This window comes from Centrocercus urophasianus, unplaced genomic scaffold, assembly GCF_019232065.1.
Source record: "Centrocercus urophasianus isolate 14NV4802_14NV808 unplaced genomic scaffold, USGS_Curo_1.0 seq_13, whole genome shotgun sequence".
Taxonomy (NCBI): Eukaryota; Metazoa; Chordata; class Aves; order Galliformes; family Phasianidae; genus Centrocercus; species Centrocercus urophasianus.
Window position 1 is genome coordinate 6525822 of NW_024884475.1, and position 69994 is coordinate 6595815.

The 69994-nt window shown below is 41.4% G+C and overlaps 4 protein-coding genes across 13 annotated transcripts; 1 reads left to right on the forward strand and 3 right to left on the reverse strand.

Annotated features, from left to right (window-relative positions):
• Positions 1-6442: 6442 nt before the first annotated feature.
• On the reverse strand, positions 6443-12593 carry LOC122156907 (stem-loop binding protein). The gene is made up of 8 exons (XM_042812170.1): positions 12456-12593; positions 12197-12328; positions 10839-10943; positions 10253-10312; positions 9870-10001; positions 9056-9205; positions 8162-8246; positions 6443-7475 (listed from the first exon to the last, which is right to left on the reverse strand). The coding sequence occupies exons 1-8, from the start codon at positions 12497-12499 to the stop codon at positions 7359-7361; spliced, it is 825 nt and encodes a 274-aa protein (XP_042668104.1). The 5' UTR covers positions 12500-12593; the 3' UTR covers positions 6443-7358.
• A 2543-nt stretch (positions 12594-15136) lies between these two features.
• Positions 15137-28169, reverse strand: LOC122157039 (histone RNA hairpin-binding protein-like). 6 transcript variants are annotated; one of them, XR_006167758.1, is made up of 12 exons: positions 28093-28169; positions 26592-26708; positions 26127-26231; positions 24414-24545; positions 22144-22293; positions 20956-21093; positions 20239-20355; positions 19238-19345; positions 18739-18846; positions 18327-18434; positions 17476-17653; positions 15137-16933 (listed from the first exon to the last, which is right to left on the reverse strand). XR_006167758.1 is itself a non-coding variant. In XM_042812409.1 (11 exons), exons 1-10 carry the CDS (start codon positions 28146-28148, stop codon positions 18335-18337), a joined length of 1131 nt encoding a protein of 376 aa, XP_042668343.1. In that variant the 5' UTR covers positions 28149-28169; the 3' UTR covers positions 15137-17636; positions 18327-18334. The 6 variants fall into 6 exon arrangements, 4 of the variants coding, with proteins under 4 accessions (XP_042668343.1, XP_042668342.1, XP_042668344.1 ...); XR_006167757.1 differs by having other exon boundaries at positions 17463-17653; XM_042812409.1 differs by having other exon boundaries at positions 15137-17636.
• A 2131-nt stretch (positions 28170-30300) lies between these two features.
• TMEM129 (transmembrane protein 129, E3 ubiquitin ligase) lies at positions 30301-37236 on the reverse strand. Its single transcript, XM_042812779.1, has 4 exons — positions 36983-37236; positions 35672-36146; positions 33200-33359; positions 30301-32452 (listed from the first exon to the last, which is right to left on the reverse strand). Exons 1-4 carry the CDS (start codon positions 37185-37187, stop codon positions 32204-32206), a joined length of 1089 nt encoding a protein of 362 aa, XP_042668713.1. The 5' UTR covers positions 37188-37236; the 3' UTR covers positions 30301-32203.
• Positions 37237-37394: 158 nt separating this feature from the next.
• TACC3 (transforming acidic coiled-coil containing protein 3) lies at positions 37395-59440 on the forward strand. Of its 5 annotated transcripts, none has more exons than XM_042812265.1 (16): positions 37395-37481; positions 44031-44202; positions 44349-44491; positions 46813-47856; positions 49118-49214; positions 49658-49850; positions 51050-51096; positions 51919-52055; positions 52146-52257; positions 52971-53123; positions 55864-55940; positions 56027-56070; positions 57036-57196; positions 57991-58097; positions 58271-58391; positions 59270-59440. In XM_042812265.1, exons 2-16 carry the CDS (start codon positions 44032-44034, stop codon positions 59336-59338), a joined length of 2676 nt encoding a protein of 891 aa, XP_042668199.1. In that variant the 5' UTR covers positions 37395-37481; position 44031; the 3' UTR covers positions 59339-59440. The 5 variants fall into 5 exon arrangements, with proteins under 5 accessions (XP_042668199.1, XP_042668198.1, XP_042668200.1 ...); XM_042812264.1 differs by lacking the exon at positions 37395-37481 and adding an exon at positions 40271-40359; XM_042812266.1 differs by lacking the exon at positions 37395-37481 and adding an exon at positions 40271-40359 and having other exon boundaries at positions 46816-47856.
• Positions 59441-69994: the final 10554 nt, after the last annotated feature.

A 69994-nucleotide genomic window follows, 5' to 3' on the forward strand; every position in this document is an offset into this window, starting at 1 on the left:
TTTATAAACGAATTTTTAAATACTGCACTATTGTGAAAAAAAAAAAAAATGTCTTTGTGCTTAATTCCAGCTAAGAACCCAAATTGCACTTATGGTTCTAGTGAAACAGATTGGTGCTGGGAGGAGACATAGTGTACCTCACTCCACGCTGCTCAAATCCATTTCACCTCTAAGAGCTACAGAGCGAAAGTCCAACTTGGATTCGTCTGGGAGTTTTTGGAGGGAATATCTTGGCATTATCCCAAGTTAATTCATTAAATGAGATAAAAACATGGACTTTGCCAACAGGAAACTTCTCACAGGAAGTTTTTTTGGGTGTATTTTCTCATCATGAGGAGGGCCTGGTCCCTAATTGAAGAATACTTCTGAATCTGCATGGATGTGACGGTCCTTGCTGTAGCTGCCTTCTCCTCATGAGGCCTTGCTTAGTACACATATGATTATTAGTCAGAAGAACATAATTCACTAATACTGAGAGCACTATATTAATATTTCAGTTTACGTATGTGCATATATTCACATTTTTATATGCTCATTTATATATATTCATCCCCAAACGATATATATATATGAAATATAAGTTTATTATTGGGATGAAAATCTGAAGAAGTTAGAATGCTTCTTCAGATTTATTCTGAAGAATGGCCAGAATGTCACAAAAATAGATTACAAGTCATGTAAAGCCTTACCACCACACTGTGCACTTCATGCCATATGGGTCTTGCACAAAGCTTGTTACTGCTAGTTTGGCTTGCTTGAATGGTGCTCTCTAAAAAGAGAAAATGAAGGGAAGGAATTTTACAGTCAGATGTCAGAGAAGAATTGTTAGTTAATCTGGTAAGTTGGTACCAAGTCTACCAAACCATCACCAGGCCACTGCTTATCAGTCAGTAGTGTATATTTTCTTACCTTTTCTTTCAAGTTACAGAAATTCTGGATGCATCCTGAGGATTCAACCTGCTTCCACAGGAGTCTGGCTTGCTAAAATTCCTCCTTTTTCTTTCCAGATAAGGGACAGGTGATTACCAGAACATCATTTTATTCCTTGTGCATTAATTAATTTTAGTTCTGCCGTGTCCTTGTATAAAATGTTCAACTACTCAGGCTATGAGCAGCCTCTAGATTAGACTGACGCTTCTGGACTGTTTTCCAGTGTTTTTTCCTCTATGCACTGTATGTGATAGCCCTAGCAACATATTCTTTTCAGTTGCTGCTAATTCCTTACTTTGATTTTACACCCAGCTCTCCTACTACAGGGGATCATTTTTAATTCATACGGCAGTGCTTTTAGAGCACCAACAATTTGGTCAGTGTAAGATAAACATGCTCTGAACAAATGTGTTGAACAACATAGATTAAATGCTTAGAAAGATCCCAGAAACAATTAACTGTGGACAAAATCCCTAAGTGAGTTTTCCTTCAGAAATCTCAGACTGTTTGGAAATAAAAAAAAAGAAATAACTCCTTCATTCTTTGTATAAGAAAAAAAAAAAGATCTTTATAAAGCAATTTAAATAAGCGTTTTCAGATACCTCTCCACTGTGTAGCACTAGGGATTTTAAATACAAGCAGGCCAGTACTATCTGTCAGGTGGACTCCCCCCAGTCCATTTTCCCTCTGGCTGCTGTTAAGTTACCATTATCCTCCATTCCCTCTAATAATGGGCTTAAGATCAAGTGAAACTGGAAATGGAAAGAACAGTGAAAGATGACAGACTTGAAGGGATTTTATTGGAACTATGGGTTGCTCCTAAGGTCAGAATCAGTAAGTATAATTAGATTCCTGGCATTTACAACAAATGTAAAGTAACTCTGAGATTTCTTTTGTGTGCATGTAATTAAACATGCACTTTTACTGCCCTCTGCAGTACCGCAAAGTTACTTTGATTCTAGCACATGAAAGCTGTTTGAAAGAGCAGACACAAATCTTCATCTCTATATTGCACTCATATTTCTGAAAACAAAGCATTTTTCAGAAGAAATGGAGCAGCCCCTTTCTCATGAAACACAAAAGGGAACGTTGTTTTTACTAATAATTACAGCCTTTTCAGTACCTCCCAGGAACTTTCTCAAAAGAAACTTGAATGGACAGAAAGCTCCCAGCGCAGACAGCTGAACACCACTTTAACCCATGAAGGAAGTTCTAACATTCCACTTCAAGTCATTTTTCCAGTACGAGTACAAATCAGCCCTTTTTGGAGAAATTCTCCTATCATTTAAACACAATCCAAAGGAGGCAAGTGGCAAGCTCAAACTGAAACCAGCGTTGGTAGTCCAAATATACAGTGGGGGGCAGAAGTGACAGATGCTGGATCTCGATCCCTTGCATGTTTTCTATTGTGATGCTGCCTGGATGCTGCAGATTTTCCTGGTCCTAGTATTTCCTTTTTTCCTGGTCTAGTATTGAATGTGGAGGTTGGTGGCCCTGCATGTGGCAGGGGGGTTGGATTCATGGTCCTTGAGGTCCCTTCCAACCCTGGCCATTCTGTGTCTTAGCAACACAACAGAGCAGATAATCCTGAAAATAACTTCAGTAAATATACATGTGAACAAAATGTTGCTTGAAAGAGTATTTTGACTCAAAAATTGATTCATGGAACAAAGCTGGTTTTAGCTTGGCTTCCTTAAAGAGGCTTAAATCGCTGCATTGTCAAGTTGTTTTCAGAACATCTGTCCCAACATCTCTAATTTTTGGACTAGCTTTCCATTTCCATCTGTACCTAACAAAAGGGTACACGCTTTCCTTTAAGCTTTATGTGACAATAGCAAAATAATGAAGGAAGGCCCCATTAACATGCAAATGAAGGAAGAGCTGGACAGCTTAGCTCTTATGTGTTCTGCTTGCTGCCTGGTCAGCACTCATTACCAAACCCAGTCTTAAACAGATGGACCTCTCCATTTGCCAGAGCTAAGTCTACTGTCAGTTAGCCAGGCATGGTATGAAGGATGCTGAAAGAGAACACAAGACTCTTACTGGCCAGGGAGCATGAGGAATATAAAGCAGAAGGCACAGATCTATAAAAAGCAGGGCTGACAGGTTTTGCTGCCCTCCCAACAACCTGCTCATTTTTATTCTTAAAGGAATTTGACCTATTAAGTCTGGTGTTTGGCACAACAGCATTCTCCATCTGAAGCAGACTCCACTGCATGCACTATGCACAATTAAACATATGGATGTTATTTTTCTCTAACGTTATCCTACCAAGCAGACATTAATGCGAGCAAATTGCATTTCCTCCGTTTAACCACCAGAGGGCCTCATTCCACTGCAAAAAATTTTCCCGATCAGCACTTCTGAAAAAACGTCCTAAATCAGAAAACACGGGAGCTCAACACCGCCCTAGAGGATGCAGTATTTATGGATCCCATCTAAGTGCTTGAAACAAAGCAGAGCAGTTCGTAGGGTTCAAGACACCACTACGGATACCCAGCTGTTTCACAACATACTCAAAATCAGTGCCTGTTTCACCACCAGCTGCAGAACACAGCCCTGCTAAATGAACCTGCCAGGCTGAACCAAGAAATGCCTGGCCTGGGTGAGGATGCCTGCTGAGCAGCACGTACCTGAGCCTAAGGCTGGCTTTTAAGGAAGTCAGGAGAAATAAACCATCCAAGCTTCTGGACAAACCACTGAGAAGTTATTTTGCAGATACTTCACTGTCCCAAGATGTTTGCCAAAGGACAAGTATTTGTTAGGCATTTCTCACAGAAGATTCTCACAGAAGATCCGTTGTCTCAGGTGTTTGCCTAATAACTCCCTACTCTGAATAGGTACCTCAGTTCTTCCTGATGTTTTGTCCACATTCCCCCACGCCTGTATCTTTTAGCACACACCTTTTGTGTTACTTGGTAAAGTTTATCTCAGCCCACACATTTTCCTTCTTTCACCTTTCTGATTGTCTCCTCCATCCCACTGTGGGGAGTGAGTAGTCCTTAAGAAGTCTACTGGCTTCTCTTGATTCCAATAGTGTTTCATCCTGGTTCCCCACACACGGCTTAAAATTATTTGCTACAGGTTTAAGGTAATTCTTTATGACCCACGTTACTCAGGAGATCAGTTTGCATGTATCTGTTAGCATCTCTGGACTAACCTGAATAACTCGAGAATAATGTCAAGTTTTCCATGATATCTGTGGGAAGTTTAGATACAGCACGATGTTAGGAATAACGTGAAGAAAAGCCAATTCACTGATCACTTAATTCCATCCATAGCCTACACAGTGAGACAACACCAAACTAGACAGTTTGGGTATTACAGCTCACTATGGCAGGTGTACAAGCACCTGGTTTCTCCTGCTTACAGACAGCGTAGAAGTGTCAACCACTACCCTGTGGTTTGCAGAGTTGGGCACTTAGGATTATGAATACAGGATAAAGATGAAACAAAGCATTAATTTCCAGCTGTGCTGGAAATGGTTCTCCACAAAAATCTTGCCTTACTATTTAAAAACACCACTTTGTTTAACATTAACCCTTTATTCTTCACGTTGAAACGTGTAAACTATTGGATGCTTATTTAAGACACAAAAAGTGTTCTCACTGACTTCACGTTACTCGTTGTTGCTCTTCAACACATACGAAAGTAGCACATTCTCCAAAAATTCACGTGAAAACAGTTTGGTGTCACCAGTTGCTAACTGGCACAGAGGCAGAACATGAAGTCTTCAGGGGCTGATGCAAATCATATGCATTAACTATTAAAAAAAAACATACAAACAATACTAAATAGTAAGTAGTCATATTTGAAATTGTGCTCCCATGCAGCTTCACATGCAATTTTCAGACCTACCACGCAAGTTAAAAAATCTGACACACAGAACAGTTACTGAGATACCCAGATAGTCCAGTTGAGAGGCCTTTGCCTTTCAGTTAGCACAAAGAATCCTTAAGGAACAGCACTGAATGATTCCAGATAGACATGGACCACCTTATCCCCACAGTGCTGCTTCCTCTTGTATGTTTCCCCATCAGAAAGACAAAAGCTACGTTTACTTTAAGTGTGCCTGAAAAATTAAGATAGCTAGTAGTACTCCTTACGGCTGGGATACTCACCTGAGAGCTAAGACATTTGTCTCCATTAAGCCTGACAGTGCTTAAGTAACACCAACAACCAGAAATCCCAGTCTAGAGATCAGATCAGGCAAAGCCCTGTGTAATGGAGCTGGAAGTGCTCATCTGGTTTCTAGCTGTCAACTTGTTACCAGCGGTGTCCCCCAGGGCTCGGTACTGAGACCCATCCTGTTTAATATCTTTATTGATGACCTAAATGAAGGGATTGAGCGTACCCTGAGTAAGTTTGCAGATGACACCAAGTTGGGAGGTGGTGTCGATCTGCCTGAGAAAGGGAGGCCCTGCAGAGAGATCTAGACAAGCTGGATCACCAGGCTGAGGTGAATGGGATGAGGTTCAACAAGGCCGCGTGCTGGATCCTGCACTTTGGCCACAACAACCCCATGCAGCGTTACAGGCTTGGGGATGAGTGGTTGGATGACCAAGAGGAAAGGGAGCTGGGGGTGTTGGTTGCTGCTCTGCTGAGCACGAGCCAACAGGTGGCCAAGAGGGCCAACGGCATCCTGGCCTGCATTAGAAATAGTGTGGCCAGCAGGAGCAGGGGGGTGATCATCCCCCTGTACTCAGCACTGGTGAGACTGCACCTTGAGTAATGTGTTCAGTTTTGGGCCCCTCACTACAGGAAAGACATTGAGGCCCTGGAACGTGTCCAGAGAAGGGCAACGAAACTGGTGAGGGGTCTGGAGCACAGACCTTATGAGGAGCAGCTGAGGGAGCTGGGATTGTTCAGTCTGGACAAAAGGAGGCTCAGGGGAGACCTCATTGCACTCTACAGCTTCCTGAATGGAGGCTGTGATGAGGAGGGGTTTGACCTCTTCTCCCAGGCAACAACCAGGACCTGAGGAAATGGCTGCAAGTTGTACCAGAGGAGGTTCAGGTTGGACATAAGGAAGAAATTTTTCTCTCAGAGAGTGGTCAGGCACTGGAATGGCTGCACAGGGAGGTGGTGGAGTCGCCGTCCCTGGCAGTGCTCAAGAGGCGTCTGGATGAGGAGCTATGAGATACGGCTTAGTGCTTGTGGTAGCAGCGGTGATGGTAGAGCAGTTGGACAAGATGATCTTGCAGGTCCTTTCCAACCTTGTGATTCTGTGATTCTAGTAGAAGTTCTAAACAACAGACCTTGGCAGGCAGTGAACAGACACCCATCAGTCCAAGTGATTTGAAAGAGACTGCAAAAGCCTTACCCAGTACAAACGAACCATGGCAGTCTGCATGCAGATAGCTCCTAAGTCTCCCTCAAAGTCAAAAGAAGGTGCAAAAAACCCCTGTAATATCACAGCCTATTATTGTGCCTCAGATATACGACCTTCACTATTTGCATTGTGTTATCTGCAGAACACCCATAGTGGGAAAAGAAGGTTGGGAGTCATAAATAAACGTATATCAATTTATTTTCCAGCAAATCCCATACAAAAGCAGTAGAAACATCAACTGCATTCAGCAGAAAGTCTGTACAGTGTTACCATTTACAAGCTTTACATTTAAAAACAGCAAATTAAAAAGGATTCGTTATTTTCCCTAGACATCTTATGCTCTTGTCTGTATTAACAAGTAGCTCATTACTATTTACAAGTTTCAAATTCAGGTTACAGTTTTTCAAAGTAGTATTACTGCTACCTATGTTTTTCCATTTTGACATCCGACATTAAGTACCTTCTTTCCAGATGTTTCAAAAATATCTTTGTAAATGAAAAGAATCTGTGGTTTGCTGGGTTTTTTTTGTTTGTTTCTTTGCTTTTAAAAGCTAAGGCAGCTAAAACTGCAGTAACTGCAACAGACAAGTGTCCTTATACTGATCAGCAGTGTGCTTCTGCTAACATCTGCATTACATCCAGGCAGATCTTTGCAGTAGAGACAGAAGGAAAAGCAAAATGACATAAGATGGAAAATATTTCTGTACTCTGCTCTCGATCCGCAGGTGAAACACTGGAATTCAGGATAACCAGGGAAAAATAAAATAGCAAGATCTTGCCCGACTGCTTATAATTACTTGAGGACAGCATTGCCTCCAGCTATTATTTTAAAGTTTTGTAAAAAAAATAACAATAATTAAAAAAAAAATTAAAATCTGATATACATAAATTAAAAGTTAGAAAGAAGTCACACTGTTGAATTTAAACATCAGTTTGGTCTGGACAATAGGCAGACCAACCACAGCTTAAAGAAATTTGTTTTTAACTTTGCTTAAGACTTCTCACTATTGACAGGTAGAAAACACTCAACTGATAAATCAATCTAACATCTCAAATTTAAAACAAACTTCTTCTTAAACAATCTGCACAAAACTATTTAACTCACAGTATTTAAATCTTTAAGAGGCTCACTCAAACATGCGTCCAAGTCAAATTCACCTTCTGCTTGATAGTCAATGTGTCTAACTTTGGTGGGAGTGCCAGAACAGGTATCCTGGAATACAAAGTCAGTTAAAAAACAGCAGTTAAGTGCAGGTTTATTGATGCAGTAACTCACATAACTTCTTCTGCAGTTCATTTAGGCCACTCTATAACAGAAGCTTACAAACACTTTTTTAAAGACCGTACTAAAACCCAAGGCTAGTCTTAAGACTGACAAGATTTAAATTGAAGACTTTTGCCCATTCTATAATTTCTGGAATGTAGTTTTAAGGATCAGCATATGCTACACCAAGGCATTATACTGATTTACATTTATTGTGAGAGAAACTTTAACAAAACAATAAAAAAAAAGATTAGTGTATCTTTAGAAAAGGCATCTGCTCAGCTGTGCTAAGTGCTTCCTGGGTGTAAAAAAAGCCTTCAAAAAGCCCAACAGTGCCAAGAATATACAAATTACATTCTGTTTTAACATAGTAACATTAGTCTCTAAATCATAACTCACAGGTGACATGCTTTTGACAGATATCTAACATTCCATAACTGCAGAATCTGTCACTCTAGACTCAGACTATAGACACAGATTGGTTACAGCTGGGAAATCATTTGGATTTAGAAACTGCTCAGTCCCTCAAAATAGCAGATGATGGAATCTCTTAAGTGTTCAGGCCATTTGGCTTATAATTCTAAGGACTGGACAGATTATTAATAAATATGTAAGCAAATGAGAGGTATTCTTACGTAATTATCTTGACAGCTTGTTTGAGATTCTGTAGAATTGCTTCCTATGGATTCTGTCTCCATCTCACCGAGGTCAACAGGACTACTGTGAAATAATTAAGAAGCAACATCTTAGAGCAAATTGCATTTTTCAGTAGGAGTTCACTTGTGAACGTGATGCCATAAGAGCAAAGAGACCTACAGAAGGTACAGGGACAGCAGGGCAAACTGCTGGGACAGGAGGGAACTGCAGGTTAACTCACACAGCCAAAATGGCCAAAGAATAAATAAAAGCCTTGAGATTGAATGACTAAAGACAACTGACACTCAGGCAATGCCTCAATGCAGAAGACAATTCTTCGCTCTTTTCCTAAGTTATTTCTTCTCTCCACTGATTTGTCTCCACTGATTTGTCAAGATTTAACAGCCTACATACTCCTATGACTCTGTGATTCGATGTACCACTGTTCTTGATCTAGCAAGTGAGAAGGTTGTAAGGCATGTTCTGGCACACTGTATTGGTCTGAGCTCAATATTTATGAGACCAGCCACTCAATCAGAGCTCTCCAGTACTGCTTCTAGCACAGAGTAATTAATCCAGATTGCTCTGCAAAAACCAGCCTGTCTTACCGGTGTGATTTTTCCCTTCATGGAGCACTGTGGTACTGACTCTGATTTCATCCAGTGGAAATACATTCCAGAAGCAAAGGTTACACGCCCTTGCAAAGACAAACGACAAGTCCATTCCCACCAAGTATGTCCTAAAAGCTGTGACACATTACTGAGAAGGAACTGAGTAGCTCTCAAGAGCACCATCCATGGACAAGTAACGAATGAAAACATTCAGCCATCACTGACTTGTCTCATAAATGGCCATGCTGCTTCATCTCTTTATCTGGAATATTCCATACGCACATTTCTTGCAGATCACATCCTTCTTCAGTCGGTGGATCCCAGGAATGCAATGCAACTTTCCACAGCTTTATTTGTTGGTCCCATGACCTACGGCTATACTTCTTAAATTTATTTGGAGTTCTGGGATGAACTCCTGGTATACGATGGCATCTGTTCAGATATTAGACATGAAAAAAAAAAATTAATGCTTTCCAAACAGACTTATCATATGGCTGAGAAAGTTAAGACAGACTGCCTGCTGTCTAGCAGGCTCATTACAACCTTTTAACCTAGGAAAGTTACTTCACAAAAAGAACTACTGCCCAATCCCAGCACTCTGCTGAAAGGCTGGCATCTACATATGAACATTTTAGTTTTTCTGTCTTTGGGTCAAGTGGGAAAAAAAGACAATCTTAGATCTAAAAACTTAATCGTGCAGTTTCTGCACATAAAACACAGTCCAAACATAAGAACAACCAGAGTCCATTTTGCTTTTTATTTTACTATTGACAAAGCTGACTGCAAAAAAAAGCAGTTTCATTTCTTCAAGCTGACAAGCACAACCAAAATAGCTTACGCTTTCATTTCTGCAGCAGGAAAAAGTTTGAAGGGGAATTGCTCATGTACAGTTGTTGTAAAATAAATAAAAAAAAATCCAAGTCCCACTTGATAGCTTGTTTTACTTAACTGATTAAAAAAAAAAAAAATTGTAAATGCCTTTTATTTCAACGTGCTTCACATACCAAGTTTAGTATGTTCACATGCTTAGAAAGAACAAGCTGGACTTCATTTGAACATTTAGTTTTCCAGAAGCTCAGAAGCTCAAGCACCTTACCTAGGAACTTCTTTAATGTATCTGTCATATGCAATTGTGTTTTTTCCATAGTTTATCTGTTTTTGTCTTCTCATCAAAACCACCTCATCCGTCTCCAGTTCTACTGTTACAGTGGACTCCTTTGAATCAGAACTGTAAGAAGAGAATGTCATAAACTTGGGAGCACTAGAAAACAAGTGATACTCAAAAAACAAACTGGTACATGGAAGACTCAAAAGAAACATGTAAAGTGCTTTCAAATGGATGCTTGAGATGTGAATGAATTTAAATGTTGGGAGAGAGCTAAGATGTACCACTTCAATTCTAGGGTTTTCAAAAGCAACACTACATTTGAAAAGTCAAATCTACTGCAAAGATTTTCTTCAGCTAAGCTAGAAACCTACCTTCCTGAAGAGGACTTCCTTTCTCTTGAAAACTCATTTACCAGGAGTTTTCTTCTGTATCTGCAAGAGTTCAAGTCAATATTAAGAACACACACACAGAGAACATACATGGCTGCACTGTGACAGCTCAGTCAGTTTTACCTCAAGGCCTTAAAGAAATCCACCTACACACTGTAAATACTTTCCACTATGGAGCAGATGATTCAGTTTTCCCCCCAAAAACTAAAGAACACAACACAACCAAGGACTTATCCTAAGTTCACTATAAAACATCTTTAAACAGAAAAAGATATTCAGAAACAGTAAACAATGAGAAGGGACATTGAAAGGAACGTGGATACATTTCTTCCAAAAGGGAGAGATTTAGAGACATACGTTCCCTCAGTGTGCTATGGAGTTAAGCTGGATTGAAAAGCAGAACTCTGACTCTGAGGCTAAGATTGAACTCTAATCTTTGTAGACTAGGACTGAACCACGGTCTGAGTCTGACTGAACAGTGAAGTTAAAAATACGAGTCAGTACAGATTCCACAAGAAAACTTCCACTTCCCTCCTTTCCCCACTTCATCTTAAACACCCATGAGTACCTTGCAATTTCTTTGTTAACGCTGGTTCTCATTTCATCTTCTTCCACTGCAGTTGCCCAGTCTAAACACCGGGAAATGGGGCCAGGGCCTTCTGGTGTTGTAAAACTGAAAGGAAAAAAAAAAGTTGTTCTACTGCATTTTACCCCTTCCCCACCATCTTCCCTGTTTGCAAGTTGGTAGCTGTTTGATGTTGTCAGGTATAGCACTCACAATGGTTGTGAAGATCTTGTATGATTCTATTGAAATTTCAGCATTGTAAAACTGAGCAATTGATGATTCCACTTTGAAGTTGACTGATCTGGGGGTTGGCATTGATGATCTCTAGAGGTCCCTTCCAACCCCTACAATTCTCTGATTTTTTGTTTATTGGTATTTTTGTTCTTGTTGTTGTTTTAGTAAAAGTTGTTGAAGATATCTGTGGAAACATATCACTGCAGCAGGTAACCTAGACTACACTTTAAGAACTTTGATGGTTTCCTTCAGAGAACAGCGTGGGAAATATCATCTTTACTCATTTACTCACATAATTTCTCTCCATTAAAGGACTTAACCAGTATTTATTATTTCCTGTTTAGAGACTCAATAGGTATAAGAAAAAAAATAGAACACATAACAATATTGCTCACCTAATCTAAAAAAAAGTAACTTCATTTTCAGTTGGTTAACTGAGATTTGCAAATGGGATGTAATAACTTCATTGTAGCCTATTAACATCACGAGAAGATTCAAAACTGGGAAGGGATATTAAAGGCCAGGCTGGATGTGGCTCTGGGCAGCCTGGTATTAGTGACTGGCAACTCTGCACATAGCAGGGGGTTGAAACTAGATGATCAACGTGGTCCTTTTCAACCCAGGCCATTCTATGATTCTTATCTCTCTTCCTAAGGCATCAGCTGCTGTCTACATTCAGACTGTTAATCAAGTTTTCCAGAGCAGTTTCTGTCCTGCTGGTTAATCATCCTAAACCACGAGCTCAGAGCCGTGCCCTGCAGACCAGAGACTTTTCATTAGATCTGGAAGACTTCTGGAAAGTTACTTAAATTGTTTCCTGTTTTTCAGGTCACGTTTGCTTACTGTTCTCCCAATGAAAGAGAACCACGAGCAACCCGATGGCTCGGGAAAACCTCCCGAAGGCCCTGCAGTCCAACCAGCCCTCCAGGCCCACCGACGCGTCGCTCAGCGCCACATCTCCGCCGTTCTTTAACACCTCCAGGAACGCGCCAGGAACTCCACCGCCTCCCCGGGCAGTCCGTGCCAACGCATCGCCGCTCTTCCCGAGAGGAAATTTCTGCCGATGTCCAACCCGAACCTTCCCTGGCACAACCGGAGGCCGTTCCCTCTCACCCCCACGCTCTCACCTGTCGGCCCTGCCGTCCGAGGCCCGGCGCTCGGCGTCCCCGCACATCGGCGCTTCGCCGTCGCTCCGCATCCTCCGCTTCCCGTCGGCGCCGCGCTTCCTTCCCTGGGACCAGCGAGGGGGCGGCTGCGGGCTGCCGGCAGAGACGCGCTCCCTCAGAGACCCGCCGCCCCCGCGGCACAACATGGCGGCCCCTCGCTAAGGGGATCGCGGCCCAGCCGGGACCGACGGCAGCGCCCCGAGCCCTTCGCTCGCCCTACCTGCTCCTGGCCGTGCCGTGCGGACTCCTCTGGCGGAAGGACATAGCGTGGGGCCCTGAGGATGGAAAGACGGATGGAAGGACAGACGGACACACACACGCAGGAGGCCGTGCGGAACTGCCGCCTTACCACCTGGCTCTTCGCATCTCCCGCCAGCCCGCCCGGCCCCGCCCCCCGCCAGCCGGTCCACTGCGCCGAGTACGGGGTGGAGATCCGGGGGAGCGGAGCGCGGCCGCTGAGGCGCCTCTTCTCCCCAACCACTCCGTGAGCGCAGAGCAACGGCCGGCCAACCCGCCTCGGGACGTGCACGGAACCGAGACACGCGCGGCGCCAGGACAGCAATTCCTCCTGCCTCCCCCCGCGACCCAGCGCCATGGTTCGGCCCGGCCCCGCCCGGGCGTGGCGGGAGATCGGAGCGCGGCTCAGCGCCGTTTTGGCGCGCGCTTCCTGCGCCCGCGGCCACCAATGGCAGCAGCGCGGGGAGCTGAGCTGCACGGCAACGGTACTTAACTGCCTGCTAATGAGGACGGGACGGGCAGGTAGTTCAGGTCATCGCAGAATCCTTGGGTTGGAAGGGACCTTAAAGATGATCCCGTTCTAAAACCCAGCTCAGTCGTTCAAGGCCTCCGGTTGCAAATTAACAGCAGGAGAAATTCACACTATTTCCCAGAAAGGTGCAAATGTTGTTTAAACTCTTAATTGCGTTTGTTTGGGATTTTTTTGCAAAGCTGGGCCAGCTTTGATGGGCACATACACCTGCATGAAATCCCAGCAGAACTTTGGCAGTGACAGCCTGCTCAGTGCCAGCTTGCTTTCTGGGAGACGCACCAGGCCAGACCATGCATCTTCAGCCAACTGCAGTATTAAGATTAAGCAGTTTGACATCTCTGCAGAGAGCTGGCTTGCTTTTTTACACCCCAAAGACTCCTGGTAAGAATGAATTTAGAACCGTCTTTATCTGTTTAATTATGCTGTTCAGGTGGAGCATTGGCATAGCCAGCACTCCTGACTGAAACCAGTAATGTTTAGGAAACATGGGAAGGAGAAGGGAGTTCTCTTTCCCTCACATTTTTTCCTGCACTTTATTCTCTGCAAGATCTCTGTTATAGAATGTCTCCAGGCTGCCTCCCTCTGTGCACTAACAGGCTGACTTCGTGCTCAGCAGAACACTAAGATTTGAAAGCAGTGCAACTGAAGTTATCTTGGAAATTCCTTTCCCTTTCTTCACCTTGAGCATTACTGTATCTCTTGTGCAGTATCTGTAAAAGAAATAGCTGTACTTGCATAAGAATGTTTCTGCTGTGCTACCACTCTCCCACACACTGCCACAGAAAACAGAACTGTACTGGATGAAGGACATGCTTGAAGTTCAGTAGATGTTCAAAACATAGAAATCAAACCTATATTCCCCATCCTTGCTCTGAGTTAATGGCACATTTACCTGAATTCATCCAAGTTGCCCAGCTATAAGCCTGGAAGCCCTACAGCAGCTAGTATAGCACTACAGACACGTTAAATTCAGCTTACTAAGCAGAACTATCTGCTTTAACACAGCTTTAGGATTACACCTGCCTTGCATCATTTATATCTTTGACAGCAAAAAAAATCTGTCACAAAAACACTTTCTCAGCTCAGTGGGAACTTTAAGGGAAGGAGGTACCCTCATCAGTGTGACCTCAAAGCAACAGTTCAAGAACAAAAAAGCAGAAGCAAAGCACACAACCTGTGGCATTTCAGAACACTACTGAAGAACTGCTTCTGCAAGTACAGATAACACATCTATGAACTGACCCTTCCAGTGGATGCATACCAGTAGGAGATGCATGTCACTTCTCAGAAGAAATCTTAAGTGGTAAAGCTTGAAACTTATTTTTGCATACAAACTGGATTTAATTAAAACTGATAACATTAATGAAAAGCTATCAAATAAACTGGAGATGGAATGCTAGATTCAGGCTTTGCTTACCTGAATTATTAATCCTTGAGTCAGATAGCTCTGGGTAGATAAACAACAGATAGATTTAACTGGTCTATTTAGATGGATAAGATTTATTAAGAGGCATTAAAATGGCTCTACATCCAACAGCAGCACTCCGTGGGATGACATCAGTAGACCTCAAACCTTACCTGTTCAGTATCCTTCCTCTTGTCGTGCTAGCACAGTTTGTCCAGATGTATGGAACCTGGATTAGAGAATACTTCTGCCCAAAATAACCACTACAGGAAGACTAGTTATTCTAATCTAAGAATCTTTTAAGAGCTGACAAATTACAAATCCTATGGATTTGCATATGTGTATCTGCTGCAGAAGCCATCCATCCCAGACAAAAGCTTAAGGGCTCTGAAGGCTGAGCTAAAGCATTTCACGACAGCCTATTGCTCCCAGCTGACAGCTCCATCCACTCCACAAGCACACCTTTCTTATGGCAGTGAGTCCTGGGGCCCCAGCTGCTCCCCACCTTCCACTAGGCTACATGCAAGCTCATGACAAGATGTCAGAACTGAGGGGTTGGACACAACCTATATTGTACTGTAAACCCCTTCTGAAGAGTATTTCCTACCCCTTTCAGCAGGAGCTAACTCCTACTCCCCAAAAACTTAGCCTGAAGCAAACAGAAAGACAACTGAACCCGCATATTCCTTTTATAATAATGACAACACTGAAAGCAGACTAAGAGGCATTTTAAAGGTTAAAGACTTTAATTCCTCTGCATAAAGACAATATGCCAGAAACAAAAAATCACTCTCACGTTTACAGTCATCATAAAACACATGGAAGCACGCATGCTGGAACACCATCACTCTTAAATAGTACTTCAGAAGATGCTGTACAGATTTGTTCCCTGTATGCACATGCCATACTGCGGTATGTGACTGAGCTATCTCGTACTGGGACTCCACTGACCCTTAAGCATAAGCATAGATGGATGAGTCCCAGATGATGTAGGAAATGTAGGGGACAAGCCTCACCAACCTGCAGGCAGCCTCCTTTCACCCCCCAATGGTGGGAAGTTGACTAATCTGACTTCTAGGTACCAGAGGCCTCACTTTCTTCCTATGTCTGGGCAAGCACACAGCCATAAGGACATTCTTACTACTGAGCAGCAGATGCCATCAATCTAATATACTCCTGTTAAAGCAGCAGCACACATTCCCCTATATATTCAATCTTTTCTTCACTGGGAACTAGCAAACTTGCTAAACATAACCACTGTAGCAATTTCTATACACTTGACAGGCTTTGGTGAAGACAAGCTAATGCTCCAGCTCACTGCAGTAATGCTGTATACAGTTCAAGTTTTCTTGATGCACTGGACAAATGAGAAGTGTATCTGAAAATTTCAAACTAGCACAGAAGTTCTACAAAACTCAGCTGAAAGAAATCTAAGCAACAGTTTGAAGTAATGCTTTGGAAGGGACTGGAAGTAGTTTCCAAGCAGCAGCTTGCTGCTTCAGCAGAACAGTGGATGTCTGGCCCTGGGAGTACCCGGCCAGTCCCACAAGGTCACTGTGCATCATCTCAAGGCCACAGTTCCTGCAGTGGCATTATGAAGAGCCAACTAACAATGGCAGAGCTGAACCACTGTAGAAAGACAACTAATAGCTCTAACAAACGTACGTACCCCACTACTTAAGTCACAAAGTCTGTAAAGAAAATATATTTTACCTGACACATAGTTCTCATCTAAACTCCATTGGAGTCACAGCCCTTACTTTAATGCTTGGCGCACAGCATAGAAAAGTAAAATAAGGGAGAGTCAACATTATCACAGTTTAGCCAGGACACCCCATGCCCAAGCAGCTCCAAACCTGCAAATACTGCTGCTTCTCATTCATTTCCTGTAACAAGAGTAGCCACTGACCTCATCATCTTATCCCTTCAGCAGTACTGGCTCTTCAGGCCACACACATCAAAAGTGAAATCCAGGTATTCAGACCACATGGCTGCTTATACAGTCTCATCCCCTCAAAGAGAAGATGCTATTTCTGATAATCTCTCCTTCTCCCTTCACACTAGGCAGATGCTAGCTTAATATGTATTACCTCAGAGAATGGAAAATAAGTCAAAAAGATGATCGCGTTAGCAACTGAAGAGCAAACTGGAATTATCTACATTGTTTAGAAGCAGTTCTCCAGGCTGGATACACAATTCTGGTTCAGTAGAGAAAACAAGGTTTAACTCCTTGATTCAGCAGGTGGATTCTTCACTCTGACTCAATATTGGACCAATTCACCAGCAAAATGTTAGTTCACTTTAAGCAGCATGATCTCCAAACGGCAACAGCAATACCCATCCCTGGAAGTAGCCTTTACAACATGACGCATGTCATTTGTCAACAAAGGTAAAGTAGAAATGTCCTCACAAAAGCTTTAAGGAACATCCATCATCATCTTAGAAAAATCTGAATAAAATCAGAGGTTTTACACTCGAGGCAGAGCTTGCAGAAGACAGTCTATCCTTAAAGATCTGGAGAAGCCTAAACAAAGAGACAAACAACAGTATTTTATAAATGTAATGTATCTAGTCATTAATGGCAAAATATTTACTCTCTTAAGCTGTGATGTTACAGATGAGTATTGCACACTGAACTTAAAGCCTGGCGTAAAAGATCAAGTCATAATGTCCACAGCAAAGAAAGAGTTAAAGACAGCATTAATACTTTGAGAATGTAACTTACAGTAAAAGCAGAGTAAAAACACATTGAACTAAATTATTTGCAAATGACAAAATTAAGAAGTTGAGCCTCTCTTCCCACCCCTTATATCAATCTTCACCTGGACACTTATTAATTCACAAAATACATTCCTTTTAATTCTAATTAGCACAATCCTGATGTGTTGTATTTTTTTTTTCCCTTTGAAAATCAAGCATACTTTCAACAGGATACACCAGGATACACACGTAACTGCAAAGCTGGTAAGTATCAACTGACTATCCCAGAAGACCAGAAAGGTTCTCAATTTCCATTATGGATGCATGCTTTTTCTTTGTTTTTGTTTTTTCACCTGCATGTTTCACCTTGTGTTGACTGCACAAATGCTGACTGTAAATCTCTTCTTTTTTCAGTGCAGAACTTAGGAGACTGCACCAGTTGTCCAAGGTTTGATCTGCTGATTTCAGACTATATCCTAATCTTCAAATAATTTTCTGTCACAGGAGAAAGTCCTTCTTTGATGCTTCTATATACAAAGACAGACTAAATATTTACAAATATTAAATGAGCACTTTAGAAAAATAACATGTTAAGACTTAATTATATCTAAAGAACTTAAAATCAATTGAGTCAATAGAAGAAATGTTATTAGAGACATCTTTCTGTGAGAGCTCCACCTGCCTTTTCCTCATAGTATTAAAGGAATACAAAATCTAAGTCATGTACAACCACCTGGGTGCCACATTCCTAGTAATTTTATTATGGAGAATATTCCAGCCAATGACTGTTGAAGACATTTACATCCTATTCCATATGTCATGTAGATCAAGGACAATCAAATAACATAAAATGCAATGCTCATAAAAAACTCAAGACAGAATCAACCCTATTAATGCATTAGAAATCTATAATACAGAAGAAAACTTTCAGTGAAATCTGTTGCTGCAAACACAGCTGTGACAGTATCACAAAATATTAAGAGGCAAGTGGAGGACATAGAGCATTATGTTTTCTGGTTGAACAGATAAATATTTCAGTCCACCAAGCCCAATGTATCAGCTCTTTTAAGGCACTGAAATAAATATAAGAGGATGGGATGGAACACTAATCATAGTAACACAACAGAAAAACAAACTGATCGACTTGAACAGAACCACTGGATTCTGTTTAACAGTATTGGGTTCTGAATGGGTAAAGGTCATCACCATCAACTCACCATGGTATTTAAATTTTTTTCCTCAATATTCTGTCTTCAGTACTTCCCCATCCCCTTTCAGGATACTCTGACCGATGTCCTTTGAATAAACTGCTACAAAGTTTAAGCCTACAAATAAAAATCCACACATTTTCCTTCTGTATCTCTATTTCAGTTCAAAAGAACTAAATAGCTTAATTACAATAATACTTCAATATCAAATACAACATGTGTTTTACTGCAATAATCTATAAGAAGAGAACATTAAGGATAGAATTTTACCATACACCACATAAATTAGTGACTAAGACATCCCAAAAAACAACAATAAAAAATTCATTACTATAGAAGTTTGGTTTGGAGTATGGCAGTAACACAAGCATGCTTCTAACTTAACATATGAAAAAGCCTGATTGACAGCTGTGTTTTATACCTCTGCAGCTGGCAGTCTGACTCTCTGCAAGTTTTGCTATCAGGCAGAAAGATGCTGGTGTTGTTCTGATTGTTCCATCCTGAAGAACAACTGGTGGGAATGGGGTCACTACATAAAAAGAAGTAACTGTTATTGTAATGTCAGCTGCAAAACTGCTTCACTTCTGAGGAGAGAGTCTTCAGTTCCTGGACACAGCAAGTGAGAAGAAAGTAACAATCACAGCCCAGTGCTGCAAAGGGCCATTGTTTTCCCTAAGACAGCAGGGGAAAGGGGCTGAGCATTTTGCAGCTTCATGGTGGAAGCAGCAGATGGGGAATCACACTGGGAAAAGCCAGCTAAATTCTAAGAAGAAAAATAACCAACTATGCTACATGCTGCAGAAAAGAGAAACACAAACAAAACAGTATTAAACTGTGAAGGGAAAACAAGATTGAAAAAAAAAACAAAAAACAAGGACACTGTGCAAGCAACTAACAAAGATCATCACTATGGTATTTACCTTTTTATTTCTATGTTGTGCTGTACTGTCATTACTTCATCATTTTCACCAATTTTTTCCCAATCTGAGCACTCAGAAAAAGTCTGCTGATGTCCTGACTCTGTAAGACTAGAAAGAAAATGAAAAGGTTGGAAACCATGGAGCTTTGTATCATAGTTTCTCTCAATTCTTCAGAAGATAAGGGAGCTAAGTAAAGAAAAAACATCTGTATTCATATTCTTACTGAGGCTAGGGAGAAGAATCTATAATCTCCCCAGAAGTTAAATCATTTCACTTTACTTGTGGTTGTGACATAACTTTGTCTAGAGCTATGCCACGAAAGCTCTCCTTTAGTTTCAGAGGGCTGGAACACTTCCCCTATCAAGAAAAGTTGAGGGAACTGGGATTGTTTAGCTTGAAGAAGAGAAAGCTCTGGAGAGACCTCACTGAGATCTTCCAGTTCTTGAAGGGAGCACATGCACAGGAGGGGGTGCGACTGTTTTCATAGGTTGATAGTGATAGGACAAGGGAGGAATGGCTTTAAAACTAAAATAAAAGAGATTTATTAGACGTTGGGGAGAAGTTTTTTACCGAGCAAGTGATGAGGAGCTGGAACAAACAGAGGCTGTGGATGCTCCATTCCTGGAGCTGTTTAAGGCCAGGTTGGATGGGGCTTTGATCCTGTACTTGATTGGCCAGCAGCCCTGCCTGCAGCAGAGGCACTGCAACTTGATGATCTTTCAGGTCTCTTCCAACCCAAGCTATTCTACGACTTAGTATTTGCCCCCAAGTAACCAATGTTGTATCCTCTGACAACAAAGCTTCGTCAGCTCTGCAGTGACATGTGCAACTACACAACTTATTGCTTTTGGCATTACTTCCTGTCCTTATTAAATCACACACATTTTTAAAGAAAATTAAAGCTACTGGCAAGTGGAGAGAAATTCCAGTTATATTCCCAGAGTCAGTTTGTAATATGAGTTACAGCATCACTTTATACCACATGCAGAATCACTTCATACCTTTCCAGTGCATGGTACATATGCACATAATGGTTTTTGCCCTTTGAAACCACAGAGGAGTCAGAATTGTTTCGTTTTCTGCGTTTCCATACTGGTGAACAATCAGGAGAACAGGGACTACAAAAATAAGATGTGGATTTTACACACAAAGTGTTTTTCATCTGCATTTAAATGCTTATCAGAGTTTTGTAAATTAATGGCATATGGGAAGATTTTGTTTCTTTGGGGTATGATTCTTCAGTCATAATAGAGGAGTACTGAAAAAAAAAGGCTGAAATTTGGTGACCATTCCACTGTATTTTGAAAACAGAACCGAGTCTCAATCACGCAAGGAACTGCAGAACTATTTTCATCACATATAACTGAGATACGTATAAAGTATCTCAGTAGGCAAGTGCACAAGGTGCTTTACTTCTACTCTCCCTGCTCTTGTGTAGACAAACACAATACTGCTAATAAACAGTGAAGCAGAAAGAACACTGCTTTCTTTAGCTATTAACTATGAAGTTCTGTAACAGTGCTAGTTTTTCCTGCATTCAATTGTCTGCAATAGAGATGGACTACATTCTACAATGTAAACACCAAACAGACTCAGCATTAACTGTTCCCCTCATCAGACTTCTCCTACAAAAGGAAAAAAGAAAGAAATACAACCTGACAGCAGCAGCGTGTATTTAGTCACTGCAGTAAGTTAATGACAGAGTTTGTGTCTCATACCTCTCTGATGTATAGTCTGTCTGGCTGCATTGATCTTCACATTTAATTCTATACTGCTTTTCATCAAATATAGTGGAGCCAGAATCATCACGATCTTTGTAGAACCATTCTTGGGAACTGCCTGAGGGTTCTGTACTCCTAGACACAAGAAAAAAACCTGGATTTAAAAATATTACTTAACTAGCTTACTGCTCTAAAAAGAAAACAGTTAAGCTGCGCTGGTTAACAGTTAATCTCAAATAACATCCAAAAGGTGCAAACACCTGCAACTTTCATTGCAGTTCAATCACAGCATAGCTAAAAACTACACTGCAGTTATTAGCAGTGCTAATAAAAGTATATTCACTTATCTCTTCCTTATTTACTAGTCCAAAACTTTCAGGTGGTGTGAGTGAAGCCAGCCTTGTTACACAAATTCAAAAGTATGAGAAGCTTAAGAAGAATAGCAGGACAAGGGGACATGGTTTGAAGTTGAGGGAGGGAAGATTTAAGTTGGATGTCATGGGAAATTCTTTACAGAGAGAGTGGTGAGGTGGTGGAACAGCTGCCTAGAGAGGCTGTGGATGCCCTGTCCCTGGAGGTTTTCCAGGCCAGATTGGATGGGGCCCTGGGCAGCCTGGTCTAGTATTAAATGTGGAGATTGGTGGCCCTGCCTGTGGCAAGGGGTTGGAGATTTATCATCCTTGAGGTCCCTTCCAACCCTGGCCATTCTGTGATTCTGAATACAGTTGCCACTCAGGCAGAGAGCACAGAAATATCTTTTATCTTAGAATTCTTGAATTCTTTTATTTACCACTACTACAGCAGAATGGCTTTAGTGACAACAGAAAAAGCAAAGATGGAAAGGTTATCAAAGTCAAGGAAATGAGTGACCAGATTTCTGCCTAAGTCTCTTCCCTTCTTGAGAAATGATTTTTCATTGCACTAACCAGCGTAAACACGTGGTAAAGACAATGTATTACTGCAGACACATTGAACTTCAAAGTGTCTTACTGGAAATAAATTTAGACTAAATAAAATACCACCTTAGAGATTAATAGAATTCAACCAGGAAAGAAGATTTTCAAGTGATTCTTCCCATTTCTGAGCCTGACATTTTTTTTTTCCCTGCCCTCCTTGCTCCCAGTTAGTATTGCTCTAACAGTTCTGTGCCATAAGAGGTGTGCTGACTGATTCACCAGAACATACACCGGCTGCAGGTCCCAGTTTTCCTCAGTAGGAGGATCCCATGCATGCAGTGCTATCTTCCACAGCCTGATTTGCTGGTCCCAGGATCTACGGCTGTATTTCTTAAATTTGTTTGGTGTTCTAGGATGAACTCCTGGTATTCTCTGATTCCTGTAAATACACAGTAACATTTATATTTCAAGACACAACTTCTGTCCTTCAAAAAAATCCTGTTTGTCAGATAAAGCAAGACTCAGTAATATAATAAATAGCTCTCCTCTTTTTTTAACACCTAAACTGAAATAGGCACACTCTAGAGCATTGTTTACAACAGACAAAAGATATGATACAGACTGGATGGTCATCCAGTCTAGCAAGATGTCAAAGCATCGTGTTTCAGATGTATGTTTAAACAGTGTTGGTAAAACACTAATATTTTGACTACTGTTGAAGGTTGCTTCAAGACTTTCTGATCAAACCTCACTTTGCTGAGCTCCCTCCTGCAGCCATTAATGTGAAGGCAGGCAAGAAGCTGGGATGAAAAAACAGTTGTGACAAAAGCAGTATTCCATATTATATAACATGATGCTTGGCTATTAGAAAGTGACAGTTTAAGAAGGGGAGGCATCTTACAAAGTAAGCACTGTTCAGAGCACGGCAAGGCAGCAGCCTATTTGTGAGAGGCAGAAAATGACTGCCTTTGTATCCACCATCTCCCCTGTTCCCTTCACCTGTTAAATTTCACTCTTCTCAATCCACTCTCCATCCCACTGGAAAAGAAGTGCAGAAGTTGTGTGGGTACCTGGCTGCTGGCAGGGGTCAACCTCCAAGTACCTCCAGCACAAAATAATACCATTTCTAGTCCCACCATACTGGAGTTGACTTTATGATTTAGGGGGGGAGGGGGGAGAGAACATATTACAATCATGCTTTAAATCAAACAAAGCACTATAAGTGGATTTTCATAACAGCTTCACAGACTGATACACTTAGCCATATTAGTTTTGCTATCATTCTGTAAGAGAAACAGGTCCCTGCTAAGAAATAGTCTTATTAACTACTCTTTTAAATGCTATCCAGATTTACTGTTTTTAAACAGTGTATCCGTGTTTATTTTCCTGAACACTGTCTCACCTTTTCTATTCTTCACCTGTAATTTAACTTAATGGAAGATACAATCGTGGTATTGTGAAATATCTGTGATAATTTACAATACCTGTTGTTGATTTTTACTCACTGTAGTGGAAATGCTAAGTCACAGCTTGAATCAATGACTGAGCACCTGGTGGGAAGGCCAGGCCAACCCAGGGGAACTCAGGTGCATGCAATGTATCTGAGTGACCAGAAGGGACAGAGCCAGGATCCATCCTTTCCCAGACCTCATTTAAGGGGTGGCAGTGGAGATGAGGGCATCTCTTGTTGATTCCCATCTCTTGAGATCCCCATTTACAAGAGCTCTCTAGAAGTAAGTAGCTCTTTTTCTTCGTTTTTGTGTCTGCAGCTGCTGCATTTGGGCATATCCTTATTTGTTGTAGCCAAAGACTTTGCCATTCCACTATTACTACGGTACTTTCCATCTGTTATAGCGTTACAGTCATCTAGTTTCATCTTTCAACTTTTGATCAACAGGAAGCTTACAGAGCTCCCTGCATTGCTTGGCAATATTCATGATAGACTCTTAGAGGCTGAACCCAGAGAAGGTTGCACAGCTCTAAGTAGCAAGTCATTACAAAAAGTAAAAACAACACCTCTATAAAACAATCCCCAAAACAAACAACAAACACAGAAGCATGTTCACATGTTACTGCTGAGTAGCTTCTGAATTCTAGTAAGTTTGCAGTAAGAAGAGGGGGCTGACTGCAAAGTCTTCATTTTAAGTTCCAGAATTCACAATGTTAACTCCTGAGCAAGAATGACTGAAAGCATAAAATCCAAATTCTGATTTCAATTAGTTACTGACTAACCGCTAATTGGTTACCATTTAAATGCGAGGCTTAATTAATTCCTTATTGAAGTGTCTTTTCTTATAATCCGTTAACTTTGTATTGGCCTAGCAGCAGGCACCAGAAAGGTTAAAGGGAGCAGATGAATACCAAATTTAAAGAATGTTTGCTATTATAGGAACAGCAATACACAAGTGCAGCATTTAGCTATAAAATTTCCTTAAGTAAATAACTTCTATGCAAAAAAGCCCAGCCTCTTTTTGAGGAAAACAAACTACAGCTGCGTGTTGGCCTGCAGATACATCAAGGAAAGGAAAAAGGAAGTTCATCTGGAAACATGCAACTTACTTTGGAACTTCTTTAATATATCTGTCATAAGCAAGTGTGTTCTTTCCAAAATTTATCTGTTTCTGTCTTCTCCTCAGAACCACTTCATCTGTTTCTCTTTCAGATGGGGTAGCAGAATCATTTGAAATGCAACTTAAAAACAAAAGTTAGAATGAAGTTGAGAAGCACCTTTTAATAGCTGTACAAGTCACATAAAAACATAACTGCAGGTACTCTGACAGAAAAGCAATGTTTACTTCAGTAGTTTACAGAGCTGAAAATTGTGCTAACCAAACCAACCATTAAAACCAATGAGGTTTCTAAGTTTATGCAATTGTTCACACCCGTAATAAGTAAACATATGTTTGTGCTGCCTTACAAGGAGCTTACAGATAGTGCCACAAGAGGGAAATAAAGCAGTGCATGATCATTGGCACACATCTGTAGGAAACTATTACATATTTTTAAAAATTTCAACTCCACAAAAATGGATTATATAATCTTTATTGATGACCTCAATGAGGGCATCGAGTGCACCCTCAGTAAATTCGCAGATGACACCAAATTGGCTGGAAGTGTGGATCTGCCTGGGGGTAGCGAGGCCCTACAGAGGGATCTGGACAGGCTGGAGAGCTGGGCTGAAGCCAATAGGATGAGTTTCAACAAGGCCAAATGCCAGGTCCTGCACTTCGGCCACAACAACCCCAGGCGACGCTACAGGCTTGGGGCGGTGTGGCTGGAGGACTGCGTAGAGGAAATGGACCTGGGGGTATTGATTGATGCTCGGCTGAATACGAGCCGACAGTGTGCCCAGGTGGCCAAGAAGGCCAATGGCATCCTGGCTTGCATCAGAAACAGTGTTGCAAGCAGGAGCAGAGAGGTGATTGTTCCCATGTACTCAGCACTGGTGAGGCCGCACCTCAAGTACTGTGTCCAGTTTTGGGCCCCTCACTGCAAGAAAGATATTGAGGCCCTGGAACGTGTTCAAAGGAGGGCAACAAAGCTGGTGAGGGGTCTGGAACACAGGCCATATGAGGAGAGGCTGAAGGAGCTGGGAATGTTCAGCCTGGAGAAGAGGAGGCTCAGGGGAGACCTCATTGCTCTCTATAACTTCCTGAAGGGAGGTTGTAGTGAGCTGGGGGTCGGCCTCTTCTCTCGTGTCATTAGTGATAGGACCAGGGGGAATGGCTTCAAGCTACGGCAGGGGAGATTCAGGCTGGACATGAGGAAGTATTACTTTTCAGAAAGGGTGGTCAGGCACTGGAACGGACTGCCCAGGGAGGTGGTGGAATCACCGACCCTGGGGGTGTTCAAGGAAAGACTGGATGTTGTGTTGAGGGACATGGTTTAGTGGGAGCTGTTGGGAATAGGTGAACGGTTGGACTGGGTGATCTTTTAGGTCTTTTCCAACCTCGGTGATTCTATGATTCTATGATAAAGGCTTGAATGATTACATGGCTGTTTCTCTTTCTAAGCCTAGAAGGTTGCTTTTTGTTTTTCCTTTCACTGTTCTCTGTTATGGAAAGCTGTAATGAACATGCAATTTAAAACCAAAAAGAAAGAGTCTCAAATCATCACATGAACAGCTTTGTAGATGAAACTTCTCATTGCTATTCTCTCCTTTAGGTTTCCTCAGGCTTGATGTGAGACAACCTGGTTGCATTTCAAATTGTGATTAATGCATGCGAAGTAGCTGAAGATCACAAAACAGTGACTTAATTATTCAATACCTACTTTGTCATTTTTTTAGTAGATGTCCTCATTGCTTTCCCTTCTCTAATTTCACCTTCCCAGTTGGGACAACTAGAAAGAGGCCTAGAATCTCCTGGTGTTATAGAGCTGGAAAATAAGAAACTTGTATGAGCTTCTGTTGCTCATAACATGAACTTCAGCAGAGGACAAACAGCTTCCACCACAAGTGTAATGCCCTGAGTGTACTTCCACCTCATTTCAGTTCAAATTCAAGCAAAAATTCAAGCAAATCATTTCAGCTTAAGTTACCTTCTGCAGTGATAACTCACTTCATTTTGTGGAATAAGGAAACAGTCATAAGGAGAACTTTACATCAGAACACAGACCTGACAATCTCTTACATATAACAGCTTAGCCACTGCAAGTGCTTCCTTGTACTGCAACTCCATCAAAGACAACAATAAAGGGAAATACACAATTTAAACAAACCTCCCATGTATTCCTTACCTCTCCAGCCAGTGGTCTAAATGGCCATATTGATATTTGTCAAATGTCAAAGAACTGGAATCATTCCAACTTCTACATTTCTGCTCTTGATGCCAACACTGTGGATGCTGCGCAGAACTGGAAAATAACCATTTTCATCAGGAATCAAGCCATAAGGAGTCATGCAATACTGTCTTTGAAAACTACATGTAAGTATCATCATTCACAGTTACAAAATACTGATTAATTTTGGTATAGAAATATGTGACTTTGTGCCAAGCTACTCATTCAAGTAACAGGAACTTAGAAAATGTGTTAGACAACGCAGCTACTGCAAAAGTGTTTTTCACACTGCTGCAGTTAAGACACCCAAATTCTAAAATAAACTTAATTTCTGGAAAAGCAGAACTACCTTTTCTGTTTGTAATCAGGGTCAGAAGTATTTACGGAACTGCTGACGTGCCAATATTCAGACAGGCCTATGTCACCACTATATTAGCTTCATTTACGCAATATTGCATACATCACTAAAGTCTTGAAGAGGCAAACTTAAAGAATTGTCAGTTTTGACACGGGAAATGGTGTGATTAAGGAGAAATAGGTCAAACAGCTACAGAAAAACATGCCGATATTGGAAATTCTTCATCAGACACTACACAGAGCCCTCACAAGTAAGCACTAGAGCTAGTATGGAGTGCTTGAAATACACTGAAAGGACAGCCAAGGATTGCTTAAGGATTAAGTTTGCTGTGTTCTCCTTGCCTTCCTACTCAATTCAGGCAGTTCTGTTGTCTTAAAAGATCACTGACTACATACAGTAGCTCTGCAGCACCTACTGACACCAGACCCATCTCACAGCGGAAGAACTGCAATGGTGAGTGAGCCTCAGAGGGGAGTCTGTGCTGTCAGTTCAGGAGAAGGTTGGGTTGGATATCAGGGGACGTTTAACCAGCTCCCCAGGGCAGTGGGCACAGCCCCAAGCTGACAAGAGATCAAGGAGCGTTTGGACACTCAAGACACAGAGTTAGGATTTTGGTGTGGTGATGTGGAGCCTTCCAAATCAGAAAACGCAGCCATTTCCACGCTGCTCTGTGCACGCCATCCCTGCCGGGTCTCTGCGCTTCCTGGAGCCAAGGAGCGGGAGGAGGAAAGGATTTTGTCTCTTTAACCCTGGATCAGCGCTCTGGGTTTGTTTTCTCTCCTGGCTCACTCCGGCAGCTTGCTGCTCTGCCTACACCACGCAATTTACTCATAATCCAGGCAAAAGGACATCTTCCGAAACGCTCACATTTTGTGAAGGCAATTAAAGGACAAAGCCCTTCCCAGCTCACCCACAACAGTCAACCACTCGATCTCCCAGCCGCGCTGCTCCCCTCAGCCCACGCGCCCATTTCCCCCGACATTCCCCACACATCCCCGGCCCGGAGCGGGCGAAGCCCTACGGACCCGACGCAGGACCCACGCGCCCTGAGGGAGCGAAGCCCGCACCTCAGCACACCCGGCCCCCCGCGGCAGCGCTCACCTGCGCTGCCCGCCCAGCTCGCCGCCGGCGGAACGGCCCTGCTGCGCGCCGAACATGGCTGAGCCGAGCGCCCCCACCGCCGCCGCGGAACATGGCTGCAGGCTCGGCGCGGTGCGCAAGCGCGGCTCCACCCTCCGAGGCAGCGCGCACAGCGCGCTACAGGGCGGTGTTTCCCTCAGACTGGGGAGAGGGCGTGGGTGCCTGTGGGGGCACGGGGTTGTTATTGAGCAAGGGGTGAGGTTGGAACGCCGGTTGGTAACCCGTTTCTGAGTTACAAAACGCTGTCTTTCAACAGTCACCACCGTTAGCAAGGCGCTTCCATTAGAGATGTGCAGCTCTGTTCCACACCTTTGCTTCAAAAGCTGTTTTCTTAGAGTGCCCCTCTGCTGCCGTCTGTCACAAAGCAGTACGGTGTAAGGAACATCGTGGGAAAGGTTCGGCCTCTCCTGCCATGCCACCATCATCAATCTCTGGGGATGTGTGCCAACATCATGAAACAGGAGGCATTACTTTCAGAGCACCATCATGGTTTTATCCATTTCATAGAATCATAGAATGGTTTGGGTTGGAAGGGACCCCGAGGATATCAAGTTCCAACCCCCTGCCTTTTGGCAGGGCCACCAACCTCCAGGTGTGGCACCAGACCAGGCTGCCCAGGGCTCCATCCAACCTGGCCTTGAACGCCTCCATGGACACAGCACCCACAGCCTGTGCCAGCACTTCACCACTGGTCTGATCATGCGGGGGGAATATACAAGTAATAATTGCTTACATTTCATAATCCAAGCACGCTAAAGCTGGATATACAGAGGATGTGCATTACACCTACATTCATATGCTTTTTCTCAGAATTTGTTAATTTGTCAATTTGCATTTAAGTGGCTGCTTTTTTGCGTGTGAAAAGAAGCTAAATGATGATAAAATCTAAAACAAAATACAAGAATAAAACGATATATACTTCAAAATCATTGAGCCAATGTATATTTAACAAAATTAATAAAATTAGGAATAGTATATATTTCACAACTAGAAATAATTGTAAAACATTCTCATACAAGCCAGGCTTTACAACTTCAGAAAGGGTAGTAAATATAAAATTGGTAAAAAATGACAGATCGATAGGCCTTCTGAATGCAGACTAGTGGAGTATCATCTACTAATAACCAATGAAACGTGGGTGTGTAATATGAGAATTTTTTTGTGTAATTTTGGGAAGGGTAAAAATGACCCACATCATCTGCAGTGTCTGCAGTCAATATTTTAAAATAGGTGTTAACAGCTGTAGTATAGGAAGTACAAAACTGTATGAAATGCCTTTTTTTGCTCATTACGTTGTTGTAATACAGGAAGAGTAAAAGTAGTTCAGAAATCTCTGAAATGTGTCTTGAGAACTAAGAATTGCAACTGCTTCCATCGAACCAGACGTAGATGTGTTACACAAAAGCAAGGTCAAATGTTCCACCAGTTCTTTGTTTTTGTTACCCTTTTAAAATTGTGTTTTAATAAAAAATGTATAAAAATAAAAATTCTTGTCATTTATATTCCTTGACTATATACTTTATATAGAACACAAGACAATTTCTGTTCATTCAGTGTGGCCTGAGTGAGCCAAAGGGATGGAAGCCCACGTGCTAGAGAAACATCCCCAAATTCATACCATTAATTGAACACATTGTTCTTTAATTGCCTTTCTAAAAATCTCCCCCTCTGATTTCATGATATCCTGTGCTACTCTCTTTTCTTTTGTTTTCCTCTGAGACAAATACACTAATTGTTTTCATGTCTTCTTTTATGTAGCCCTCTACATTCAGCTTATAGTAGGAAAATTTACAGAAGGAATAAATTTCACGTTTGGTGAATTATAAGATAACAGATGACCTGTGCTCAAAAATGTGTCATGGTTTTGCCTTCTTCAGTCTGTATGAAGAGAATATCATGGAGATTTTTAACAAGTTCATTCTGTAACATTGCCTTTTAAAAGCTTAAAAACTTCATAGGCATGCCAGACTACTATGAGAATTTAAACTTAGAAAAAATGCTTATTTTAAGGAATATAAGCCAGGCACTATTATTAACATAATTCATCATTTTATTTTGGTAATTATTACTAAAGTTGAGGCACTTCTGTGGAAAGAGCACAACCATCAAAAGATTCAAGAGTACTATACATTTATGACTATTACCTTGTTTTACTGTCATGTTGGCAAAATAAGATGGGTAAAAGCAAAGTTCCACTGAAATAGAAACTTCAATTCAAAGATGATAGATTTCCCTAAAGAAAAACTGTACTGCACGAGCAATTGGGAATCTAAAGCTTTTACTCCATGCAATATTATGGGCAATCGACTCTTTTTTTTTTAATAAGAATATTTGCAATTACATGTGCTATAATCCAAAAGTCTCAAGGTTTTTATGATCTTCATAGATCTTTAAAATATTTTTATTCCAAACTGAAAAAGAGATGTACAAGTTGAATGACTGTCAGTGACAAAGTCCAAAATTATGCATTCCCTTCTACAACTATTTGAATTACCACATCCTTTATTATGCAAACTTACCATAAGTAAACATTTTTTGTAAAGTCTGGTGTATAGTGAGAAGGTGCATAGCAGACAACCCCACCTGGCCCTGCAGGATTCTTCTAAAGGTTAAAAAATGTTGCCAGCAATTTCTGCTCAAAGCAGTCTTTCTTCTCAAGGCAGTCTAGAGGTGCCAGTTAAGCACTGCCATGTCACTTGTGCTTTTGATTTACAATTAAGATCCTTCTGATTATGGGAAGTATCAGGGCTTTCATTCTCCTGGACCAAAGCATTAAAATACACCTTTCTCATCACCTGGCCCACTTGTTTCTGGAAGTTACTGCACCGTAAGGAAAACCACCTGGGTAAGCAAACATTTGCTTCTCAGCCACTGCAGTGCGTAAAGCAATGCAAGAACCCACACATTCTCCAGCAGCTTGAAGCTTTTCACCAAGAAGCGTGCCAAGTAACTATTTATTGAAGTGTCTGATGGACAGATGAAATGGTAAGCACTGCATTTGGGTCCAGGAGAATGGCTCCTTATAGAAAATGCTTTGATTTGAATTTACAAATTATTTGGATGCACACTGCATCTGGAAGTATGCACTGGTACCCTACAAATGCTAAAACAATGTCTGTTCCTTATGATCAGGCTTTGAAGTGCAAGCCTGAAAAATTTTCATTAGGGAAATGATGATTGGCCATTCTCGGGTGCCTAGCACAGCAACTTCAATCTCTGTGATCCTGACATCTATTTCAGAGAAAAGGCAGTCCTTCAGGAGAAAAAAATTAACAACAACAACAAAAAGTAAAGTCTTTGAAGTAGTCGAGCATTCTTTCGGGTAATTCAGATAATTCGGATATTTGAAATATAGGAAAAAAGCCATCACCTAGAAAACTCTAAAACCTTAAGCAATGCAGCTCTATAGATTTAATACTGCACAGCAATAGCAGTGCAAGTAAGCAGGATATAGTTCTAAATCCTTCTGTTTGAAATAAAAAAGTCCATCAAAAAATAAACTGAAGGCAGATAAATGGAATAAAAGGTCCCTGTGGAAATTATGTAACTTCAGGAATTCAATTCCTTTGTCTACAGAAACCAATCTCCTTTATAAATGGAGGGGACCAGCAGAAGGAGAACAACTGGTATTCTTGTTTGGTGTACACTTGCAAAGATGAATAAGAACTTTGCAGATGGATTAAAGAATAAACAAAAGTATCAGTGAACTATAACCAAAGTAATTTTCTCAGCCCTTTATGAAAGAGTCAGAAATACCTAGGTTAAAAGAGAATAGTATTGCAAACATGGATAGGATGATTTTATACCATCCAAGACATAGAAAGCAAAATTTTACTAAACGTTTCAAGCAACATTTTTCAGAAACTGACATCTGATGTGTAAAAACCAAAGACAAAAGGTAAAAATTGAGAAAAACTGAGCAAATGTACATCCATTTTCAATGCTGTAAAACAGAGCTCTGGAGCTTGCACTCCTGTGTAATGCAAAGTCTAAGAAACAATGCTAATGGGCCTTTTGACCAAAACCACGATGAAATACAAATTTAAAAAGTTAGAACATACCCAAATGTTATTCATCGTATTATGCAAACATCTAAAATGCAAAATTTGGCTCTGCAAGTTGGACAAGGCACGTGGCTTGACAGCCATGTCTCTGGGTGCTGCTGGTCCTGTCGGCTGGCAAACCATTTGCCCATGCAGGTGAGGCACCACATTGGACGACAGTAGCATTGCTGACATTCCCCTTCATTTGGCTCTTGGCAGTTCTTGATGAGCTTGATGTTTGCAATAGTCTGCATGCATCCTATGCATGGCTCCAGCTCCTAAAAGAGAAAAATGCCACGACTATGAACTGCAGAGAATGTCTTCTGTTATTGCTCTCTAAAAGGCTTTTGGAAAAGTCTGCACAGAAGCATAACAGGAAGCTGAGTTGGACAGAACCTCAAGGCAGAACTGCCTCATTTCCTCCAGTCAGGTTCACCAAAGACAAAAGCTTAGAATCATAGAACCATGAAGATTGGAAAAGTCCTCTAAGATCTTCAAGTACAACTATCAGTCCATCCCCACATGCCCCCTAATCGTGTCCTCAGTGCCACATACAAATTCTTCTTGAACATCTCCAGGGATTCTCCACCACCTCCCCGGCAGTCTGTTGCAGCACCTGACTACTGACTTCACTTAAAGCAAGTCCCAGTTAAGAATTATTAATTTATTACAGGAGAAGATCCAGCAAAACTGGGCTGTCTAGGAAAACAAGCTGTTTAAAGCACAGGAATAGCAGCTGTTACTCCATAAACTCTCTGGAAATGCAACATCACCATGTCCAAATGTTTTAAAGTTTTAAAGAAACAACTTCTGCTCTGCTATTTCTCATGTCTCAAAAATATGGCGTTCACAATACAGTTCATTTTCTAGAGGAAACAGAAGCAGCAGCTCGATCTACGTTTATTACATGTTTACTGAAATGGGAGGTGAACTCAAAGTAAACAAAATTACCAGTTACAATAATTGCGGGCTCAGCTATATTGTAAAATAAATGATTACAGTTTCACATGGATAGAAAGTCTCACCTGAGTGCTTGGAACAGAATACGTCTGGTTCATTTCCACTAGAGATGTAAAGGTTTCTAGAAATAAATCACTAAGGCTTTGGTGGATCACAACATTAGCTGCATTACTGATGGGAGCACGTAGCTTCTCTCGGAGCTCCCCATACTCTGTGGAGTTCAGCCTTGAAAAAGATGGAATAAAATGTTACCACAATTATCCATTCAAATACCTCGATAGTACCTCACAGAGGTTAAACACAGAAAAGTGAGTACACAGAAGAACCAACTGTTCTGCTGGGCTTGTTTTGTCTGGTTTCTTTTTTGTTTGTATTTTTTCCCCGATATCTCTTGGAACATGCAGTCCTCTTGCCTAGATCCCAGCCTGCACATATAAGCAAGTTCAGGCTTCATGTCCAGACAGTCAATTCAACAACATGAGTAAAAATACATAATATATCATGAATTATCTATAAAATACTGCATGCACAGTTTCTGTCTACCTTTTCAATGCCTGTTTCCTTATACCATAAGTTAATATATATAGTTAACCATAGTACATTAACCCCAGAGGACAGAAATTAGAGTTGCTGTATGACTGTATTACACAATGAGGCACGCATCATGTATTCCGATATGTATTTTGATACATGTAAGAATCAGAAGAAAGTCAGTATTAATTTCTGGTTCTCTCATACGCTTATAGATTAAAACTGAAATTTCAAAAGGCTGCAAATGCCTGCTAAATGTGACATGCTCTCATTTCAGGTAGCAACAGGTCATGCTTCACACTAGCTTGCTGCTAGTAAAAGAAGTCTCCCTGAGTCCAACAGACCTCACGTGGCACATAAGACCTTGTACAGATCCTGCAGTGACACACTACTGTTGTTACCCTTCAAAACACAACACTCTGAACTCCCCAACTTTGTGTTTCCCTCATTAAGCAGCTTTTATGGAGGAGCCCTGGGAACATCGCCCTGAAATACCTCAGTCTTTCTGCCCCAGCTGAGGTTCCTGCAGCACAGCAAAACGCAATGTTCATCTTTAATTCCTGGTGGTCTCCATTGTTTTAACTGCTGAAGGATAATAGAGTTTGCTGACTGTGAAAATAACACAGACCTTTATACCCAGATAAAGAACTCTCACTGTGCACATGGGGAAACGTGGCCTGCCTACACAGAAGCACTTTTCTTTCAGAAACATCCCTACTTCTGATTCTGGAAATACACAGTGGTCCTACATTCTTAAAAAGTGAATTCTGTTCTATGGCACTTTTTTTAAACACTGTATGACTGCATTCCAGAATACTTGCTACTTTTGATGCGTCTTACAAGAACTTCTAAAAACTCTTCTGGATGATGTTTTGGTTAACCATAAAATTTTGGGATTTGGATTTCTTTTCCCTAAAAGAAACTGTCAAGGATCTCGTGCTTTTCCCAGTATGATGGGATGCAATTTTATCACTTAGAGAAGAAGATAATTAGTTATTTAATATTTATTTGATCACTACTCTCACAGGTCTATAGAAGTCCTTAGGATCCTATAATGCTTACCTTAACCCCTCAGTCTGAGCATATCACCCAATTTCTGACACCTCATCTCTATGTCGTCCTCATGCCTGCCAGGAGCCCTCTGGCTCTCTGGAACCCCACCTACAAGCCTGCCTGCTTTTCATTATCTGGTAAATAAAAGCTGCTGACATTTACAACAACAGACACTCAAATACCTTTTCAAATATATAACTGCAGGAGCACAAATTCCCTTTCACGACACAAGAACAAGGCAGATTTTAGTATCATTCTGATCAGCGTTGAGGGTTTCTGCAGAACTTGTACTTTTGCTCAGCTACATAGGAAGACTGCTAAAAAACAGCTGAAGCCCTTGGAAAACAAGGCCTAATTGTTCACAGCACATTTACTATCATTTACTGCTATTACAACTCATCAATCAGAAATGGGTTGGAATTACTTCCTAGCTTTAAGGGCAGCTGGCTTGCAGTAGAGCAGTGAGAATTCTTTTGAGCAATGACAAAATCAGGAGGCTTGTGCAGAGGAAGGGGTAAAAATATGAGTGAACAACAGCCAAGTTTAGAAATATCACTATTTCTTCACCACCAAATTTGTAAGACCAAAGACTTGAAGATTCTCTTTCTTATTCTCCATTGCTTCTTATTGCTCTCTTCCAGTACCTCTCACTGAAGTTTTTCCAGCTACTTCTTTCTGCATCCAGCACAACCCTTTTCCTAAGAGAGGACCAAATAGGGCAGTCCCTCTGTTTCTGTTTAACCACTGTGCATTTATTATTGTGGGCACATGAATCTTTTTAAACTTTTTTTCACTGCACTGCATGGTAGAACTGTGCATACAGCATCTCTGAGCACCGGGCAGGGAGAGAGAAGCGAGAGTCATTGAGCTTTCAGATTTGCTCCAAGAACACTTCACGAACGCCATCGTATATCACATATATGTCATAATTGTAAAGTGTTATTTTGTTTTACCGGATATCAAATGCCTTCACATAGGGATTAACACTGGCAACACGGATGGTGAGGAACTGCACGGGCATGTTTGAGTCCGGTGTGAGTTCGTGCTGTCTGGAGTCTGTCACAGTCAAATGAATGTCCTGCTGCTGGGCGACATGTAGGCAGTAGGTGGTTACCTTGATCACCCATGTGTCTGTAACAATCACCCTCGCTCCTGGGGCTCCGGTGGCAAATTTGTCAATTCTCCTAAATTCTGTATTGATGGAAGAAGCCACTGCCCTCCAACCTGACTGTGGCAGAGCATAAACAGCGAGTGTCCGGGCCAACGGGTGGTTATTCCAACCTTTCCGTGACCAGTAATACGCCAGGGTGCTACTGACTGCTGGAAGGAGAACAGCAAAGAAGAAGAAAATTTTCCATTCTTTTGAGGCCAGGTAGAAGAAGCAAAGGTGTTTCTCAGGTGCAGCAAAGCACATACCAAGGTAATAACCTGCAGGGAAAAGGAAGCAATTAAGTGCAATGGCTTTAACCATTAGAGGATAAGAAGTGTGAGGAGCAGCCAAGGTCCCTCAGCTTGTTCAGCCCGGCGCAGAGGAGCTGAGGGAAGGCCTCATGGCAGATGCAGCTCCTCACAGGGAGTGGAGTGGCAGAACTGAGCTCTGCCCTCTGTGACAGTGACAGGGCGCGAGGGAATGGCATGGAGCTGTGTTAGGGGAGGGGCAGCTGGGGTTTAGGGAAAGGGTCTGCACCCAGAGGATGGTGGGCATGGAACGGGCTGCTCGGGGCAATGAGCACAGCCCTGAGCTGCTGGAGTTCCAGGAGTGTTTGGACACTACTCTCAGCCATATGTTCTGATTTGGGTGGATGGTGGGACTGGATGGTCTTAGTGGTCTTTCCAATCTAAATAATCCTATGATTTTGGAGTGGTTTCACATGGAGACACAAGTGTTATACAAATCTTATGAGTCCAACTTGCAATCTTCTATGATTCTCTAATTTTAAGTACATCAATCAACGCAGACTCCTGGTTAACCTATCCACTGTGCTCACTGATGTGCACCTGAATAATTCTTAGCCAGGTCAAGAATACATTCGGTACTTCATGTCCATACCCATCGCTGATTTCTACCTGAAATACATTGCCAAAGGAAGCCGATTTGAACTTCCAAATTAAAGAAAACACTATTCCTTTGCAACTCCACGTGTTGGCGACAAAGATAAGCGTGTATACCACCAAGAACCCTGGCAGATAGGGCACGGCAGCACACCGTGCCCGCTGCCCGCACCGAGGCAGGAAGGCAGCCCACCCCCCGGCCCGCCGCTCACCGAGGGGCAGCAGGGAGTGCGCCAGCAGCGTGCCGGTGCTGCGCCGCAGGTGGTACTGCACGAAGGCCGCGTCCTCGCTGCCCAGCCAGGCGGCCAGCAGGCTCTGCACCGTCAGGCCGGCCGAGCGCACCTCGTCGGGAGGGAAGACGAAGCAGACGGCGAATACCAGGTAAGCCAAGGTGAAGGTCACCGCCGGACTCTCCATCCTGCGCCGTGGACCCCGCTCCCGCCGCCCAGCCACCCGTCCACGGGGGCACGGCCCGGCGCGGCGCCGCGCGGCTCCCTGGGAGCGGTAGTTCACTCCGCCCCTGCGCCGGGTGTACATTAAATGGGAATGGGCGCTTCCGCTTCTGCCGCCTTCCGCAGGGTTGAGCCGTTCCCTGCCCTCCTGGTGCGTCAGAAACGCGTAACTTCGTGCTTAACGGCTCTGGTGAATGAAATTAATTGGAGTTCTGAGCTTCGAAGAGTTCTGTGTGAAAGTAACATCCTTCTGAAGTAGGTCAGTGGGGTTTTGCTTGAGGCTCTAAAGTAAAAACAACGCTTTTCCTTCGGTTTCTTGGTGTATTATGTAATACTTTTAGAGACTGATCAGAGAGTCCTTAAAGGGAGAGAAATTTTAAGATATGTTTCACAGAATCGTTTGAGTTGGAAGGGACCCATAAAGGCCACCTAGTCCAACTCCCCTGCAGTGAACAGGGACACCTGCAGCTCCATCAGGTGCTTAGAGCCCCTCCAGCCTGACCTTGAGTGTCTGCAGGGATGGGGCATCCACCACCTCTCTGGGCAACCTGTGCCAGAACCTCACCGCTCCTACTGTAAAGAACTTCTTCCTTATATCTAGTCAAAATCTCCCCTCTTTTTTTGTGGCCCGAGAGATATTTGACCTATTTTAATTTGTGGAATGAAGATCAATAATAAAAATCAGGTTATGAGGCTGCAAGCCTTCTTTTTGTATTGTTTTTTATTGTTACTATTATTTATTCAGAAGATGATTGAATCAGAATAGCTGAAATGCTGTGGACGTACGTGAGGCTAGAGGGGGCTGAGCATATCCAAAACAAAGGATCTCTGGTTCCTACTGACATAGAAATATCAGAATTGTCATCATGGAATCATATCATAGAAGGGCTTGGGTTGGAAAAGCATCTCAAAGATCATCTAGTTTCAAATCCCTGCCATGGGCAGGGTCACCAACCATTAATTTGTCTTATAAAGAAAAGGGAAATTGCATAACAGGAGGAGCATAGCAAAGAAGGACTGGTGCAACTGAGAGGGAACTAAAAAGGAAATGCAGTCTCCACAGTATGAAGTCTTATGCTGGCAGGTTGCAGTGTTACTGACGTGGACAGAGGTTAGGAATTCAGTTATCTGGTGATTTTTTGAGTTAAAAGTGTTATATCAATAAAATTACATTTGGGTTGCAGGCATCTTGTTTCATTCTCAAGGATGCTATTGTTACCAAGTTTATTGTTTTATCAGTCATGTTGTTATTGCTAAGAACTGCAAGAACTGTTGTAGTTGGTAGAATGAAGATTAATAATAAAAATCAGGTTGTGAAGCAGCAAGCTTTCATTCTGTTTTATTCTAAGCAGAATATCAGAGATACTGTAAAGATACTTGGGGTAGAGGGGACTAAAGGTTTTGTGTTGCAGGAGGGAAAGAGGCAAAATGCTGTCATGTGAAACAGCTGTGCAAAGGACCTGAAGATGATGGATCACAATCACAAGGATTTCTTAGCCAGCATAGATCACTGAACAGATCCCAAGCTTAAAAGCGGATCTAAAGGTTTTCCAACTTAGGAGCTGATCCTGTATTAACTTTTATATTGCCAAGTTTCATTTTTTTCAAAGGGCCCTGATGATAAAAGCCTAATGAAATACCTAATGGTATTTCATGACCTTGATTTGAAGAGGTAGGCCACAATATATTCTGTAATGTGTTTTTAGAAATAGCTGATTTCAAAAAGTAGATACACCATATATTTTAGTAGCATATTTTTAGAAATACAGTTGTTGAATTGTTGTATTACGTGATTAGTTCTTGCCTGCAAAACTGCAATGGCTTTTAGATGTTGCAAATAGTTATGGGTTATAGGCTAGAAAGCATATGATAAGTCTGTTCTGTTTTAACAAAAGACTTTCAGCAAAAGAAATACAGTAATGAAACAATATGGGTAGGCTTATCAAACATCAAAAGAAGCCAGGGCCTCCACACAAAGCTGAATTGTCTCACTCTGGGAGTAGGCTGGGATGCAATAGGCAGATGTCAAGACACTCCCCTCTATCCTCCTTATCTTCCAGCGACCCAGTATATTATCATTAAAAGACATGTTCCCAAACTTATCTCTATCCAAGGACGAGCAGATGTCCAGAAATAATGGCCAAGTGCTGAGAGAGCAAATGTTTTGATTTTGGTACCTATGAATTACTTATAATAGGCATTCTCCTGCTGAGCATGTATCAGTGAATAAAATTTACATAGAAGGGTGAGAGAGAAAAGACCACTGGACAAAGTGAAAGGCTGTTAACTGGACTGTCACTGTCATGATGCTAGAAGGATCCTGACAGTAGAAGAGACCATGGAATAGCAGACTGTAAATCTCATGAATCGCTACCTGAGATAGGCATGTATATGTTAATAAATTATCTCACAGGTGATTGATGAGTATGGATTATCTGTGGAAATAAAACGGACCCTGAATTGTGTAATCTCTGAAGCGCTTATGGGGGAAACATCCCCCCTGCTTCCCAGAGCTGCCAATAAGGAATACCCGCCTTAACAGTAACAACACTTTGCTGTGAAATTTCTGCGCTTGATTTCTTTGATTCAAACACATCATGGGAATGAGGCTGAAGGGACACTGTGTTCACTGACAGCGACATCTCACAAAGCCAGCCGCACTGCAGGTACCCACAAGGAGAACGCTGGGCTGTGCCTCACTTTCTCACTCAGTTCTGCTCTGTGTGGAAAGCGGGGTAGCACTTCTAAAAAACATCCAACATGGAGCCTTTGTTGCTGTTTTTTTTTTTTTTTTTTCTTTTTTCCTCAGAACCATTCGGTGCTTCCCCGAGGGCGGGTCTAAAGGCGGAACCACTTGGCCGCCAACCCGCTCCCCCCTCCCCCTCAGCCCGCCGCCACTGCACATCTCCGCAGCCAGCGCTTCCCAGCGCGCCTCCCCCGAGGCAGCTCCGCTCCGTGAGATCCTATTGGCGGAAGGCCTCGAAAATCCCCGCCCTTCCGCAGGACGCTTTCCGGATTGGAAACCGCCTTCCGAATGCCGCTTTCTCATTGGTCGGCTGAAGGTGCCGTTGAAGTTTGAAATCCTGAGGCGGTTGTGGGGGAGCGCGTTGCTCTGCGGGTTTGGTGCTTGCCGGCAGGTAGGAAGGGAGTCGCTCTAGTGATCATCCTGCTTGATTTGGGTGTACGGAGAGTTGCTGGGGAGGGGTTTCGTGGTCTGGGAGAAGGGTAGGCTGAGGTGGGTGCTCGGGGAGCGCTGTGGGCTTGGAGCTGGGGGGTGTTCATGCTGAAGGGCATTGTGGGCCTGCTTGGGGCTTGGGGCTACAGGACAAAGCTGGAGGGGTGATGTGGGGCTCAGGAGAGCCCTAGGGACGTCTCCGTGTTTTGAGGGCAGTGTCGGGCTCGGGGGGGGTTGCCTCAGTATGAGGGTTTTGTAGGGCTGAACTGGGGTAAGAACGGGGTGCAGGAGGTGTGGCACTGTGTCCATGTAGGATCACAGAATTGGAATCACAGAATGACTCGGGTTGAAAGGAACTTCCAGGATCATTAATCTCCAACACCCTCCCTCCCACTGCTGGGCTGCTCAGGGCCCCATCCAACCCGGCCTTGTACACCTCCAGGGATGGGGCCTAGGCATCTCCCTTATTTGAGATGATGAGGGGCAGCAGAAGAAACCCTTGTGAGTTTCATGGTGGGTGATGTGGGGTTGAAGGGTTCCTCATGTTCTAGGATGTATCAAGAGCATTGTGGGGCACCTTGGAGGACTGTGGGGATAGAGGAGTCCCTTTTTGCCTATCCTCCCTCCTTAAAGCCTTCTCAAGGACTGCTACCTCCAGTTCAAAGCCATCTTTTGTTCCCTACCCCAAACTGCAGACAGGGGACAGCAGAGCCCCCAGGGCTGCAGCTCTGTTTCTGCTTCCACCCTGGCCTGTTTTTGGCTACAGGTGCTGCAACTTTTCCTTCCTGAAATGATTTGAAAGCAAGTTGTCCTCTAGAGTTACTGACTTCCGAGTTGCAATTAACACATGGAATCTAGCTTGACACACAGAGCATGGTTTGGTTCGTACTAAGTTGCTCTGTGTGGAGCTGGTGCTCTGTCTCAGATGCTGGAGAACTTAAAAAGGGCAATTCAATAGAGAGGAATGTCTGTTTTTGTCCTATGAATTTGGTGGCTTTCTCTAGTGTCTGAGATCATACTGGTGTTTTGGCTGTTGTGCTCCAGTAACCAATAGACAACAGTAGCTGTCAGGAAGTCCTCAATTTGTTAGTGATGGTTACCTGGGGTTTACTTGATGTCTATGAGCTAATGTTCATTCACAAGTCCAGAACAGAAGACTGCCACTTGTACCTATTTAAATAGTCTTCAGAGACATTTAGCAGTTTCATTCTGTGGATGGCAAGCTGGACATGAGACAGCAGTGTTCTCTTGCATCCCAGAAAGTCAACTGTATCTGGACTACAACAAAAGAAGCATGGTGAGCAGGGTGTGGGAGGTGATCCTGCTTCTCTACTCTATGCTGGTGAGACCTCACCTGGAGTATTGTGTCCAGTTGTCCTCAGTGCAGGAGAGACAGAGACCTGTTGGAGTGTGTCCAGAAGAGGGCCACAAAAATAATGCAAGGGATGGTACAATTTCCCTGGGAGAGCTGGGTTCTGGGGAGACCTGATGGTCACCCTTCAGTATCTGATGGGGGCCTATAGAAAAGAAGGGGACAGACTGTATAGTAGGATCTGCTGTGATAGGATATGGGGAAATGGTTTCAAACTGAAAGAGGGGAGGTTTAGATTGCATGCAAGAATTTATTATTTTTTACGATAAAGGTAGTGAAGCACTGGAACGGATTAGTGGAATCCTCATCTCTGGAGACATTCAAGGTCAGGCTGGATGGGACTCTGAGCACCTGATTGTGCTGTATATGTCTCTGGTCATTGCAGGGGAGTTGGGCTAGATGACCTCTAAGGGTCCCTTTCAACTCAAACAGTTCTATGATTCTACGATCTTTGAGTGGCTGTGGTGGAGGGGGAACTTAGTGCCTTTTAAAAACAAAACTAAAACTTGTATGCGTTGGCTTGAGTGCATTGACAAAACTGCTGTCTCTAAATGAGTGTTCCCTGCTTATAAAGCTTGTCTTAGATGATGGCTTTGTTTTTAAACAAATCATTTAAACTGAACAATTACAATCTTCAACAATTCAGTTGATCTGTTATATTAATTATTGTTCCTAATGAAGGGATGCAAGGAATTTCTTTACATTGAGTTCTATGATTTAATGTATGTTTATTTTCGTAAAATTACTTGTAAAATCATTTGTGGTGAAAGCTAAAGAAACGAAGAGACAACAAGTGGAGGTGTACTTTGCTTGCCATTGCTACTGTATTGTTTGCATTCAATTGCTGATTAAAATTGTCAGTGTTGCAGTCAAAGCAGTAGAGTTCAATGGAAAGTAGGAAGCAGACTTTCTCATAAGGATTAATGTAAAAGTAGGAAAGAATGCAGAGACTTTGAAATTTGAATAAACGAGGACACAGATTGAAAACATGACAAGGTTTTCAGTGGGAGATGCTTCTTACCTCTTTATGATAATGAAAACAATCAGTTAGAGTCTAATTTTATTGACTACATGACAGCTAATAATCAGTTGCTTGTTCACATCAACCATTTGAGATCATTTGGAATGGTTGTCCCCATTGCAGAAAGCCAGCTTTCTTATCTGAGGATCCTGATTCCCTTGCCTAGGTCCTGTATGTATCTCATTTAACACCTCCATTCTCCTGAAAGAAATTGATTTGCTGGTGGCTTGTCAGATAAGTGCTTCTCAGGAGTTGACCATGGTGGGCATTGGTTATGCCCAGATCTTGCTTAAGATGCCTTCTATGTTCTGGTCCTTTTTTGCTTTTAGCTTGTTTATAGCAGTAGCATCATGGAGTATTGTTTCTTTGATGCTTTAAAAGAAATGTGATCCTGATGGGAATAAAAAGTAGACAGAGTTCACGTATGCAAAATTTATTAGCTTGCCTGGGCCACTTGTCTATTTCTAACTTATTTTGTAAGCTTTAGTTTCAAGTCCTTCATGTTTAGACTTATCTAATTTTATAGTACTTTGCAGTCTGGTAAAGCTTCTGTGCATGTCTAACGTAAGAGCAGAATTTAAGAATTACCTACTTATATTATTATTTTTTCCCCACCAGGTTTGCATACTAGTAATGTGTGTACAACAAAGGATTCTTAAGTGCCTAGTGCTTCAAAAAAGCAGCGTATGTTCAGACAGTGCAAGAAAAAGCTGAATTAATCTTAATTCGGAACCCTGATCCTAAACACATCCTAACTAAACACATTTGTTTTGCTTTTCGCTGATCAACAATGCAGAAATGACAGTCATTTCTCTGATTCACGTGATCTCATCCTATTACATGAGATGTGACTGCCTCTACTGATTTTAAGGGGTTTGGAATGAGGAAAATAGAGCTCCCTTTAAAGGATGGACTTAATTAGTAGGGTTGTATGTTAAGTAGAGAGCATAATATCAGCAATTAACTTGCTAGACCTCTAGCAAAAGCGGAGGGGCCGGTCAGGTGCTGTGTTTGGGTGCTTGAAGAGTCTTGAGATGCACCTTTTCATGGGAGGATCTTGAATACTTTTAAGATTGCTTTGAAGTGGTGTTGTTTGTGTTTGGTGGGTGGTGGGTTGTTTTTTTTTTTTTTTTTTTTTGCCATCCAGTGCCAGGCTTCCGACTTCTTCAGCTATCTGAAAGTACATCTGGCTGACCACACCCTCTCATTCTTGCCCTGATGTTGTGTGCTGATATTGTAGAATGAGTCTGCAGATCTTAAATGCAGAAAATGGAGAAAACGTCAGTGATGATCTAACAGCGGAAGACTGTGGCTTTTACTTTGCACTACCGGAACCTACAGGGAGACCTTCTATTCTGCGCCTGTCCCAGAAAGAAAACTTGCCACCAAAAAGTGTGGCAAGAGCTATGAAGGTAAAATTCTGCTTTCGTATTTAAGTATATTCTTCTATGATCTGCAGTACTCAGTATATACAGTACTGGTATTCGGAGCTTGACAATATTCTGGTATTCATGTCCTTCCTTTTTCCTTCCCTTACCCTCTTGTCCCTTTCTTAAAGGTAACCTTTCAAACTCCTCTAAGAGATCCTCAGTCTCGAAAAATATTAAGTCCCACTATGACAGACAAACTTGAGTCTACTTTCACGCTTGATGATTGCAGTGAAGCCTTGCAGGATGATCTCTCTGTGCCCATCAGCGCTGTGTAAGTAATGTATTCACTGCTTGTAGCATTAGTAATGTGGGACATAATCAAGTTAATTTTCCCCCATTATAAACGTGTGTATTTACATTCTAAGGTTGTATAACAAGATGAAAGCTGCATGAAGGAACCTAAGTCAGTGCTGACTTTGATAAGCAAATTTCTTTCACAGCTAATTAATTGCTTTTAAGAAAGCATTGTCTTGGTTGTGATATCGAATACTGAACTGTGTTTCTAAGTGATTTATTAACTGATTTCCTGGAAGTGTGTTATGTTATAGGTAAATAATTTTGTAGAAAAGAGCCATGCTAGGCATGGAATACAGAACTGCTTCATTCAGTGAGGTTTTCATGGATTAACAGAATCTAGAGTTAATCGAACAAGAGATGAGATGTTAAGGCTTGTATGTGAAGTACTATTTTGTCTCTTCAGACTTTCTTCTCAGAAGTGTCATTTGAATGGTTTGCTGGAATTGACACCTTGAGTCAGTAAGTGCTAAAATTGATGTGATAGTACAGTGAATATAACATCAATCCCAAGGATAATCTATTAGCCTGGATCTCAAGGAAGCTCCTGGAATCTGTCTGGAGAAGAGCACAAGTTCTGCAGTATTACTCCTTTATAAAAATATTGCTGTAATGGCATAACGATCCTTTAGTATGATTGCTGTTTAAATTGGTGGGCCTCAATGAATGTTTTACTTATGATTTTTTTTTTCCCACCCTTCCTTAAACTTATGCAAACATCTGGCATCTGTAGCGCCCAGTGGCAAGAAGGCTTTGACCTTAGTTTTGTTGCCTCCAAGGAAGTATATCCGGTTCTTTCAACTACCCTGTACTCTTTCCCAATGTCTTGCATTTGGGGCAGGAAGAAGAGAAAAAGATTGGAGCACTTATGTGTGCCTTAAATGTTTACATTTGCTTCAGCTATTAATTTGTATGTATACTCTAGTTCAGAAAAGTATCTCTAAGCCAGCCACCATAATTTTTAAGTAATATTGTGTTCATTTCAGACATAGTATTTAAATGAATTAATGAAGTACATGTGAAGTACACATGGCTCAAGCATGTTAAAAAGGCATCTAATTGGCTTTAGGTGCATAAATGTGTGTCAAGATATTGCATTTACTGCGTATCATTTCTACTTGTAAACTATATGGATTTGCTTGTAACAAGTAAACTGAAGGACTTAGCGTTGCTGAACTAACCAAATAATTAAAGCTTTTAGCTGATGTCTTGCTCTTGACTGGCATTTATTAGGTTAAGTACTGAGGGAGAATGGGAGGGGCCTTTAGTAGTTGAACAAGTCTGGGGCTGAGCTATTACAGGGAAGAGGCTCTCAAACCGGGTGAGAAGAGCTTTGTGAACTCTGTCTCCTGCTTTTGCTTTCGGGTTTATCGAAGTACTGCTTTTACTGAGTGGCTCTTAATCGTGTTTTGCTCTACAGGAGATATGAATGGCACATAGAAATATCTATTTTGTCCAGGGACAAAACAATGGGAGGAAATCCTGTTTCAGGAAGTAATGGCTTAACTCTCTGTGGTCTGAGGCATAGCCTCAGAAGTTGAGTTTGGGGAAATAACACGGGCAGCAATAACTTGTAAAATACCCGGTGGTAGTGAATACTCAAACTTGTTCTTTAACCAGTTGAATCTGCTGGTGAATCTTACACTTCCTTTTTTCTTCTCCTTACTGTAGTGATCTCTTGTGTGTGTCTCTTCAGCTTTTGCTGTTGCATGCAGTTCAGAGTTCCGAAGTCCGGAATCTGTTTGGGTATATACATGGCTGATATGATGGTGTATGCTTTAAGTGGGGAAAAACATCTTCTAGAATGACCAAACAAAATAATGACTAGAATGGGAGAATTTGAGTCATGATTCTGTTTGGTCCTAGTCTTGTGAGTCTGTCATGACTCATGGATGAATTTACTGAAAAATGTACTACTTGTTGTGCTGGTATTCAAACTGCTTGTTGCTAATAACTCATAAGCAGTGTATATTTCACACTGCTTAGTGAAATGGAAATATCTGTATGTTGTTGTGAGGACTGGTACAAGGTAACATAGCTGTGTGCAGAAATGATAGCTTAAGAATATTGAATGCCTTCAAGGATTGATCTTCCTGTAGTTCAGTCTGCGCTGGTTCGTGATTTCAGACTATTAGGTAATAACTGATTTTTTTGTTGTCAGGGTATTCTTTTGTTGTCAGCTCTCATTATATTAAAAAAAGAAAATCTTAGAAAAGCTGCTTGAATATGATATGAATGCTATCTTAAAAAACAAAAAGCAAAAACAATATAATGTGATCTGACTTTTTTTTTTTAAAGTAGCACAAGTCAACAGAAGACTGAAGCTGAAGCAAGTGATACGGAGATAAATAAACAAATGCCAGAGAAAGTCAGTGCTGCTCCTTACCCAGATGATGAGATGCCAGTGAAGAGCCGAGGTTCCTACAGTCTTGATTTTGATAACTTAGATGACATCAATCCCTTTCAGAGTTCAATGCAGCTGCAGAACTCTCCTGGAAACCTGCAAAAGTCTCCTGTAAGGGTATCTAGCAGCCCTGAGAAAACTTCTGAGAAAAGTAGCAATTCTCTTCCACTGGATCATGCAGCTTCTCCTTCAACAACTACAAGTACGGAATATCCCAGTAAACAGGATAATACTACTTCCTCTGGAAAAAAATCTGTTCAGTTAGAGTCCAATAAACCTGATCTGTTCCCAAAGCATGCTATCAGTGGCTCTCTGCAGGATTCTCCTTCCACAGAAGTAAGCCAAATCAGTAAGTCTGGCAATTTGGATCTTATTAATTCTGATGTGACCTGTTCCTCCAAAACTGGGGAACCGAAACCTCAAACTGTTCCAGTACCAGAAAAAGCTTCAACAGAAAATTTGAAGACTTTAGAAGAGCCTGCTGTTTCCAAAGGGGAACCTGCAGAAAAGCCTGGTGTCACCAAGGCTGGACCAGTAAAACTGGAATTTGACTTTGATAACACCAGTGTTAAAAAACCACCTCCTAAGAAACTAGGTAAAAGACTTGGAATTAAACCACCTTCCAAAAAAACTTTTAGTACCAAACTGAAAACAGAGAATACTGAAGTGGAAAATAAAAGTAATGTGGAAGACGAAGCTCCTGTTCCTAAGGCATCCTATAAGTTTGACTGGGACAAACTTGATGATCCAAACTTTAATCCTTTTGGAGGAGGTTCTAAAGTTTCCACCTCACCCAAGTGTTCTGAGCCCAGCTCTCAGAAAGTTCCCCAGCAAGAAGAGCAGGATAGTGCATCACCAACAAGGGAGCATCTTCCAGTGGAGCAGGATAACAGACCAACTAGCTGTGAAAGTCTTGAGAAAAAAGAACCAAGAAGTCCGTAAGTAATTCTGTGTAAGCGAATGTAAAGGTACCTTGTGCAAAGGAAGATAGACTATATCTGTCTTACAACAATTGGGCTTGACTTCCTCCCTCGAAGGATGGCTGGCTTGTATTGCACACTGTAATCTTTAATACAGTATGTTGCAGCAAAGGCCTTACTGGAGAAACCATCTCTAGGTGGTTAGCTGTCGGCAAAATGTATTCTTAATCTGGAGGGGTGAGGGGGTCAAGCTTACATGGGAAGACTAAACAACTTGGTCTCTCCATGAGAGGCTCTATCCATAATCCGGGACTGGAGTAAAATGAAAGAGGTAGTGGTTAACTACTGACAGTAGTGTTGGTTAACTACTGTTACCTCAAAAAAATCAGTAGGCAGTATTGCATATCATGCAGCTTGTGAAGGAAGCGGGCAGTTTTGTTCTGTGCTTTGTGTCCTGGCTGAGCTCTGAGATGCTGTTTCTTTGCAGCAGAATTCTATTTGCAAAAAAAGTGCTTGTCACAAAAGTTACACTTTGGCAGCAGATGAAACAAGTTTTTATACTTGAGAATGGGAGATGTTGTACTGCCTTTCCTAGGAAGCTTAACTACTAAAATGGCAGCATTACATAAACCAGTTGCTTACCTGAAGTGGACTGACAAGAGATGCTAACTTGACAGAAGTGTTTGCTCTTTTCATAGAATCGTAGAATCACCAAGGTTGGAAAAGACCTAAAAGATCATCCAGTCCAGCCATTTTGCTTCCAGCATGCCATGATCAGCTACTGTTTGCCAAGTGAAAAGTTATGGTTATGCTATTATCAGTAACTGAAGTATTGGACCTCTCTAGTGAAGTTAGGTGGCTTAAATCAGTAATCATAGCATTATTTTAGTGGGAAGAGTAGCGGGATGCTTGCAATTCTACTCTTAATTAAACAAAAGCTTAACTTAAAAAAAAACCTACAGCAAATTTCAGGCTTCTCAAATGGAAATGAGAAGAATGTTAAGTGAATAGGAAGAAGTGATACTGCTGTGATTTTCCTGCTTCCCATGTAAGGCTGCTACTTATGGAAGGAGAGCTTCCTGTCATTTGAGTTGTCACCAGGCAAGACAGAACTTACATCTTTACTTTTCTGGATGCTTCCTGTACCTGGTAATAGAAACTCTCAAATAAACTTATTTTGTTCAGCATCTGATTTAAAAATAAGTAAAAATTCAAACCAATCTGTGACTGGGACTTTGATTTTTATTTTTTAATTTTTTTTTTCTCTTCACCTTCCAAGAGAAATCCACAAACAAAATGTAGAAGATGAGCCACGAAAGCAAGAAGACAAGCCAGAAGTTCAAGGACAGGCTGATCTTCCAAAAGAGCTATCCATGGTAAGGCATAGAAAAGATTCTCTCCAAGCTGTCCGTGAAACAAAGTTCTTTGCCACTTAAATATGGGTTTGACAAGGTTGGTGTTTTATTAGAATTTTTTTCCATGAGTTTAGCGCAGTTCTTGAGGGAATGTAAACTGTGCAGGCTTCTCTTTTGAAGGTAACATCAGAAGACAGACAATTGGTACCTTGGTATGTGGTATCTTTTTTCATCAGCAGTTGCATACAAGGACAAATGCAAGGGTGTGGATTCTTAGAATGTGATTCCTGTAGTTTAGTGTTGGTACTGTTTACTTTCTGTCTGTGAATTACTGAGGCTTATTATGCTGGCTGCTGAGATAATTTGTGGCAAACCAATCTGATCATTATTGTGATTTCCATGTTGCATTTAAGTCATTTAAATTATTATTTTAACAGTAAAGAGGATTGTTCTTTTCTCTCCAGGAGAAACAAATAAGCCCATCTAAAGTGTCTCCAACAATTGTCCCCTCTAAAGATAATTTAGTTTCTGCTGACACTGGAAAAAAGTCAATGTCTGCAGAAGAAATTAAACCTACTTCTCAAAGAAATGAAATAACAGCAGACCAGCAGACAGCTGGCGCTGAACCTGAAGAGCTCTTCAGACCATCATCAGAAGGTAAGGGCAGTCCTCCAGTGTAAACTGGGAAAACATTTGTAGAATCATAAAATGGCCTGGGTTGAAACGAACCACAATGACCATACAGTTTCAACCCCCCTGGGATGTGCAAGGTCCCCAGTCACCAGACCAGGCTGCCCAGAGCCACATCCAGCCTGGCCTCGAATGCCTCCAGGGATGGGGCATCCAAAACCTTTCTGGGCAATGTGTTACAGTGTATCACTATGCTCTGAGTGGCCATTGTCACCATAACTTCTGTGTATATATTTCTTTTTGGTTTTGACATTGATTCTAGCTTTTATTGTATTCCATTTTACTCTTTCGGAAGGAGTAAATACAGCAACTATCAGGATGGGAAACTGAAGTATACTCATAAATTTCTCTGGATTAAGCTAAATTCAGATGGCTAGTAGTGGTCAGCTGTCAGCAAAAATGAGTTTTTGTCTGGTATCGAAACGACCTTCTGGAGCTTCAGTGGCAGTTCTCTGTTTTTAAGGACAAAGCTTTCTTTCTTAAAAACAAAACAACAAAAAACCAACTGTCTGTCCTTAAAAACACATTGTGGTATTTCTGGTATTAAGGGCTTTTCAGATTGAGAGCACTAGAGCTATGCAACTACCTTTCACTGAGTTGTGTAGGTTATTCAAAGGGCTCACAGTACTGATTAATCATTGCAATGTGAATGGTCTTCCTGAAGTTACATGTGTGTCTTGAATGGTTACCATATGGCTGTTAAACACCTGGAAATAGTATTCCTTGTAGGACTGTTGTGTGGAAGGATGAGCAAATGACTGAAGTACAGTCTGACACTTATATTAATACTTCAGTGAGATCAGTACATTGAGAAATAGCTTCATTGTCCAGCTTAACCTTTTTACTAATTTTAATGATGTGATTAAGAGTCTTACTGTTTTATGGGGCGTTGTATAAAAGAGTAAAATGTCTGAGTATGCTTGAGGCTTCAACTGTGGAACAGCAAAAGTCCTTGCAGGTATCTGGGGACTAATAGTGGCTATAAATTTAGTTTAGAAAACTGTCAAATATTTTATTTTCCAGTTTGAGTTAGTTTTCCATCTGTTAAAATAAAAACACCTCGTGAGTCTGGAGTTGTGTTTACTGTATGCATAAGATATCTGCTTCAGTCTGTGGATGTTTCTGTGAAATACAGTGAAGATGCAGTCATATAATTTATTTTCCAGTTCTCGGGATGGGCATAGACTATCTGGAGCAATTTGGAACTTCATCTGTAAGTATGGTATTGAAATGCTTTGTTTACCTCCCTGGCTGAGGAAGAAGGAAATTGTCAGGCCTTAAATGTTCTCATGAAGTAGCTTGACTTTGAACTTGTTCACAGAAATACAGGTTCTATTTCACAGGAATGTGTCTATAAGGCATGCAGTGGTGGTGAGGAAATGTGGTTATAAGTAATTTTGCCTAAGGATGGGAGGTGCTGTGTTTCCTATTTGCAGAGGTGCTTTTTTTTTTCTTGAAGGTGAAGGTGGTGAAGGTCAGATGGATGGTATTCCCATTGCTGGTTGCTAAAACAAGAAGAGAATGAAAGAGCATTGTTTTGAAAAGTTTTAAGCTCCTCTGTTTTATGGGCATTTTCAAGAAATCTGTCTCTAAATTGGGCATGTCATATTTCCATCAGTTCAGCTCTGTGGTTTTTCCCCTGCTTTGAGCCAGAGTAGGTGTGGCTTTGAGTGTAGATTGAATACACTGAGCTGAAAGTGTTTTTTACTTCTGTGTTTGTCCTGAGACTGCTTGTTCAGCTTACAGTGCCACCTTTATCTTTTAGCATCTTCTGTTAATTTTGAATAGTTAATATAAACTTGTCCTTTTGGTTTTATCTATGAACAGAGGACTGAGGTCACTTGATGTTACGTAAGGACTTAAGAACTCAGTGCCCACAAGCTTAAGTATTTTTCTCCAGCAAACAATGCTCTGGCCACACAGGAATAGACTCACCCTCCCTCTGGAGGGCTATTTATGTGTGGGGAGGGTGGGACGGGGGGGGGGGCTTATCTACAAAGCAGCAAATCTGCCACTTTATGCCTTTTCTTCTCAGTTCAAAGAGTCTGCTTTGAGGAAGCAATCATTGTATTTGAAGTTTGATCCTCTGTTGAGAGACAGTCCCAGAAAGCAACCAATTTTTGGTGCTACTGAAGCAAACACGAATATCATGACTGCTCCACTTCAGTGTGGGTAGGTATTGATTTAATCTAGCCTGTAGTGCATCGCTTTGCAAGGAAAGACAGCGCTTGAATATAATCGTGTATGTTTGTTCATTTTTAGCCCTGCTTCTGATTTAAACAAACTGCTTGAAGAAACTGAGAATCCTGCATCAAGTCTTCAAAATGAGGAAAAACCGAAAGGACTAGATCTTCTAGGAACATTTACAACTTCTGTAAGGATGTCTGCAGTTGATGTGAAGTTTCACACTGATAATTTGGGGCAGGGATCAGCCAGAATATGGAGTTAAGACTTATGCAAAACTTCTAAGGATTGCAAAGTACTTAATGCTTATTTAAACTGTCATCTTAAAAAAGGTTGGATACCCACTATATGAGGTTGAACTTTTTATGTACTTGATATTCTTGTGTAATTTTTTTTTGTTTGTTTGAAGCTGGTGGTATTGCACATGGTCTAGGAGAATTTGAGCTGTTCTTAAGAATACTTTAATCAAGCAAACCTTTGTATGCAGCTGAAGCCACAAAAATAAGACAAGCTTCTGTTTTAATAGTGCTGCTGAGATGAAAAGCACTTCTTTGATTAAATTTGATGCCATACAGTGTAAAAGTTACAGCAATGAAACCCCTTTATATGAAGTGATCTGTGCAGTTTCTAATCCTGAAAGGCTGTTTACTGGTGGGGAGTAGCATGCTATCTGTCCTGTTTCTGATTGTTAGAACTGGTGGATAGCACTTAATTACACCTTTATTATGTAGTTCTACAAAATACCAGCAAGGTAGGAAAGCTATGGTAACTAAGTTTATAGAAGTATTTTGGGACAAGGATTCTTAATAAAAATGTATGGATTTACTATTGAGTAATCTACAAGCAGCTAATGACTGCATGAAAATTAGAATCATTGAGAACTCAATTTTTGTCACCTTACAGGACACTGGTCTCATAATTCCAGACTCCCTGGCATGTGATGTTTCTCCACTCCCTTTTACTGCTTCCACAAACACTGCAGTGGATGCTATTATAGATGTGCTGAAATACAGCCAAAAAGATATGGATGCAGCGGTTGAACTAGTTAAAAAAGAGGTAAGGTGACCCCTGACCCTGTGTTGCCCTGAAAAATCCCAAAAGTTTACAAAAGTTTAGATTACCTTTTGTAGATTTCTACACTTGGCAATTCTATCCATCATACTTGACATCAACATCTCATCCAAAAAACCTTGCTAATACTTAGCAATAGGTATAGAACTCCTCAGAGCCAGCATCTAAGGACACGTGGCAGATTTAATTTTCAATGCTGTTCTGCTTTAGGGCTCGTCAGTATTAAAAAGCACATGTTATCAAATTGATATTAAGTCCCAAATCATTCTGTTATCAAAACACTTTTTATTAAATTACCTAGGAGAAATCTGTTCTTGCCAGTGGGAAGGAGGGGCTTATTTTCTTACCATTATTTCTGTAAAACAAGAAAAATCTTTAATAGTAATTCAGTGTAGTGGTTGTGGTGATTGGTTGGTTTGTGTAATGGGGAAGCATGTCAATATGTGCAGCTAATAAGTGAAAACATCTAACTTACTCTCCACTGTTATTAGTAGAAGGTGAAGGGGAGGAATAGGTGGGATTTTTAACTTAAAGTCACAGAATAGCTGGGGTTGGCAAGGATCTCTGAAAGCCATGTTGTCCAACTTCATTACTGAAATAGAATCTCATATAGAGCAGGTTGCCTTTGAATATATTCAAATGGCTTATGAAGGTTTCCAAAGAGACGCTTCACAACTTTTCACAGCACTGGAATGGGTTGCCCAGCCATTTACTGGTACAGAAGTCCTCACTGATGTGTGGAGGCGCTTGCTGTGCTCTGGTTTGTGTCCAGTGTCCCTGGTCTTGGCACTGGGCACCACTGACCAGAGCCTGCCTCTGTCTTGTTTGAGCCCTCCCTTCATGTATTTATGGATATTGGTGAGATGCCCCCGAGCCTGCTCTTAAATTGCTGAATAATGTAAGACCAATACTTAAGCATAAATTTCCTTAAAGCTAGTTATCACTTCAAAATTACCTTAGGAAAACAGCATTCTGAATTCCTGGCCAACTTAGTGTGGCAGCTAGTCATACTAAGAACACTAAATACCCTTAATGATGGTAATGATGATGACATGTGGCCCTTTGCTGCTTTACAGTTTTAATTTTACCTTTAGAGTAAACAAAGCAAAATAAATAACAAAAACCCAACTTCTCTGTGGGTAACTTTCAATTGCTTTCTGTTTCTTACTTAAGAGGATGCTTTAACCAGCATGTTGTCCAGTATACGAAATGGTAAATTTCTGGCTCTGATAAGGATCAGATCTAAAATGGAGTTTAGATGAGAACAGAGAGTAAAGCTTGTAGTATTTTAAACTTGGTAGTCTCATCTCTCACTTCACAAAACTATTCTAAGCATGTAAACTTAGTTGCAGCAAGAGAGGTGTGACTGTTAATCCAAGTGTTGTGGCACTTCAGAATGGCTAGAATTATCTAGCACTGATGAGGCCACACCTTGAGTAATGTGTTCAGTTTTGGGACCCTCACTACTAGGAAGACATTGAGGCCCTGGAGCATGTCTGGAGACGGGCAGTGAAACTGTGAGGGGTCTGGAGCACAAAAGAGCAGCTGAGGGAGCTGGGATTGTTTAGTCTGGAGAAGAGGAGGCTCAGGGGAGACCTTATTGCTCTCTGTAACTATATGAAGGGCGGTTGTAGTGAGGTGGGGATCAACCTCTTCTCTCATGTAGCTGGTGACAGTACCAGAGGGAATGGCCTCAAACTGTACCAGGGAGTTTCAGGCTGAACTTTAGGAAATGCTGCTTTTCTGAAAGAGTGATGTCACACTATCTACACAGTTATTAATAAAAAGCTGGAGTTTGCACAAAATTGTGAGCTCTGCTTTAATTCAATCTGATGTGAAATAAGTGTGGTTGTTTTTAAGATTAACTGAATTATCTTACATTTGAGAACGTGTTAAGGGGAGGATTGAATATATTCCAAACATCAAGTTGATTTTGACCAACGCTGCATTTCAGTATTTGCTTTTTTCCTGTGTTTGTGATTTCTTCTATCTGCCTTGTAGATAAAAGGAAATATTTGTACTTGAGAAGATATTACTAGGCAGGCTATTACTTACTTGCCAGGGAACAGTGACCTTCATGTAGCATGAGTAAGAGTAGCCAAGTAAAATAAACTGAGCTGACTCTCATCTTGACTTTTGTGAGATTGATAACAATGAGTGGCAAACAAGAATTTTGATATCTACTTTTGGGTACTTCATCATCGTATTTGACACATTTGTAATAAGACATTTCATTTTGAATCTGTTAGTTGGAACTTGGAATTTGACATGGGAAATTTAGGTATCACAGAATGGCCAGGGTTGGAAGGGACCTCAAGGATGATAAATCTCCAACCCCTTGCCACAGGCAGGGCCACCAGGCTGCCCAGGGACCCATCCAGTCTGGCCTGGAAAACCTCCAGGGACAGGGCATCCACAACCTCTCTGGGCAGCTGTTCCACCACCTCACCACTCTCTCTGTAAAGAACTTCCCACGACATCCAACCTAAATCTTCCCTCCCTTAACTTCAAACCATTTCCCCTTGTCCTGCAGTTATCTACCCTTTACCCCTCCTGTTTGTAGGCTCCCTTGAGGTACTGAAAGGCTGCAGTGAGGTCACCCCGCAGCCTTCTTCAGGCAAAAAGAGAAAGGTATCACTAGGCTATACTTTAGGCTCTACTGAGTAACAACCCTTGTATCACTTCTTGTTCGAGAAATAAATGTTTATTACTTTTCACTTTAAAGGTTCAAGAGAAAAAGTTGGAGACTCTTGAATGGAAAAAGAAGTACAACAAGCTCCATGTGGAATACAAGGAAATGGGGTGAGCATTTGACTTGGCCTGCTTATTCATTCCAGCTGCTCTTTCTACCTTATGGTCTAACTTTTTTCTTTTTCTTTCTTTTTTAGAAAAGTAGTTGCAGAGTTTGAAGGTACAATAACCCAAATGATGGGTAAGTTCAGTATCTACACTTTAAAACGTTTTGGGGCCTGTGCTTAGCCTGAAGTTAGTGCTCTTTCACTTCTGGTGTAATTAACTTTTCAAGTGCTTTCAGGGTGAGTCTAAGGCTTCAAACAAGGTACTTATATGCATAGAACTGTAATCATCCAGGCATTGCTATATACTGATATTATTTGGTAGCTAATGCTGATGTTGTCAAGTCAGGCATGAGCTTATCTGACCTTTTCTGCCTCTCCAGTGAACTGTGAACTACTAGTTTATTAAAACTGGCTGATCCAGTTGTCTTTAGCTTGGTTGGTGGTTCGTTATCTGACCTTAAATATGTGATGGGTTGTCAGTGGGAGTTCTTGCTGGACAGATCTGGCCTTTGCTTCAGTCAAGTTTGTGGTTTCAAAGTTAAAAAGATATTAAATGGAACATGTATAGGTACATTGTTCTGTCTGGAAGCTGAATTATCCAAATCTGGTCCTTAATTTTTTTTAATGAGGTGACTAGCATATTAGGTTATATCAGCCTATAGAATACATGGTTTGGGTGTGCTAGCAAAAGCATGTCTTAGAAGGGTTTGCCATATCAAGTAGGCTTGTTATCTCAGTCTTTTCCAGGTCTTGCAGCTATTATGCATATTTAATGAAAACAAATGTTTTTAGATTTTTTGCTACCATGAGGTTTGATGCTCCTGTTATGATGGGCTCATGTACACGGTTTGGACTGTGCTGGAGGAAAATCCATATTTGGTTAAGCAATTTATGATCACAACTTTCAGTGTTGTAAAGTAGCAAATTAAGAGAGTATTATCATTTTCTTAAAAGCAAGGATACAACTTTTTTTTTTGAGGGGTTACATTATGAAACTCTGCCTAAAAGGACAAGTTGAAGGTGTGAGGGTCATGTCCATACTACTAGCTTTATACTAATTTAGTAACTGTTTTAAACCTGTTACCTCTGCTTTCTTTAGAGGATTCTCAGAAACAGAAGGAGCTTTCTAAGAAAGAAATACAGAGGATGGTAGAAGAAAAGCAGCAAGTTATTTCAGATCTGAACTCTATGGAGACATCTTTCTCTGAACTCTTCAAGCGTTTTGAAAAACAGAAAGAAGTGCTGGAGGGTTATCGCAAAGTAAGATGCTGTAGAGCAAATGATATTCTTTTAAGATAAATAAGCCTTATGATCTTCTGCAAGTGGAAAGAAAATTACTAATTTCTACTGCAGCCATTAATTAAATAGCTGCGGCACTACCAGTAAAACAAGTTGTCTGCTTTAAAGATTAAAAAATGATCTGTTCTATTTAGTGGCTGGCTTAAAGTATGATGATGATTGTTCTGTTAGAAGCCAAAATTTCTTCAAACAAGATGAGCCTTTTCTTTTTGTATGCGTATAATTTTTCTGTTAATCGTGGAGAATAAATCCAGTGTAACTACTTGTTGCATAATGGCAGCTTGTTTTCCCATAGATAGCATTGAATAGATGCTGCAGAAGGCTTTCTGTAAGTCAAACTCATACACTTTACTGGATTGTTTAGCCTAAACTGGTAGGCATATCCATGGACTGGAATAATGGAGCAACAAGGATCCCAAGCTATGGTTCCTTGTATGAAATGCATAAGCTTATTCAACATAAAACTATGCATCACTTCCTTTATCTTGCATCCCTTCTATTGCTATATTTGGAATTCGGAAGCCACTTCCTTATGACAGAACTAAAGCATCTCTTGGAGACGGTGAATTGCTAAGTTCAAGAGCTGGAATTAGTAGGGAGACTTGCACTTGTTTCTGTGCTTTTATGGAAGTTGATAATTGTACTTTGAGCAAATGCTGTTATTTTGGTATAGTTAAGTAGCTGATTTGTGAAATGGAGGCAGACTTTTCCACCTACTAGTACATAAAAGCTAACTAAACTTGTTTCTGGGTCAGAATGAAGAGGCTTTGAAAAAATGTGCTGAAGAATATCTGGCTAGAATTAAGAAAGAGGAACAGAGATACCAGGCACTAAAGGCACATGCTGAAGAAAAGCTGCATCAGTAAGTACTATGTCAAAAAGCTAATTGCTGCAAAATGTGGCTCATTAATGCCAAATCATGGCTTAAAATATTTTTCTATTAATGTTCAAGCACAATAAACTAGTGAGATTCTATGAACAGTTCTGCTGTGCTGTCTGAAAGGAATGTAAACACCTGTATTTCTTCAATTCTAGAGCAAATGAGGAAATTGCCCAGGTACGAAACAAAGCTAAATCAGAAATTGCAGCCCTACAAGCCAGTCTCCGCAAAGAACAAATGAGAATCCAGTCTCTAGAGAGGAGCCTTGAACAAAAGGTTTGTCAAAGTGCTGTGAGTCTCTTTAGTCTATTGCCTTAGACTACCTCAGGAGATCTTGTACCAGTACTAGAAGTAGTCCCACTAAGTGTGCTGGTTTTGGTGACTGCTCTCTAGGTAGGCTTTGGGAAATAAGCATTGAAGCTTAAGGCAGAAATCAATTATGTCAAGACGCTCCTTATATATACAGATCTTTTTTTGGAACAGAAAGGCTTATTCCTGTAGATGAGTCACAGAATTGATTAGTCTAGGTCGCTGCATCAGGAGGTTATCTGAACTACTGATGGAGATGGTGTTCTAAAACTTACACGTCTCCAAGAGCAGAAGCTGTGAATGATCTTGAGTAACTGTCTAATTAGCACATCTGTAAGCATTTAATTTAAAGCCATTAGTACTGGTACAAACTCTCATATTGTATTGTCTGGACTTTTCAATATTGTTTGGCCCTAAATCCTTGTATTGGATTGCAGTCTTCATACAGCATAGATGAAGTCTTAAAATGCTTTGTAAAGGCATTTTGCTTTCATTTGCTGGAATAAATAAATGGGAACATTCCACAGAGATGTCTGTGTTGTGAGGATTGAAATCTAAATTGTTGCTGTCATCTCAAATATCAGTATATCTAACAAAAGGAATGTGTCTGAAAAACCTCATGTACCTATAATCTTTATAGACAACTTATTCTAAGGAAATCTAGGAGCAGAGACAGTACAGGAATTTAGCTCACTTCTTGAGAATTTTTACAAAGTAGACTCTCCTTTAGGTTAAGCCTGTATTGGTTGCTAGCATGTAAGTGAACTTTCTGTTGGGAAAGATCACTGCTTGCCTGTGAAATAGCTTACGTGTACCTGCAACTCTTCTTTTTCTGTCTTTAACAGACAAAAGAAAATGATGAACTAACGAAGATCTGTGATGACTTGATTTTGAAGATGGGAAAAAATGGATAGCTCAGTTATCTCTGTAAATATGTCTAGTTTCTGTGATTTCCTGTCCTGTGTTCACTCATGATTTTAATTATGTGGAGAAAAAAATAAAATGCTTGATTTACACTCCTCTTGTCTATCTCTTGCAGGAAATGTCAACTTACTGACAAGTTCACTTGCTGCTTTTGGTATCAATATCTTGTGTAGCAGTATCAATATTTTGTGTAGCATTTTGACATAGTTACTCAAAAGAAAAACTTTTAATCCTATCCTGTCTCTTCTGAGTTAGAGCACACCATTTCTGTATTATGACCAGGCTCTGCTGATAAAGGTCAGCAAAGGCTGTCTGTATCTTGCACTTTGTTCTAATTTCAGTCAAAGCATCCCAAAGATACAGGACTGTAACAGAACTTGACCTGTTAGCAGATGCTACAAAGAACTGAAAGTTTATGCAGGAATTCTGTTCTGTCAGTTGTGACTTAAATTCCCTCATTCTAACAGACATTGCTTTTTGGTGAGAAGCTTCACCAGATTTTTTCAATGTTTGCAGGAAACCAGGCTAATCTTGATAGTGAATAATGAGCAGAATGTATAGAACTGTTTTGTACTTTGTGCACTCACAACCTGAACTTTGGGATGGGATGATTCATTCAGTGCTGTGAAAATTTAAACCTTCTGCATTTATTTTGTTTTATATTTGTCTGTTTGTACATACTTGTACCTATAAGTGAGCTGAAGTGAGCTTGTTTTCAGAAAAGCTAAGCAGCCAAGGAACTGGATAACAGTACAGAGTTGCTTTCTACTCTATAGGAAAATATCATGGCAAGTCATCAGTCTGCTATTGACTTGCTAATCACCCATCCAGAGCTCATACTTGCCTTGTGGAACAGCTTGTAGAATTGCAGTAGGCTGCAGGTTACAGGTCATGATGAAGTCAGCTTTAATTAGGACATTAGCAGACGCTTCAGATAAGCTGTTATTACCTAACAGACCACAGGCTACAGCTTTGTTGTAGTATTACTGAGAAGTCATTCTCTTACTTGCTTAACTAGGGGTTGCACACTTTTCTCTCAGAAGGGTTGTTGCTGCTGGGTGTGTTCTTAAATACACTTGGAGCCCTTTCATTATATGTTAAAGATACTCTGCCAAGGTAGGAGGAAGAACTGAACAGCAGTACTTAAGAGATCTGGGATCTACTCTTCAGCCAGGTACCTACTGATGAGTATATCAGTATGTGTCCTGGAAGCACTATGGCTGGAGTACCCCATAGAATGGAGCAGGCCTATAGTTAATTAACACACTTCAAGTTCATAGTATGTTTTCTCTGTGGTTTCCACGTTAATCTGGGAATGTCAGTGTGAAATCAATAGCAGCAATATTGAATACTGATCCCCTGCAGAAACTGCCTTGCTATATCTTCTTTTCATATTGCTTAGGAAGTGTTAGATAGAAGTGGAGAAGAAATAAGTCTCTGACCACGAAAACAAAGCTTCAGCCAGATAACAGGGATAACCCCAGGCTGTGTTTTGTGTTATTCCTTTGCAATAGACTTAAACAGAACCAAGAATTGATGCTTGGTTGAATTTATGCACTGTCTTGCTAACGTTTTTAATAATGGAAGCAAATTCTGTTGATGTTCTTACTGAATATTGAGGCTGTTTGTTGATGTTCATCTGCAGTTAAATAAGATAAAGCATGCAGCCACCAAGAGTAGGTCTGCTCTTTCCTTTCTGGTGTTGGATCATCACTGTGGTCAAGTGACCCAGGCAGATTTGGTTTAGGGGAAAGGGTGTTAGAAGAAACTGTTTTGCAGGTGGTTATTGTGCTGTACAGGTTAACTAGCTCGCTTCAGTAGAATCCCTGGCTGGATGAATGCAAAGCTGAGTTTGCTTTGTTAACTTCATATAGGAATAAACCTGCAGTGTTAAATCTTTCCACAAGGTGTAGCTGCTGTTCTTTGAAATACTGGCTGTAATTGACAGGGTTGTGCATCAACACGCTGCGAAGATGGAAATGTCCATCTCTAGTGATTAGTGTGACTGTTGTTCTGGTAGATTCCCATTGGGCAGGATGAAGAGCAGCAAAGTGATACATGCCAACAGACTGTATAAGTAGTGACAGTGCTGTCTGGAGCTTTAGTGCAACAGCTATCAAAGTAGTATGATACCACTGATTAACATAATTGAGTTCTTTAGAGAGGATTAAAAAGATGGAGTTGATGTTATAAGTTCAGCTCTCGTGCTCTATGGATGGTGTTACTGAAGAGAGTACTGGAATCTTCCTTACCTTCCTTTATTTCTTCAGCGTAAAACAATCCAGAGTCTCCCTCTGGCTTTATTCCAACTGCATATACAGAATGTCTCTGGTCCAGTATTTCCTTAAGAAAAGGGAAGAGAGCCTTTCAACTTGTTTCAACTGTTACTTGAATATAGTGGTGTTGCATATTCCACATTCCCTTGTCTGATTGAGGTGGATGCATATTAGTCCCTCAGCCAGCATACCAGATACGGTTTTCATTTGGTCTGTTATGATGTTATCAAGAATCATACCCTGTGTGGTTGGTTGTATATTGATATTAAGTAGTGGAAACTGCACTTCAATTAGATGTTGAATGATAGCACACCATATGCTTCTACTGTAATTTATGACCACTGTTGTGAAATCTGCCCAGCTCTTCCGTTTACTGGTTGTTGATATGTAGAAGATGGCTGTTTGTGACAACCACCACTTGAATGGAGATGGCTATAAACACCAGCACACTGAAGAGGATGAGTGTGCAGTTTTTGAATGAATTACCAAAGCTCAGTATCAAGGTAATACTTTATTGTTCTCCAGGCTGGAAGATTTTGTTTGTCAAAAGCTGTGGCTGACACTTTGCCCTTTGACCTCAGCATTTTAAACAGGTTGGAGGGGTTGGCTTAATGTTCTCTGTGGATGCAACGTATACCTCCAACTTAACATTCACACAATTATTTTTTTAATCTATTTTATAATTCCTAGTTGAAGAGTGCTGCTTAAATGTCATCTTCCCTATTTCAAAGCATCCTTCTTTTTAAATCATTCCTCTGATATTGAACGGTCCTCATAAAAAGTCAATGTGCAGTACAGAAATGCATGCTGTGTTTTAGTGGGATAAGGTCAGCATATGCTTATTCTGAGATATGCATCGAGCTTTCTGGTTTATTACTTATTCCACCTGATGTGAATTAGCCTCTCTCTGCAAGCAGATAATAGGGAAATAGGATACTGCCTGGTGCCCCTGTGCTCACTTGGTTTTCCTTATACTAACAATTGCAAGGTACTATAGGAACAGAGGGTGACCGTTCTTGTTCCAGACAGCCTCTTTCTGACACAATATCCATGATGAGGTAGGTATTTTATTTTAGAGCTGATCAGGGTTGAATCAAATGTGCTGATCAACTTTGTTTCTGATGCTTCAGTTCTTACCTCCAAAGACTTCCAAAGCAGAGGTAACTCATTTTTTTTGCTTCCCATTGTGAACAAACACAAACCACCATTGCCAAAGTAATTAACAAACAACCTTAAATGGCACAGAAAAAAACTAAGCAAGGAATGAAACGTCTATTTTTCCTTAGACTGGATGAAGGATGTATTACCTGAACCAGTAAAAGTTTAAAAGCAGAAAAAGAAAACGAATTCTGTTCTTTTTTTCCATTAGAAATCAGATGTACAAAGCAGTGAGCTTCAGCATGCTCTCTTGGGCTCTCAGCCTTGTCCGAAGTTGCTAGATCACGACACGCAAGTGATCTTAACATGCTTTCAAGTAATCTGTGTGATTTGGACTTGACAAATGGCTCAGTCACAGCATCTATTTTCTTTTCCCGTGCACCTAGTGCAGACAAATGAAATACTGCACAGGAGTGAAGGGGAAGGAAGTTCCTTGCAAATTTCATCCTACTTCTGGTTATGCAAATTCCAGCAAAATGTACTGCCATTTACATCAGATATTTATTCTCCAGTGCTGGCTGACAGGTTTTGCTGGTGATGTCTTGCTCATAGAATTCCTCTCTAGCCATTTGTGGGCTTGGAATATCGTTCTGTACGACCCCAGTTTTTCTGTCTGCTGGGAGAGTTTCCCAATGGAGAAATCCTGCTAGGGCTGTGTAATTTTATCAATCTCCATGGAGCCCCTCCTGTCTCTTCGTGTGCAAGAGAGGAAAGCAAGGCTGAGTACAGCCTGGTGCTGGTGTTACCTGCAGAGCACTGCTGGAGCTGGAGGTCAAGTCTCAGAGTCCTAGAAGCAGCTGTGACAGTTTAACAGGGTTAATGTGTGTCATGGGTTACAACAGAATACTGAGTATGCTTGCATGTGTCCTGTGGAAGGCTTGAGGAAAGAGCTGTTTGTGACACAGATGTGCTGAATCTTCCTCCCTCTATCTCTAACTCACTTAGTCCTGCAGTGTGCATCTGGGAGAAAGATCTTCAGACTCTTCTACTGCTCCTGTATTGCCGTAGTCCCAAACGTGGTGACTAGTGCTCCTACACAAAGTCAGGATAGGCTACAGCTACTTGCAGAGGAAATCTGGTAGGTTGGAGTGGAGCTACTTAATGACAATTTGAAGTTAGGAACTGGACTCTATCCTTATGGCTACCTTACAATTCAGGACATTCTATGATTCTTAAGTTTTTCTTCAATCTACGTGTTAAGCTTGCTGAGCAGTATTGCATCCTTAAGCCAGCTTTGCTTTTTCTTATTCCTTTGTTTTGCTGTCTTAGACAACAGAAAGCAATTTTGTTTTCCATTTAACTTGTTCCCGAAAGAAACAGTTTTTCTGAGTTGCTGTACTTTTTTTGTTTTTCCAAAATCAAGAGCCTACATTCCTTTCTCCCAGCTCAAGAAAATGTTATGCTTTTCAAATTCAATCAACTCCCTTCCTTTTATAGGTGTTCTCCAAGCTGCTCCCTGTTATCCTACCACATGTAGCTAGAAGCAAACAAAACTACCAGAAAACTACCGTGTCTTCAGGAACTAAACCATTTATATTAAATTGTGACTGGGTTGTGCATCCTGGGGTGTGGGAGGATGTCAGCTGGACAAAAGCAGTGAAGGAATCCAAATGTTTATCATGAAGTTCTGTTCAGGGCTTTGTCCCCAGTTTAAATGAACAGATGCCATTAAGATAAAAATAGCGTTGAGGGGTAAACCTAGGAAAGAGAAGATGTTACTGAGGAATTTAGTTATGCAAGTTCCATCACGTGGAAAGTTCCACCACTTGTCTTTCCTTGACATCTAAGCCAACAAATGACTGCTTTTTTTCTTTTTTTTTTCATTAGCACATCCAGCAAGGCTATATTTGGGAAGCGAGTGATAAGCGTTGCCCTGGCTTGCACTGAGGAGCTGGTGCCCAACAGCTGATCGTTTCTTTTACAATTACTCTGCCGTGATCTGTCATTCCCTTTGAAAGCATCATCAGTATTATAAGAGAGAATTATGTTTGGGTTGGAAGAGATAGATGTTGGTCTAAAAATAGATGCTCAGCCTGGCTCCTAAGTGCTTTGAGCAAATTTAAGGAGATGGAGGTGCGAGGGCTGTTCTGTTTTCCCAATCACAGCATCATCTGCTGCTCGTATGCTTATTGCTGCTTATTGCATGGCCCCAGAGCCTAGAGGCAAAATATCATTGAATATAATTCATAACATGAATCAATGATATTCTTTATTGAGTCTTGCAGTAAAGAAGGGATTTAGTTTGTTGCGGGCTATAATCCATCCCTGGAGATGCTCGAGGCCAGGTTAGATGGGGCCCTGGGCAGCCTGATTTGGTGGATTTGGTGGATTTGGTGGATTTGGTGGATTTGGTGGATTTGGTGCATTTGGTGCATTTGGTGCATTTGGTGCATTTGGTGGATTTGGTGGATTTGGTGGATTTGGTGGATGGCAACCAGCCTACAGCAGGGGATTGGAGCTCAGTGATCTGTAAGGCCCCCTCCAACCTCAGCTGTTCTATCATTCTATAATGGTATAATCAGCAAGGAGCTGAATGTGAGTGCTGGGATCTCAGTGCTGCGTAGTAGCATGCTCTTGGAGAGACCACTTTGGTCTCTATGCCTCTGTTTCTAAAGTGGTAGACGGAGATTAACATCTGCTGCTTTTACACAATGCTCTTGGAGATTTTCTGTTCCAAACACTGAGCGTGTTGGGCAGCCTGGAGCTAGTACTTCAAATTCAGCTGCCCAGATCTTGTGATAGCAAAGCTGTTCTTCAAATGAATGAACTAATTAACAATGAAGCATCACATCTGGTAGAAAAATCTCTGCTCTAGTTTCTATGGAGATTTTTGTAAACAAATAAGCTCCTTTCCAAAACGTTGTTTTGATCAGCAGTTTTTTTCCAAACAATGGAACTTATATCTGGGTCTCCAATCTGAGGTCTCCAGCTGAGATCTTGTCTGCTTGGAATCCAGGACAGCAGGGCTAGCTGTGGATTTAACAGTTTAACAGAGGTGACATCTGTTCAAAAGAATAAAACAAAAAAGATGTTAGATCTCATTGTGCTGTTTGTGTTATCTGTGGCTGCTGTTTGTGGAGAAGTAGGAGCCATCTGACTGTACATCAGTGGTGCTCTACCTGACAGCCTGGCACAGCTCACAGGCTGTTCTTAGTAGCATTAGTGAAGTGATGCGTGAGAAACTTTGAATGAGAAAAATGTACTACTTCTGAATGAAAATGCAATCAGTCCCATATTTTCTTTAAAATTAAGGCTTTTAAAGAGTTTATCAGTGAGGGCCACTACTAGAACAAGGCAGAGGTGCCTCGTGAGCATTCTGGAGGCTGGGCAACAGCAAAGCCTGCAGCAGCTGGTGCTTTATCACATGCTGTTTATTTAGCTGGCACTGACAAAGCCATTGCTCAAAGCCCTGACATTTCAGTGCTTGGAGTGGCTCAACATAAGTACGAAGTGTTATTAACCTCGTTCTGGTGCCCAAGGTCCTCCGAGTGACAATTATGCGAGGCGGAGCCTGGAGTCGCTTTGTCTGCTTGGGATCTGTAACTCATTCCTCTGAGCACTGCTCTCATCTTCTACCATAAATCCTATCTGAGACACTGGGAAAGAACTGCGCTTTTGGAGTTAGGTACTGACAGACATTAGAGACCAAAGGAGGATGCTGGTGGGGACACCTTGTTGTTTCTATACAGACTGAGAATGTTAACATCAAGACTGCAGGGAAAAGAGTTAGAAAATACCAGCATGTATGTAAAAGTAAATACTGCAATTGGGAATGTTGGCATATTCATCTTCTATTTACAGGTATATATATATGCAGGTACATGGGTGTGTACATATATGTTCATCTCTGTGAGTGTCGTTCCTTGCTGTCTGATCAAAGCTTCCTGAAATAGCAGCAGCAGGATTGATGATCATAGCATCATGGAGTTATTTACATTGGAAGGAGACATTTAGAGGTCATCCAATCTGACTCCTCTGCAATGAACAGGGACACCTACAGCTCGATCAGATGCTTAATGCCCCATCCAGCCTGACCTCGAAAGTTTATGGGGATGGTGGGGTATCCACCACCTCTCTGGGCAGCCTGTGCCAGTGCTTCACTACCCTTGACATATATATTTTTTTTCCTTATGTCCAGTCTTAATCTCCTATCTTTCAGTTAGAAATCATGATGTGTGTATATGCCCGCTGGGAGATATACAGCTAAAGGCTGTTTTAATCTTCGTCTACTCATTTTCAATCCACTTGCTGAAATGCTGTGGTGTTATGTGGAGCTAAATGTCCCTGGTGTCCTTGCTGGAGATCTATGAGGACAAGGCCAGCTGCAGAGAACTGTCTATTCTTTATTGTACAAGATGCTTGACTCACTCGAAAGACAGATCCATATGTGAGAAGTAGGCACAAAATTTCAATTGCTTTGCAATTAGAATCAGCCCAACCACCTTCTGAGCCATGCATCCAACCTGCTAGTAGTTTTTTAGTTGTTTTCTTTTTTTTTTTTTTTTTTGCCTTTATGTTTTAATAAAACAAAACAACAAAAAAAAAGGAGTTCTGTTACTTCTATACATTCACAATATTACATGTTCTATACGCAGCCCGTATGACTCAGCCAAGCCAAAAGTTTGGACAGCCAAGTATCTGGGTTTATACAGGGAGCCAAGCTTTTTGCCCCCCTTTTTGTTGTGCAGCCCCACAACACAGAGCAGAAGTGCAGTTGTGGTTCTTGACCGGCTCTGCACCACAATCAGATACCTCTGCCTCAGATAAACCTTTGAACAGGGATTTTTTTTTTTCTGTAAGTAATTGCTCCGTGACTGTTGTGTGACTGAACTAAGAAGGAGCTTGTCTCCATGCCAGAAAACCTGTAGGTGAGGGTCTTGTGTCCCTTCTATATTAAGATGTGGCTCAGGATCTTACCAGCTTGGAGAAGTCTTGCCATGCCTAAACAAGAGTTCTCACCAGCTGAAAAGTGCTTTGCACAGCTGCCATGTGATTTTCAGCTGAATTGTGTGGATGGCAGGGAGAAAAGCAGCTTCACGCCTGTCCAGGTATGAAACTTGTGCAGTTAATTACTTGCTTTGCTCACAGTAATATTTGGTTTCCCAGCTTTGTAAGGAATATAATTTATGGGAGCTTTTACACTCCTGGCAACCAACAAAGCAATTAATTCAGACTGCGTCTTGCAGTTACTTTTTACTGTGTTTTATAGCTGTGGAATCCTGAGAATGTTAATGAAAAGGATAAAAGGGATTACATTTGGAATTCTTGCAATTAAAAGAAAAAAAAAGTCAAAATGATTACTTCTTCCTCTCTTCCCTTGGGACGCTCAAAGCAAGTTACAAGATTACATATCCATACCATCTGCAGCAAGTGGCAGAGTTAGGTTTCCATGTTGGCTGTAGAACTACATGCTCTCAGTTTGATTCATTCCCACTGTGAGAGCCATAGGACAGGGTCAGCACCAAGAAAAGCAACCATCATCTGGATAATAGTGATAAATAGACCCAAGATATGTGTCATCATGGCTGTCGTACATGGAAAGTAATAAGGCCATGTTTCTCATAGGGGATGGTTGTGTCATTCTCGTGGATTGCAGTGGGAATGAGGCATGTGGCCATGAGGAAGACCTGAGTGCCATTCCTCCTTTCTACACTGTGCTGTGCACATGAGATGGCATGTGATTAACATATGCCTCTAAGCTGTATTTTGCTGCCACTGCTTACTGCTGCAGTACATTGCAAATAGAAGTTGCCATTCCAGAGGTAGCTTCACAAAGACCCCATAAATGAATATTCATCTGAAGCAAATGGGTGTCACTCCACTGCCTTCCTTTTATATCTCCATCTTCACAGCTCTGCACAGGGATCAATAGGCCACTTTCAGCTTTCTTATTAGAGCTGATTACTCCATCACAAAGAGAACCAGGGAAGTAGCACAAGAAATCCTCTTGGATTAGAGAAGTGGATCAATTGCAGCAGGAGCAGAGAGTGAATTGCAGAGAGGAATCAATAGGTTTCAAAGACTGAGACTCCCAGAGACTGATGGGCAGGGGTTGTGTTGAAGGGCTGCAGAATGCAGGACTTTTTGCTCAAAATGCTCATTCTGGCACACTAGGCAATGGATAGGGCTCTGAGCAACACGGTCAAGCTGTAGGTGTCCCTGTTCATTGCAGTGGAGTTGGACTAGGTGACATGTAAGGGTCCCTTCCAACTCCAATCATTCTATGATTCTATGACCTCTTCAGGGCAAATTCCAGATTCCTTCTCTCCATCTTATTCCAATACACATCCATCCTGACAAAAGCAGTGAAGAGCCAGCATCTCACACAGAAATCAATGGAGCTGAGAAACTGACCTTGCTGAGCCAACTGTTTAAATGTGTCATTCTGGAGAACTGCACGTTTTAATCCGAATTAATTTGAATTTTGCTAAGACTTAGCTAGGTTTTAAGAGTCTCTCTCAGACCAAAACTTGCCAAATGAGAGCGACCAGCAAAACAGGGACTTTATTTTCTTTCTAATCTCTTCTTTGCAGCCACTGGTGTGGAAACAAGAAGCTTTTCTTAGCTCTTTTTCTTGTAGACTTTTATGCTGGAAGAGAGGTTGGCTTTTTTTTTTTTTTTTTTGCTTACCATTACTCAGATTTATACACATCAGAAAGTGACTGACTTTGCATAATAAATTGGAGGGGACCTGAAAAAAACCCAAAACCAACCAACAGATAAGTTGGTTTCTTTGGAGTTCAAAAAACATATGCTCAAAAACCTGTTTGTACCTCAACAGTTTGTTCCATTTGCCGAGGAACTGCATGTACACTTCTGCTTTGTCAGAAGTACACTGTGTATGCTGGTGGCAGGAGGAGGCACTTCAGCTCCAAAATACTGCCAAGTATCATTGTCCATCGAGGAGATTTTCCTCTCCCTTTCCTCTCTTTCTTCCTTCTCCTTCTTTCTCCTTCTCCTTCTCCTTCTCCTTCTCCTTCTCCTTCTCCTTCTCCTTCTCCTCCTTCTCCTTCTCCTTCTCCTTCTCCTTCTCCTTCTCCTTCTCCTTCTCCTTCTCCTTCTCCTTCTCCTTCTCCTTCTCTTCTCCCTTCCCTCTTCTTTGTTCTCTCTTCCTTCTCATCCTATCTGCACCTCTCCCTCTTTTTTCTCCTCTCTCCTCACTACCCAGGAAACCTCCCCACCACATTTTTGCACCAAGCCCTACAGGAATTG

Excerpts from the sequence above, each read along its gene's own strand:
- LOC122157039 (XM_042812409.1), bottom strand. The coding sequence starts at position 28,148 with ATGTTCGGCGCGCAGCAGGGCCGTTCCGCCGGCGGCGAGCTGGGCGGG. Across the intron at positions 21,094-22,143 it reads AACTGGGACCTGCAGCCGGT|GAGTACAGAACCCTCAGGCA; the intron begins GTATGTTCTGGT and ends TCTTGTGTCTAG. Across the intron at positions 19,346-20,238 it reads ATGTACCATGCACTGGAAAG|TCTTACAGAGTCAGGACATC; the intron begins GTATGAAGTGAT and ends TTTTCTTTCTAG.
- LOC122156907 (XM_042812170.1), bottom strand. The coding sequence starts at position 12,499 with ATGTCCTTCCGCCAGAGGAGTCCGCACGGCACGGCCAGGAGCAG. Across the intron at positions 10,313-10,838 it reads GTTAACAAAGAAATTGCAAG|ATACAGAAGAAAACTCCTGG; the intron begins GTACTCATGGGT and ends GAACTCTTGCAG. Across the intron at positions 10,002-10,252 it reads AGGAAGTCCTCTTCAGGAAG|TTCTGATTCAAAGGAGTCCA; the intron begins GTAGGTTTCTAG and ends CTCTTCTTACAG.
- TACC3 (XM_042812265.1), top strand. The coding sequence starts at position 44,032 with ATGAGTCTGCAGATCTTAAATGCAGAAAATGGAGAAAACGTCAGTGAT. Across the intron at positions 57,197-57,990 it reads TGCTGGAGGGTTATCGCAAA|AATGAAGAGGCTTTGAAAAA; the intron begins GTAAGATGCTGT and ends TTTCTGGGTCAG. Across the intron at positions 58,098-58,270 it reads GCTGAAGAAAAGCTGCATCA|AGCAAATGAGGAAATTGCCC; the intron begins GTAAGTACTATG and ends CTTCAATTCTAG.
- TMEM129 (XM_042812779.1), bottom strand. The coding sequence starts at position 37,187 with ATGGAGAGTCCGGCGGTGACCTTCACCTTGGCTTACCTGGTATTCGCC. Across the intron at positions 33,360-35,671 it reads GTGAAGGCATTTGATATCCG|GCTGAACTCCACAGAGTATG; the intron begins GTAAAACAAAAT and ends ATCTTTTTCAAG. Across the intron at positions 32,453-33,199 it reads ATTCTGTTCCAAGCACTCAG|GAGCTGGAGCCATGCATAGG; the intron begins GTGAGACTTTCT and ends TTTCTCTTTTAG.